Genomic DNA, 61,587 nt, shown 5'->3' with positions numbered 1-61,587 from the left:
AGGATGTTCTGAAGCCGCTCCGTGATGTCATGAACCCTGGCACCAGGGAGACAACAGACCATCCTCGACTTCCGCCTGTCGCCACAGAATCTACTGTCCGTACCTCGGACAATGGAGTCACCGACTACTATGGCTCTTCCTGACTTCGGTCTCCCCGGTCGAGTTTCCTTGCCTGGGTTAGAACCGCCAACACGACTGCCGCTCGGACTGGAAGCGTCTTCTGCCCCGACAGTTCCCAATAGGGTGTTCTTGTTTGCAATAGGCACAGCCACCGGGGTCTCCTGTAGTCCACGTTTGCTCCCCCCTGAAACGGTCTCCCACCTTCGCTCGACCTGGACCCTTGGCGTGACAGCCTCACAGTAGGTCCTGTCCAGGAAACTCTCGCATTCCCGGATGGCCCTGAGGTCATCCAGCTGCTTCTCCAACTCCGCCACACGTCCATTCAGGAGCTGCACCTGGACACAGTTCATGCAGGTGTAGCTCCCAGAAGCTCCAGCGATGTCTCTACCTTCCCACATCCTGCAGGAAACACACTGCACCAACTTGTCCGCCATCACTTCGGGGTCAAAAACAATTCTGGCTCAAAAAACAAACGTAAGTTCCTCACCTCAGCCTCCTCGCCGAAGACTCGCACTTCCCTCAACAGGGCACTTCCCTCCACAGGGCACTTCCCTCCACAGGGCACTTCCCTCCACAGGGCTGCACCCCTTGTGCAAGCCTTGCTTATATCAGCCACTAAATTACTTAAATTGCCAATTTACCAATCGTCTGCTTTAATTGATCAACCAATCTCACTTCTATGCTGCCTTCCTGATCTGCTTGGAGTTATGCACTGCCTTTTCCACTGCAATTACCACTTACTTTTGTTCTCAGCCAACGGTCGTCCTTGCTCTGCTCCCAGACTTTTCTGACTGTATATACAAGCCTAGTCGCTCCAGTCTTTCAACGTATGACAGTCCCGCCATTCTGGGAATTAACCTAGTAAACCTACTCTGCACGCCCTCAATAGCAATTGCATCTCTTCCTGTAGAGTGGTGACCAGAAACATTCACCCATTAGTGTTGGCTCCGTCCCAGCCTTGACCCCCTGCTCTTAGAATAAAGGGGAGGCCATTTAAAACTGAGGTGAGAAGGAACTTTTTCACCCAGAGAGTTGTGAATTTATGGAATTCTCTGTCATAGAGGGCAGTGGAGGCCAAATCACTGGATAAATTTAAGAGAGAGTTAGATAGAGCTCTAGGGGCTAGCGGAATCAAGGGATATGGGGAGAAGGCAGGCAAGGGTTACTGATTGTGGATGATCAGCCATGATCACAATGAATTACGGTGCTGGCTTGAAGGGCTGAATGGCCTCCTCCTGCACCTGTTTTCTATTTTTCTATTCCACTCTCAGTTCCCTCACCCAGTAACCATAAGGGTCTGTGGATATGGACATTGTTCCAACTGATCAATATCCTGCTGGAACCTTCAATCATCTTGATCTACACCACCACCAACTTTAGTTTCATCTGTGAACTTGTATCTACATTCACATCCAAGTCAATAACGTGTCACTAACACCAGGGGTCCCGGCATCCCTATGGTGCGCCATAGGTCACAGACCCCCAACAGAAAAGTATCCCTCCCCCACCACCCTCTTTCAGCAGGTCAATCGTGGCTCTAATTTGCCAGCTTTCCTTGGATTCCATGAACTATAACCTTCTGGACCGGCTGGCCTGTGTCAAAGGCCTTACTGAAGTCAATGTGGACCTCTGCTACACCACCCTCACCAATAAACATTGTTACCTCGTTACCTCTCAAACAATTCAATCAAATTAATGACAGTCAGACTGCACAGAGGCGGGACCTGGAGGCCTCCTTTTCCCCATCCACCCGAATCCTGTTTGTCTTTATTGGTTCCTTATCCTTCCATTGCCTGGCTTGAGCCTGTCTAAATGCCTCTTAAACATTGTGATTGTATCTGATTCCAGCACCTCCATGGCAGCACTTTCTAAACAACAGGCACTCTCTGTAGGAGGAGGTATTTACTCCTCAGATCTCCTTTCTCCTCTCTCCTCTCTCTGTAAACCTATACCCCCTTGTTTTTGATAAACACTACCATGGGAAAAAACATTCTGATTATTTACCTTATCTCAGCCTCTTGTAATTTTATATATCTGTATCAAGTCACCCTTCAGCCTTTTAACTCCAGCAAAAGCAAAGCCTATACAATTTCTCTCCATAGCCCTCTAGAGAAGCGAAATCCTGGTGAATCTCCTCAACTCTCCCCAGTACAACCACATCCTTCCTGTGGCGTGGCGACCAAAACTGCTCCCGATACTCCATGCAGTCTAACCAGTGTTTAAAGTTGTTATCGAAACGTATAAGATTATTAAGGGGTTGGACAAGTTAGAGGCAGGAAACATGTTCCCAATGTTCGGGGAATCCAGAACAAGGGGGCGCAGTTTAAGAATAAGGGGTAGACCATTTAGAACTGAGATGAGGAAAAACTTTTTCAGTCAGAGAGTTGTGAATCTGTGGAATTCTCTGCCTCAGAAGGCAGTGGAGGCCAATTCTCTGAATGCATTCAAGAGAGAGCTAGATAGAGTTCTTAAGGATAGCAGAGTCAGGGGGTATGGGGAGAAGGCAGGAACGGGGTACTGATTGAGAATGATCAGCCATGATCACATTGAATGGCGGTGCTGGCTTGAAGGGCCGAATGGCCTCTTCCTGCACCTATTGTCTATAATATAACATCCCAACAGTTACGTTCTGTGCCCCCATTTATGAAGGCAAGCATGCCATTTATGAAGGCAAGCTTGCTTTCACTATCTGGTCTACCTGTGTAGATATTTGAGAAAACTGTGGACTTGAACTCCACGATCCCTCTGACCATCAATATTCCTTATCGCTCTACCTGTTACTGTCTGCATCCAACCCCCACTTCCCGAAACACATCACCTTGCACTTTTCAGGATTAAATCCCATCGGCCGACACTTCACCCAATGCTCCACTGATGTAGCCTTCCTTCCTCAGTAGCGAGAGAATTTCCCACCGACAAAGCCATGTTGACTTTCTCTAATCAAGTCTTGCCTTCCCAAGTGTAAATAAATCCAGTCTCATATTCTTCATCCATTGCGATTCTTGAATACAGGAGCCAGGTCTGGAGTCCTCTGGTCATCCACACCTCACCTGTAGCTCTCATCTGCAGCATTTACCAGAGTGTGTTTGTCTAAATCATTGTTGCATGTTGCAAATGCAAGGAGCAAGTTCTCTATGGAATCCCATTGGTGACTGCCTTCAGTTCACAAGACACACGATAACCAGGTGTGGGAGACCTGATAGAAGCTGATAAAATTGAGAGAGACCTAGATAGAGTCAGAACCTTTTTCACCAGTGTGAAATGTCAAAGACAAGAGGGCGTAGCTTTAAGGGGAGAGGGGCATAGTTTAAAGGAGATGTGTGTGCAAGTTTGTTTTACACAGGAACTTGGACGCCAGTGGTGGTGGTGGAGGCAGATACGGCAGTGGCGTTTCAAAGGCTTCAGGATAGACACGTGGATATGCAGAGAATGGAGGGATATGGATCACACGCAGAGAGAGGGGATTAGTTTAACGGCATCATGTTCAGCACGGACATTGTGGCCTGATCCAGTGTATACAGTTCTTTGTTCACGGAGCCAATGGGGTTTTGAGTAATTCACCTCCGTCCCATCCCACGACCTCTCACTGGTTCGACCAAGAACACCGGACACTGCAGGTGCTGCAATCTGGAACAAAAACAAAGTGCTGGAGGAACTCGGCGGGTCAGGGGGAACTGGGGGTAGAACTGGGGGTCGCCTTTGTGAGATCAATCTCTCCATGAGGACTGAAGGTAGAGAGCTGATGGAGAGAGGGGGAGGTCGGTGGATGGAGGGGGGCAGGTGGGGTTGGGACAGGGGTAGGAGGTGGTTAATGGCCACAGCCCGGTTGGTATTGGTGTAGGGAACATTATCGTCACCTCCCCAAACACTGCGTACTCACGACTTTAATAATAATAATAATAATAATAATAATACATTACATTTATATAGCGCTTTTCATATACTCAAAGACGCTTTACAGGGATTTAGAGAACATAGGGAAGTGAATAAATAGATAAATAAGTAAACGAACAGAGAAAGGAGACAGAAGGTGAGGTGACCTTCAGTGGTTGAAGGCAGTACTGAATAGGTGAGACTTCAGTGATGTTTTGAATGTGGTGAGTGTGGAGGAGTCTCTGACGGTTTGAGGTAGTGAGTTCCATAGGGTGGGAGCAGCGATGGAGAAAGCCCTGTCCCCCCAGGATCTGAGTTTGGTCCGGATGTGGGGGGATAGGAGATTGGCAGACTCTACCTAGACTCTAGACTCTACCTTGGAGAGAGAGCAGCGTGGAAACAGGCCCTTCAGCCCAAGTCCGGGGCCACCTGCGAGACTAGCCCTATCCTACACACGAGGGACAATTTACATGTTTTTACCGATACCATTTAACCTGCAAACTTGCGCGTCTTTGGAGTGTGTGAGGAGACTTGGGGCTCCCGGAGAAAACCCACGCGGTCACGGGGAGAACGTGCAAACTCCTCGGAGACAGCGCCTGTGGTCAGGATCGAACTCGGGGTCTCTGGCGCTGGGAGGCAGCAACTCTACTCCTACTTCCTCCACCGCTCTGTCTTTCCACGCCAAGGTTTATTGTTGTCAAACTGAGTCCAGCAATGATTTGTCTGCCGGCCCGGGCCGCCAGGATCGGGCACTTTACAGTAGGAAGCGTGGGGCAAGGCGTGGAGCCATCAGCGGGGGGGGGGGGGGGGGGGGGAGGAGGGAGGGAGAGAGGGAGGGAGAGAGAGAGGGAGGGGAAGGGAGGGAGAGAGGGAGGGAGAGAGGGGGGGGGGAGAGAGAGAGGGGGGGAAGGGAGGGGGGAGGGAGAGGGAGGGGGAGAGCGAGGGAGGGAGGGAGGTCTTTGCCCGGGTCCGGAGAGAGAGGCGATCCGCACTCTGGGCACGATGAGGAACGGGGCCGGGAGCTCGAGGCTGCGATCAGGGTGGGTGCCGGCCCCGGGGGGTGGGGGGTGAGAGGAGCGGGGGACTGGAATGGGAGGGGGGAGATTGGAGGGAAGGAGGAGGAGAGGGGAATATTGGGAAGGGCGAGAATGGAGGTGAGGGATGGGGAGGGGGGGGAAGTGTAGGTGAGCGTGGAGGTGAAGGCTGGGGGAGAGGGAGGGGGGGGGGGAAGTGTAGGTGAGCGTGGAGGTGAAGGCTGGGGGAGAGGGAGGGAGTCGGGTGGGCGATGCAGAGACTGCGGTTCGTCAATGAATGTTGTTTCTCCCCGAAGCGCCGGAGCCGCGGGCACAGGGCAGGTAAAGGGCGGAAGGCGAGGAGTCTCCGGTCTCCCGGAGCCGCCCGACGACCCCCGGATTAGTTCAGAATTAAAGGACATTCTTTTCGGAAGGAGATGGGGGGGGGGGGTGTCTTTAGTCAGAGGGTGGTGAATCTGTGGAATTCTTGGCGACAGAAGGCTGTGGAGGCCAAGTCAGTGGATGTTTTTAAGGCAGAGATAGATAGATTCTTGATTAGTGCGGGTGTCAGGGGTTATGGGGAGAAGGCAGGAGAATGGGGTTGAGAGGAAAAGATAGATCAGCCATGATTGAATGGCAGAATAGACTTGATGGTAGACTTTAGCTCACCTTAAAGCTACGCCCTCTAGTCTCTCACACAGAAGGGAGTGGAGGCCAATTCATTGGATGTTTTCAAGTTAGATATAACTCTTAGGGCTAACAGAATCAAGGGATATGGGGGGGTGGGGGGGAGCAGGAACAGGGTACTGATTTTGGATGCTCAGTTATGATCATATTGAAAGGCGGTGCTGGCTCAAAGGGCCAAATGGCCTACTCCTGCACCGATTTTCTATGTTTGTTAATTAAGACTTTACTGCTGGAATGACAGCATTTCTTCAGATTACTGATTTGAATCAGCTGGGTGAGAGTTTGGTGGTTTTAGACTAGCTGCTACCATTTGAGGACCCAGCACTATTTCCTTCATGGCCATCCCCACCTCCATCCCAATTGTATTCACCCAGTGCAGTCAGTGGTGTCAGGACACTCATTACATGTCTGACCAGGAGTCTCAGGACCTTCCTGCTGTCTGAGTGGCGATAGCTACTCTCATGACATTGCTCTTCCAAGTGGCAGTGTGTGTGAGATGCTGTTACCACAGCTCGATCTGATGTATGCTCACTTTTCTGACACCCGAATCCACGGCTGTACCCTTGGGACAAAAAGCTTCAGCTGCTACTAACTTTTTTAACTAGCCAAGATTAAAATAAATCCCAGCGCAGCTGAAACTATTTGCTCGGATCAATTCTCAATTGCTGATTTACACTACTCAGGTCACCTGAGCAACAACATGCCTAAATTTCAACAAGTTAATGTGCAGTCATCATCAACAAAATGTGCAACTGCACCTAGTCAAGTCTTCAACAGCAACTCCCATCAAGGTCAAAGAATGCATGGAAATGCAAATGTTTGTTTCTTCCCCTCCAACAGTCAAACCATCTTGACCAGACAATGATCTGTTAATTTTTGCTGAGGCAATAATCCTGCACTCCCCTACCCCATAGCAGTGGGACCCACTGCACATCAGCTCAACATGTTTTAGAGCGTGGAAACAGGCTCTTCAGCCCAACTTGCCCACACAGGCCAACATGTTCCAGCTCCATTGGCCCCACCTGCCCACGTGTGGTCCATATCCATCCAAACCCTATCCTATCCAAGTACCTGTTTAACTGTTTCTGAAAAGGTTGGGATGATCCCAGCCTCAACTACCTCTTCTGGCAGCTTGTTCCAAACACCCACCACCCTTTGTGTGAAAAAGTTTCACCTCAGATTCCTATTAAATCTTTTCCCCCTTCACCTTCAACCTATGTCCTCTGGTCCTCGATTCACCTACTCTGGGCAAGAGACTGTGCATCTACCCAATCTATTTCCTATTATGATTTTATACACCTCTAAGATCACCCCATATCCTCCTGCGCTCCAAGGAATAGAGCCCCAACCATCTCAACCTCTCCCTATAGCTCAGACCCTCTAGTCCTGGCAACATCCTCATATATTTTCTCCGTACCCTTTCCAGCTTGACATCTTTCCAATAACATGGTGCCCAGAACTGAACACAATACTCTTAACAGCAGCTTCACCACCGTCTTATATAACTGCAATATGACCTCCCAACTTCTTTACTCAATACTCTGATTGATGAAGGCCAATGTGCCAAAAGCATTTTTGACCACCCTATCTACCTCTTCAGGAAAGTAAATCCTTTAAAGTAATCTATTAAAGAATTAATTCCGAAGAGTTTCCCTGTGGGGAAGTTATGTTCTTCACTGCATCCCATCAAAGAAACAGAGCACCTTGCCAGCAGTGGCATGTGTGACTACATCTTTTTAAAAGATAATTTAAATCTAGTTAATTACCAATGGTGAAGCAAGAGAATGCAGTATAGTTGTCTTTTTAGTCTGGATGGTCTTGTGAGCAGTGAAGTGGCACTCATCCAGTTGAGCAGAAAGTGTTGCATCACATTCCCAGTTATGTGCTTTGCAGATGATGGAGGTAGAAGGCAAGTGATTCAACACAGGACACCAAGCCTTACAGCTACAGAATTTGTATGGCTGGGCCAGAAATTTACAGATGCCATCGAGGGTGATGTTACTGAATATCAAAGGGACTTGGTTAGATCCCCCCCCCCGTTATTATAATCACTGTGCAGTGAACCATCTGACTAACTCAAATGTTTATGCCAGTTAACAGTCTGATTGAACATTTTCCGTTAGCTAAAGAATGCTATATGTAACTAAAGTTTATAATCGCATACCACCATGCCCAATTTTCACCCTATGCTGGACCAAAGGTTGAGCGGCAGCTACCAGTAGATCATTCCCACAGGAATGTCTTGCAGCTGAACGAACGGCTTCCAGCAACCATCTTTCTTTGAGACTCCTGCTGATGGAAATATGCCCCTTCATTTTCATTAACCTCTATTTTTTCAAGCCCATTAATCCTTGATGTTACCCTTGTACCCATTTCCAATTCACTCTGGAATGCAGTTGACTCAAACTGGAACTAGAACAAAGTCTGGGCAAGTGGTCATCACTGAACTCAATGGACATCCACAAACACATATCCTTCCCTTCATCACATTAATACCCCATGAGTTTTTGAATGGACTGATGGAGCGGTAATTGGCTGGATCTTAATGTTTTTGTAGACAAAGTACCTCTTGGCAATTTCCCCACTTTGCTGGGATAATGTCAGTGTTGTGTCTGCACTGTAGCAGTCTTCACAAGTACAGCCTGGACACCAAGTTTCCAAAGCCTTTGAACCAATGCTTTCATGCCACTTCTTTATATTTATGAATGAAATTGCTAGTTTCTGGGATAGCATAAATCTCAAGCAGAGGTCAGAATGGACTATTTGTTGAGCATTTCTGTCTGAAGAAATTGCTTTAAGCCAGCGTTTTGCAACAAACGCTAGTTCTAATTTCATATCGGATTTGGCTATTTGAGGTCACCTCTTCTCATAAAATGTCCATCATAATTCAGAATGGGATGGGTTAAGTCCACAAAGATTTAACTTCATTGCATTGTTGTAGAATTGGTTGGCTGTGGCAATAACATGGTGTTTTGCCGTGTTTATTTCTGTTGTAACACCATCAAATCAGCACCATTTCACAAATAGGCTTGTTACTCCTGGTGCCTTTTGCATTTCCTCACTGAACCAGAGACTATCCTTGGGTAGAGCAAGAGATACCCTGGGTAAAGAAGTGTTGTGGCTGCTGGTAGCTCTCAATTCATGGATAGGGTCAAACAAATAAGAATGGGACATGTTAGAAAAGGATAATCAAGTGGAAACATAATGAACAGTTCAAGTAGTTAATGATCAACAGAATTGATTGGTAAGGAATCTGAAGTAGATGGGAGACAGCGCTAACCACAGGTGTAATGGAGTTAACAGCTGTTCTATGCTGTATCGTATTCAGCCAGGAAGATGCAAGAAATTCAGATTTGCCTAAAGTTTTTGAAGTTCTTAGAACATTGAAGAACATCAGCATGCTTCTCAGAAAGACTTGTTTAAGACACACAACCATTGGGAATTAAGACAGAAAATGCTGGTCAGATAGAATTTGGAGTTAAAAAGGTCACACTCCTAGGGAGCTACCTGACCTGACTACTGGCATCATTATTCAATTTTATTGCACGTTTCAATTTCTGCTGTCCTTCCCTAATCCTTGATGTCATCTTGAGCATTAAGTTATTTCTACTTAAAGTATTGCCCTTCCCCATCATGATTTCCAGTCAGTTACTAAAGCATGGTCTTTTTCAATTCTTTGTTGGCTCCTGCTTACAACTATCATTTCCGTCTGCCTCCCCAGGAATTTACTAAACTGATTCCTTAAATATAATTTGCTAATTTACTGGGCTAATTCGTTACCACCACTTGACCCTTAACAGTCAATTACAATTCTCCAGCCAAACTATACCCTTCATTTTCCCATATTACAGTAGATTGAGATCATCTGTGTAATCATTCCAATTATTTCTATTGTTTGGAAAATGACCCTTAATCTAAGTCCTGTTAAGCCCTTGAGATGGTCCAAAACCAAAAAAAGATACAATTAAAACGTTTAACTTACAAGCGACAATCTCCCATTGAATTAATCTGCCTATTTACTACTCATTATTTTCTCAATGTCTGGAGAAAAAGTGACTGTCACAGAGGATAAACAGCAAAACAGCTCTTAATTTAGGTTCTTTTATTTAAGTTTAATATTAATCCATGCTGTGTTTCAGTAAGAAGGATACAGATCTGTATCGGTGGCTCCAGTCAGATATATCCAGTAGTACAAATTAGCTTCAAGTTACACATACTGAACAAAGAGAGAAAGAGAAGGGAAGGGGAGAGAAAGAGGAGTGGGTCAGAAAAAAAACCAAAAAACTTGTTTTAACAAAGCATGCAGGCTTCAACAGCAGCTCAAACACGACCTGCTCTGCCAGGATGGACAAAAATTAACAGCAAAGGACTACCCATGGATTGTAACTGGCACCTGCTACCTTCAGGGTTAAAAACACTGAAAGAAAACACTGTACACATCACGTTCAAAGACTTTCAGAGCAAGCTACTCGACTGCTCACCAAGAACACAGTTTTATTTGCTTAGCTAGTAGGTGTGCGTGTACATTTTATTTAGGGGAAAAAAGCAAACCAAGAGCATGCAATCACAAAGGTGGTTAAGACTGTTTGGTGTATTGTAAATGCCTAATTCCCCATCACCCCCCTCCCCCCCAAAAAAGACCAAAGGTTTTCCAGCATTTGTAGGAACTGGGCTCAGATCAATCATTGATGATTCATGACTGACCACCAATTCACTGTTCAGATTTCCACTGGTAAAAAGGTGGAGGCATGAATTATTCACAAAGCTGTATTTAGTAGATTCGAACAGTTTATTCAAAAAGATTTTCAAAGGACTGTGATATCTAGTCAAAGACAGCAGGTCCCAGTTAAGCATCCATAGAGAGCCAGCAATGCCTTTAGATTTTTTTAAACAAGTAAAAAATAAAAATAAAAAACAAAAATAATCCTCGGAACCCAAATGGGCACATAGCTAATTCTGAGGTCCAGTACCAACATCAAATTTACTGGTTCTCAGCTTGGACTAGGACTGTAGGGAGGGCAGGAGAGGGGCAGACAGGGTCTTCTCATTCGCCATGTCTTCTCACTGATTGTCATCATCAACATCTTGCACCACATCTTTACTTGGTTCTTCGCCTGGGCAAAAAGAATGAGGCAATAGAAAAAGCAATTAATAATTTACATAACAGCAGCACATGACAACACCGGCTACAACCTCCCTTTGCAGCCCAGACAGAAATGCATGCAGGTTTCCAGAGATTAACTGTTGCATTCCAGCTACTGAAGCAAAAGGCAATTTGCCCCAAATTATCTTCTAACCACGACACTGCTCTTCAATTCTGACAATCTCTGCTCAGCTTCAAGCACACTTTCATCTTACAAGACAGTCAGAGAGCTCACAAACCTACCCCCATCACCATTCTTTTTGCCCTAACTAGTCACAAAACCTAAAGGAAATTGGATAATTTTCATGCAGGACTCCAGAATAACAAGTAATTCTGCATCTGCTACAGAATAACTGAATGTTATGCAAATTTCGTATGCTACAAAATAACAATTTTCTGACTTTTTTTTCAGTTGGAAGAGCACATTAAAACAGGGCATGATCACAATTACTCAAATGGCACATTTAATAACTGACAAACTCAGCATTATGACAGTGGTTAATGGAGACAGGAGTGGGGAGATATATTATATATGTATGTGTGCAGACCGGAACCGGAACACCAGGTGAATGTAACACTTCCAACTGTTAGGGCACAAGCAAATGCAAGATCTATGCCTTTGACTACAAGGCCGCAAGATTCTAGCATGTAAATGGTCAACATACTTACGCATTAGCTGGCTTACTTTAGAATGGATTAATGCCTGTTAAAATAGCATTGGAAGGATTTATTTTATTTCTTGCCCATGCTACAATAACCAGAACAATGGGCCCAAACCAAGCCACCTGGCAAAGTCATTCACTATCTTGGGAAACATTTTCTATGATTTATTAATGGTTAACAAGTATAATTCTGGTTATTCCAGGCAATTATGTTCATGAGACGACAGGACAAGTAGTTCCTCAATAAAGAATGTCGTCAAAAAGGTTCAACAGCCAACTCGGCAATTGGCTCAAAAGCAAACTACCCAGAAGACAGTACAGTCCAGAATTTAAATTAATTAGGCATCATGTCTACCAATTAATAACCAAGGCCCTGCAATAATAGTGGAACAGGGGTCTAAACTATCAAAGTATTAACTATCGTTTCAGGGTTAGTTGCAAATTTCACAACTCTATAACATGCACCAATGCCACTTAAAACTGAAATCCTGAGATTGATGCCAGTTGAGTACACGCACACGCACACAGCAAAACAACAACTTACTCAAAAAATCACTGAATATAGGTGGTGTGAATATCATTGTTCCCAGTTGAGGGAAACATCTCAGTATCATGAAGGGTAAATTTCTGGTTTAATCCTAATGTTTATGAACTACACAGATTTGCAGTATTTTAAAACAAATTAGAGTATAGAAGGATCAGACTTACTGTAAACAGTAGCTCTAAGTATAAGCCATGTAAATAGCAAATGCTGCAGTATCTCTTGTAGTACATCAAGTCCATAAGGATCCAATTTGTGTGCCAAATGAGGTCAGTGTTTTGCGTGGAACAACCTTCAGTCTGCACTGCAAAGGTAAATAGCCCAGCAAAATCCTAGATGTGTCTGACACAATGTGTCCACACACACATAAAGCATGGTGATGTTTGAACAGTGAGCCGGCCGGTCGGTCGGTAGCAGTCTCTTACCTCCAGTGCATGAGGTCAATGAAGGAATGTAATTAATGGCAGTCACATGTGGCAAGCATTCATTATATGCTGCACTATTTCAAACTAACCTAACAAATAGATGAGGTGCTCAATAAGACTTTTAAAGAGGATGTTTTAAAGTTGGCGAGTCGGGACATGTGGCTGATGGAGATGAGGGAGCACACTGTAGTTCATTCGCAGAGTGGAAGTTACTTAAAGGCAATAAAGTGCAAGGAAATCTGACTTATTTCAAATTAAAAGGATGTAAACATTCAGTGTTGGTGACTCAATAAAGCAAGTAGTCATTTGCAACAAACCAATTCCTAAGGATCCTCTGAAATACATATCTTTCCATTGATGTTAATCAAATAAAGGCGAACAGGACAACTGCAGTGGTCATGATGGGTTTTAACCTCTCAGAAGCTTCAATCAATTTCACAAACCACTAGCCTGTACCAATTAAGGTTAGAAGAAACTGATAGATACCACAGCGTTAAAGAACAGGAAGCGCAGCAACAAGTGCTGACAAGGAATGAGAAAATTGAAATTGAGCAAGCCCAGACTCTGGACTGAAACTACCCATCCTGCATCATAAAAAAGTACTTTGAATAAAAAAAATCTGCTGAGATCCAGGTCTCCAGGCCATTTGCTCTGATCACTTCTACAAGAGACTTTGCATTAAGCAGAAATTGCTGGAATCATATCAAGTCTGAGCACACCCACAAGTTGAAATGCAACTATGCTAAATAAGTTCCAAGTCTATTAGTGCACTGATTCAGGCCCAGCTGTGAACAGCCACAAAGGTTACTGCATAGATGGGCTAATGTCAGACATAAAAAACACAATCCAATTTTAACACTGCTATTTCCCTCTGCCATTTGCCCAGAATGATTTCTCAGCTGCTGAACTGAGGTTAAAGAATTCATAATTGCCCGTGTGATTAACACCTGTTCCTGAGAATTTTAAATATTTCATAGGAAGTCTTTTAAAGGCCAGTATAACTGGCTTGTAAACTGTACAGAGACTGGCTAAGAAACTAGTAATGGGAGTGATTTTGTCCAGTTGCAATTTTTGCCAAGTTACTAATTTTCTATTAATTCTCTTCCAAACATTTGCCCCAGCCAGAGATATAGGCTGTGCCCTTTGAAGCAGTTGATAGGATGGAAAGCATCAGCAAGTATCTGATCTTTAGTTGTGAACTCCTCAATTCACTGTGACCTGATCATGTGGGAGCCAGAAGACCGTTCCCTTTGATAATGCCCAGATATAATAGTCTAGACAAAATTAAAAGGATTTCTCCACGATCTTTACTGCATGATAATTGAATCCCCATGCCTTTGACATTTACAGCAATAATCACAAAATGGTCCTGAATCAGCATCAGTTAACAACTTACTGCTTGCAAACCAAAAGCACCAAATAATGCATCATTAGAATTTAGTTTTAAGATGGGACTGATGTTTCTGGAGATGGAACAACTGCTTGACATTTTAGAGCAACTTACAAATTACAGATTACAAGGAAAGTGAATGGTTCATATCCTTTAGGAATCTATTCAGCAAGGAGAAAAAAATAAAAAAGAAAACAGGATGAATCCAGAATCACAGGAAGATTTAACAGTATTACAACAAAGGACACAAGTAACAGCGCAAAAGCCCTCATGAACTGTGAGATTAATGATTGAACTGAAGGCCTGGTTATATTGCAGTGCTAATCCACATGTAATTATTCACTCAGCAACCACAACATTGATATTCAATGCCACCGATATCACATTCAGTGCTAAACTTCCTGATAGACAAGATTTTCACAATATTAAACCCAGGGATAGAGAGAAGAGTGAGGGGTGTGATAAAAATCTGATCAGTAATGCCCAGCACCTGAAACATTACATCTAGGTACATAAACAGTTCTAACAATTAAATCTAGCTTTATCGTAAATCAAATGACAGAATTATAAGGTCAACTTAGAAAAAATATTAATTTTAAATGTGAAAAAAGGGATTTATAAGCAATGCACAATGAAAGATGCTTATTCCAGGGACAACTGAGATTTTAAACTTTGGACTTTAAATCAATTTTGTATGGACAGCATGAGGTGGTTTCCACTAGTGGTAAAGTCTAGGACCATAGCCTCAGAATAAAAGGACGTACCTGTAGAAAGTTGAGGAGGAATTTCTTTAGTCCGAGAGTGGAAAATCTGTGGAATTCATTGCCACAGAAGACTGTAGAGGCCAATTCAATGGATATTTTTATGGAGGAGATGGACAGATTCTTGATTAGTACGGGTGTCAGGGGTTATGGGGAGAAGGCTGGAGAATAGGGTTGAGAGGAAAAGATAGATCAGCATTGATTGAATGGCAAAATAGACGATGGACCAAACGGCCTAATTCCACCCCTATAATTTATGAACCTATGAGTCATATTTATTGCTGCCTATCTAGTTATAGCCATCTTTGGAAATACTCCAAATACCATTCAGCAGATGAAAGCAATATATCATTAGCTCAGGATTGGCCAGTCGTGTTTGCATCCTCCACTTGTCTGAATTTTGAGAATTCTAAGAGCACCCAAACACTAACATGGCTTCAGACACACGTTCAAGAGATGACTTTCTGCAAAAACAAGCCATGTGCATTTCGCAAGTGTCTAGTCAAAGGAACATAGAGTGACTTCACAAGGTAGTGCAAAATCAAAATCTCTCACCAAGTTAAGTGGGTCTTAAAAGCTCGCAATGCTGACTCCACCATAATTTACTGCCAAGATGAAATTAGCTATCTGAACGTAGAGACAAATGTTGTTCTTCTGAGAGCCCTAAAAGCTTTTTTTCCCACTTCCTCTCCTTGTTCCCTTTGATAATGCCCAGACATAATAGTCTAGCAAAATTAAAAGGTTTTCTCCACTATCTTTACTGCATGATACATGCAAGGATACATGAAATAGTTGTAGTGATTACACCATATACCTCAGACAATACAACCACCCCTTTTCGGGTTTCAGAGAAATAAAGACGAAAAACTGGCAAAACAAGAAACTGATTTCATTCTTCACAAGAAAACAAGGTTTCTGCAAATCAGATTTTGCTGTACACGTACCATCTCCCTGCATGTCTGAAGTCCATAGTGTCAAGTTGTCACGTAACAACTGCATAATGAGTGTAGAGTCCTTGTAGCTTTCTTCACTCAAGGTATCCAGTTCTGCAATTGCATCATCAAATGCTGCCTTTGCCAATCTGAGAGGCAAAAATGATTATTTTGTTGTGTCAAGTTAGATATAAATTTCACAGCCCTGATTGGTTCCAAGCACTTCAATCCAAAATGTTCAGACTACAGCTTCAGGTGGAGTGTCTCACTCAGCAAGAGGGATAACTGTTTTAAACCAGCAAACTCTCACAAACTGCATGATGTAAATGAAAAGGCTGTTTGTTTTGGCAGCACTGCAAGTGGGGGAACTGCAAGTGACTGGAACACCATAAATGCCTCAAACAATTAGAGAATGTTTATCCATTCGAACCATAGAAAAAGCAGTTTGGAAATTGTTTAACATGGCAATATAAAGTCACAATTAACCCCACTGGATTACCATGTCAAGATGGGGGTTAACTTCTACTATCCAGGCACAAATGTGGACTAATTTACTCTTTCATGGTACCACAGCTGAAGAACCTCACCCAAGCTCACACAAAGGGACCTTTCGGACAAGGTATCAGGATGCCTGGACCCATTGAAATGCATTTATAATAAGGATCAATAACTTCAAGAGAAGCAGCTCTAACAAAAACTGTCCATTTGCACATAACAAAACAACCTTTTTGGCAAATCTTGCAATTTCATATCCCATACATACCTGCAGGCGCGGTCAGGGGAATTGAGAATTTCATAATAGAATACAGAGAAATTCAAAGCAAGGCCTAAGCGGATGGGGTGCGTTGGCGGAAGTTCTGTCATTGCAATATCACTAGCCGCCTTGTATGCAACCAGACTGTTCTCTGCTGCCTCCTTCCTGTCATTGCCTGTTGCAAACTCTGCCAGATACCTGTGGTAGTCACCTTTCCTGCAGTCAAACCAATGAATAATCAGAAATCAAGATAATTAACGTGCTTTCCACTATCATTTTCCATACAATGTAGATTTAAAACCTAGTTTAATCAAAACAGAAACACATATTAGTTGCTTTTGAAAACTGTCAGCAATCAAATTATATAAAGCAATGATTCTAAATGGAAGATAGACACAAAAAGCTGCAGTAACTCAGCGGGACAGGCAACATCTCTGGAGAGAAGGAATGGATGACGTTTCGGGTCTGAAGGGTCTCGACCCGAAACGTCACCCATTCCTTCTCTCCAGAGTGTTACACCAGCTTTTTGTGTCTATCTTTAGTTTAAACCAGCATCTGCAGTTCTTACCCACACAATGATTCTAAATAATGTGTCTATAAAATCATGAGGGGGAATGCAGTCGTTTTCCAAGAGGTCAATTTTTTCACACAGAGTGGTGGGTATATGGAAAGAGCTGCCAAGAGGTAGTTGAGGCTCGTACTATAACGACATTTGGACAGGTGCATGGTTAGGAAACGTTTAGAGGGATACTAGACCAAGTGGACCTGTTGGGCCCATTCCTCATAGAGGGGGGACAGGGAAGGGGAGAGGGTGTCACTGACCTTGGCCCTGTGGTGCCAGCGTTGCAGCCAGAGTGAGCCGTGGACCCAAAGCCTCTTGTATTAGGCGTGGGGAAGTTGGGCCAAAGGGTCTGTTTCCGTGCTGTATGACTATTACACATGATCATGGCTCCTCAGGCATTGACTCCTTCATGCCAGTTCCCCAACCCTTCAAAAATGTTCTTATCACCTCAAATATTCCAGCAATCTAACTTCGCAACCTTCTACGATAGAGTACTCCAGAGATTCACCAAACCTGAACGAAGATATTCCCAACACCAAGTTTTAAATGGCTTGTCCCTAATCTTACAACTATACCCATCTGATAGTAGACCCTTCCATTACTGGAAACATCCACCTGCGAGCCCCACCCTGGCCCTTTATTTCCCACCCATTATTCTTATCATCTCCAATGTATAAAGGTGCAAAAAATAGTCTCTAACATTCATGATAGAACATCCAAGCATAGACTTTAGCTCAGTAGATCTCTTCTGGACTGCCTCAAATGTTAGGGCTCTGCACTCCAGGCACAGCCTCACTAACACCCTGTACAATTCTAACAATATTTCATTCTTTATAAACTTCAAGTCCTCAGAAATAAAAAGCTTTCATAATCACTTGTTGTACTGCCTGAAAACCTATTGTTATTCATGCTTAAACACCAACATCTCTTTGCAATCACGGTAGCGCAGCGGTAGAGTTGCTGCTTTACAGCGAATGCAGCGCCGGAGACTCAGGTTCGATCCTGACTACGGGTGCTGCACTGTAAGGAGTTTGTACGTTCTCCCCGTGACCTGCGTGGGTTTTCTCCGAGATCTTCGGTTTCCTCCCACACTCCAAAGACGTACAGGTATGTAGGTTAATTGGCTGGGTAAATGTAAAAATTGGCCCTAGTGGGTGTAGGATAGTGTTAATGTACGGGGATCGCTGGGCGGCACGGACTTGGAGGGCCGAATAGGCCTGTTTCCGGCTGTATAGATATGATATGATATGATAACTAGTAATTTATCTCCATTCAGAAAATATGATTTATTTTACTCAAATGCATGACTTCACACTTTCCTGCATTAAACTCCATTTACGTTTTCACGCAATCGCTCAACTATCTGTATCCCGTTGCTGAGAACAAATATCCTCATTTTAGCAAACCTTGATTACCTTACACTTTACTGCCAACTCCAAGTCGTCAATATAGATGGTAAATATTGAGAGCAGAGAATAGATACATGGGGCACTCCACTTGTTGTCCTTCCAGCCTGATAAAGGACCGCTTTATTCTGACTCAGCCATTTGTGAGATGCCCAGACTTCAATTCGCCTTAACATACTTCCTTCAATACTTTGACCTCTTACTCTATCGAACAGGGGTTTTATCAGCATGAAGAATTTTAACAATAGTGCACTTTACTGCTTAATAGCATCCTTCTTCCCTGTCTGATCCAGCTGGGATGCAGTTTGATAGGATGAAACATAAGCTCAATCACAACCGGCTGATTTTTTGAAGATCCACATGGAGACACTTTCTGTTCAGTCACCTGATAATTATTTTTGACTGATATTTTATTTCAGCTGAGGTACTGGCTAATTACAGAACCTCCAAATGTTGTTCAAATAACAGCTAACAAGAATTAATCATCCAGAAATGGTCCAGAAATCCATTGTGAGTCTTGTGATCATATGCACATGAGCAATCAACTACTAAACACACAAGAAGGGTCTCGGCCCGAAACGTCACCCATTCCTTCTCTCCCGAGATGCTGCCCGACCTGCTGAGTTACTCCAGCACTTTGTGAATAAATACCTTCGATTTGTACCAGCATCTGCAGTTATTTTCTTATACTAAACACACAATTATGGTAACATTTATTTTACTCATCTCTTACGTAAACTTTTGCTATTTTACTTTCCAATAAACACTGCTATTTTACAATATTATCACCAGCAACAGGGAAAATGTGGCACAATTGCAATGGCTATAACTGGCCTTTATTCCTGTGAAGAGTCAGAATATGGCAACATATGTATGCTTCTGTCCCAGCACGTCCCACCTGATACGTACATTTTATAGTAGAAAACCTTCGACTCCCCAGTGGTGGCAGCAGGAATGAGGTGCTTATCCAGTACATCCAGAATGTCATTACAAATTGATTTCAGCTCATTCTCAACCTGAAAGGACAATAGCATTTAATACAGGCTCTAGTGGCAGTATTAAGCAGCATTACATAGTGACACAAGATAAATGGAAATTCAACAATAAGATGAGGCAAAATTTGTGCGCATATGCTGACAGTGACATTTACATATTGCAGATACCATAAAGCTAAGGAATGTAAGACATTTAAGAGAAAATGTTGTCATGTATTCAGTCAAAACGGATAGGTTAAATGAGTTATAAGGATTGCCACAAGTTCATTTTTACTTGTAACAGATTCCAGAGCAGCTTTCTCAGTTTAAAAACAACCAACAAACATGGGTATCCACAATGAATGCAAAATATGCATTTTTGGTTTTGAGACCTCTTTATTGGATGGCGTAGTTGTGGGAATACATTTACTACGTGCTCCTAGGCAGAAGGAACTTTATCCTAGTAATTTTGTGGGGCAAACAAACTACTCAATGTCTCACACACCACATGCAAAATACTGAACTGAACAAAAGCACCAGAAACACTTAAGTAATTTATTCATTAACTGATTGGAAGTCTCTAATGAAGCATCACAGAGATTGATGTTGGAACCTATAGGGATGAGAATAAGTGTCCTGATAAGTTTGCAAACAGAAATTGGAAGGGTACTCCTTCCACCTGTACCCCTACCTTTTGTTTTACATTTCACTCCTCTTCTCTCCTTATCTGACAGCTTTGTCGTTTTTTCACCTCTAGCCTTTGGCCACCCATCTGTTAAACAAAACCCCTCAGCTGTATCCACCAATCACTTGCCAGGCTTTATCCCACCCCACATCCTTTCCAGCTTTCTCCTCCCCCGCCAACTACAATTAGTCTGAAGAAGGTCCCCATCAGAAAAATCACCTTTCCATTCCCTCCACAGATGCTGCCTGACCCACAGTTGTTCTAGCTTTACTCATCCCCAGTTCCCTGTGTCTCAATTTCTCATCTGGGAGTTGTCATAAGCATAAAATAAAATGTAATGTCTGAATCGCTAATGGTTTTGTACCTAGATATCACACTTCAGCATCAAATAATAAAGGTTGTTTGGTTAAGAAATCACTAGCTATAGACATTCCAAATACATTTGCAGCAATTGCATGGAGTGGAGATGGAAGAAGCTCGTGGTATGGCACTGGATCAGGCCAAGCCCTACTTCAGATTCGCCAGGATTCAGGCCTTAAGTGAGCAAAGAAATTATATATTTCCATGGCCCAAGATTGGACATTTCAGGCTTGAAAATTGCAAGTTGGCAGCAAAATCTGGTGGCTCTTTGTGCTGTTCTAAAAGAGGTTCTATTGTACTTATTTATAGTATGATTGCACAGGATATAATGTAGTACTAGCATTTCAATGTGCATCTGTTCAGACGACAATACTTCAACAAGCAGTAAATGAACCAAGCCAATTTCAAGTAATTTTTAGTGCTGGGTGTCCCATAAGCTTCATTTCACACTCAACTCCTCCACGTCCACTCGAGCTAATCAACATTCCTATCCTTGGCCCATAAGGGTCTCGACCTGAAATGTCACCCATTCCTTCTCTCCAGAGATGGTGTCTGTCCTGCTGAGTTACTCCAGCTTTTTGTGTCTATCTTCCCTATAAAACGTTCCTATCCAGGTATGTCTAAATCTCTTTTAAACATTGTAATTTTACCCGCCTCCATGCCTGACACTGGCAGCTCGTTCCATATATCCAGCACCCACTGTGTGATAATGTTGCCCTGCAAATCTTCTTTTTTTTTTGTTGTTTCTCACCTTCAATCGATGCACTCTAGTTTTTGGCTCCCCTACCCTGAGAAAGAAAGACTGACCATTCACATTATCTACACACAATATGATTTTATATACCTCATAGGTCACTCATAAGCCTTGTATGCTACAGGAACATCTCAGCCTATCCAATTTCTCATTTTTAATTTAAATCCTCCAGTCCAGGCAACATCCTCATGAAATGTTTCTGCACCCTTTCCATCTTAAAGGCATCCAGTAAGCAGTGATTTCATCCATTGAGCACAGATGCAGATTAGAAGGTATTAATACGGATCTCCCACCTGCTTCAGTTGAACATCTCAATTGCCAATTAAATTCCTGCAGGCAGTCAACTGAATGGGAAAAATGCCATGCATTTTTAAACTCAGTTTGACTTCTACCAAGCAGGAGTCAAAACTGTTCAATTTCCATCAGATTTCGACAGGGTATTTGTGTCAAGGCACAAGCCTGTCCCGGCAGATAAATCTACTCAGTCCATTCCTCTTCTCATTTCCTCTAACTCTGCAACTTAGTATCTCATGATCATCAATTCTCCCTGGGTTCTTTTTGTCAAACGAAAGGCTAATTTACAATAGCCAATTAAACTACTAACATGTTTCAGATGTGGGAAGAAACATGGCATTGGTCGTGGGAGAACATGAAAACTTCACAGCTCAGGATCACTCAGCTGCGAGGCAGAAGAATCGGCACAGCAGCTTAAAGGCGGTTTCAAATCAAACCAAAAATCTGCAGCATTTATTGTGCAAGGGATCAGAAAATTTACAGTTGTATTCCTGAAGGGAAAAGTGAAGACATTTCCAAACTGAAGACAAATGAATAATCAAACCACTTATCCCATGTTCCAAATGTAGTTTCACTAACACATATTAGTCAAGATTAACTACCATTCTAATTAGATCAGCAAGCAAGTGAAAATGATCACTAAAGGAACATGGGAACAAACTTCAACAAATACTTAACCTGAGAGAAATAAGCAGCTACTCAAAATCTAAGGATATTCTTGGTCCAATGTCGCAGTTCCACACTAGGTACAGCCTATATCAGCCATCCATTAAATGCTAGTTTGGATATACGCTCTGCATTATTCTGCCATATTGTGCGCTCTGTAAAACCCACAAATACTAACGGAATTTGGAAAGAAACATGTAAAATGCAAGTTTTCAAAAAAGTTTCACAACCCAAATTACTGTAAGGAAGGGGGAAGGAAAACACCAGAACAGACACTGCATTTTTGCCCATGTGAAAAAAAAGATCATTGTCTCATTGTACTAAAGCTACATCCATACACTAAAGAGAGATCAAAATGGTTATTAATTCAGAGCAACAAGATCATGTACAAAGGCAGGGAGGGATTCTGCATTACACAAAATATGTTGTACACCTCTGCTGGTACTTAATGTTACATAGCTATGGTGGATTATAAATCAAATGAATTTCTAAAAAAAGGACCTGCTGTCGTAATTTAACTGAAATAAACCTTTTTGCTAAACATCAACCAGAGCAACAGGATACAGGAATTTGTTCATCTACTACTCAGCAACCTTTAAATCAGACTCTCCCCATACAATCTCTTTCACCAGCTAGTGTTCAGCATTCCCAGCCACAAATTCCTTGCATAGCAAGATTTCATCTTGGTTACAGTCTTACTGATAGTACAGTAACAGTAAAATAGTGTAGGGAGGAACTGCAGATAAACCAAAGATAGACACAAAAAGCTGGAGTGACTCAGCGGGGCAGGCAGCATCTCTGGAGAGAAGGAATGGGTGACGTTTCGGGTCGAGACCCTTCTTCAGACTGGTTAGGGATAAGGGAAATGAAAGATAATAGACGATAATGCAGAGATATGCAAAAAAAGTAACAATGATAAAGGAAACAGGCAATTGTTAGCTGTTTGTTAGGTGAAAACGAGAAACTAGTGCGACTTGGGTGGGGAAGAGATAGAGAGGGAGGGAATGCCGGGGCTACCCGAAGTGAGAGAAATCAATATTCATACCACTGGCCTGCAAGGTGCCGAAGCGAAATATGAGATGCTGTTCCTCCAATTTGCATTTAGCCTCATTCTGACAATGGAGGAGACGTAGGACAAAAAGGTCTGTGTGGGAATGGGAAGGAGAATTAAAGTGTTTAGCAACCGGGAGATCAGGTAGGTTCAGGCGGGCTGAGCAAAGGTGTTCCGTGAAACGATCGCCCAGTCTAGGTTTCGTTTCACCGATATACGAGTCCACATCTTAAAAAACAGATACAGTAGATGAGGCTGGAGGAGGTGCATGTGAACCTCTGCCTAACCTGAAAGGACTGTCGGGGTCCCTGGACAGAGTCGAGGGAGGAGATATAGGGAAAGGTGTTGCATCTTCTGCAGTTGCTGAGGAAGGTACATGGGTAGGTGATAGTTTGGGTGGGAAGGGATGAGTTAACCAGGGAGTTGCGGAGGGAACGGTCTCTGCGGAAGGCGGAAAGGGATGGAGACAGGAAAATGTGGCTAAAGGTGGAATCGCATTGGAGGTGGTGGAAATTTCGGAGGATCGTGTGTTGTATGCAACGGCTGATGGGGTGGAAGGCAAGGACTAAGAGGACTCTGTCTCTGTTGCGACTCGGGAGAGGGGGAGCAAGCGCGGAGCTGCAGGGTACCGAGAAGACACGAGTGAGGGCCTCATCTATCATGGGAGTGGGGAATCCCCATTTCCTAAAGAATGAGGATATCTTGGATGTCCTGGTCTAACAGTAAAATAGCTTCAGTGTAAGATGAAATTTGTGACAATATAAATCATTCAACCATAGGAGCGAAATACATCCCATTTAAAAATAGAACCTACTTACTAATCAATTAAAGCTCAGGCAAATAACGTTAAAAATATATTTATTTCAATTAGGTGGAGCTGGAGAGGGACATGTCAGCATGACCAAAACACGCATATAAATAGGTTTTTGATTATTTAAGAAATAATTTGTAATCTGTTCAAATGTTAACTCAGATCAAATATATTAAGAATACAATCTTCAAGAGAAATGTATTACTGTGCATACATGTAGCTTAAAAAGCAATCATTAGACTAGCAAGGATCTACTTTGCTACTACCACCTGGCAATTTGTTGGAGCTGTAACACTATTCTCCACTCTGGCATTTTTCTTGTTGCACTGTTGTACTTGCGTGTGGTTTGATTGCATCCATTTAATTTGCCTGAAAGGGCCCAAACCATTTGTCATTGAATCTCAGTGTACATGACAACAGTACACCAAATTACTTTAAAAGGTCAGTCACTGGAGTATTTTTGATGACATCACGATATATATTGCAACGTCAGGTGGTGTGTAACTTGAGGGGAGTTTAATGGTTGTGGGTTTTCCACATACCTGCTACCCATGTTATGTTATTTTAGATGGTAGAGGTTGCAGGGATGCAAATCATACACTGCAGCCACAGCACACTAATATTGGAAGGCATAAATAGGTTTAGGCTGGTAGATGTAATACCAATACATCTTATTGTCTTATCCTGAAGGTGCGGATATGATGTTGAATTAATTGGTAGAGTAGCCCATGACACCTCACTTGTAGATTCAGTCAGAAGCCGTAAGCTGGGGTTAGCACGTTTGTGGAGGACACGAAATTCGGTGGCAGAATGGACAGTGAAGGTGAGCAAATATTTGAATAGGATCCAGGTCAACTGGGAATGTGAGCAAAGGATAGGCAGATGGAATTTAACGAACAAATATAAACTGATGCATTTTGGAAAGAGAAACAAGGGCAGAACTCTGAGTAGAACAGATACATTGTTCTACACACCCACCACCGTGTGTGAAAACGTTACCCTCAGATTCCTCAGAAATCTTACCCTGCACCTTGAACCTATCTATGTCCTCTGGTCCTCAACAAACTCTGTGCATCTACCCGACCTATTTCTCTCATGATTTTGTACACCTCTATAAGAAAACACTCATCCTCCTGCGCTCCAATGAATTGTGACCCAGCCTACTCAACCTCTCGCAATAGCTCACACCCTCTAATCCTGGCAACATCCTCGTAAATCTTCTCTGAACCCTTTCAAGCTTGACAATATCTTTCCTATTACATGGTGCCCAGAACTGAACATAATATTCTAAATGCAGTCTCACCAACCTCTTATACAATTGCAACATGACCTCCCAAATTCTATACTCTGACTGTTGAAGGCCAATGTGCCAAAAGCCTTTTTGACCACCTTATCTACCTGAGACTCGACCTTCAAGGAACCATGTACCTGTACACCTACATCCCTCTGCTCTCCAACACTCCCCAGAGACCTACCATTTACTGTGTGGGTCCTGCCCTGGTTAGATATCCCAAAATGCAACACCTCACACTTCTCTGTATTAAATTCCATCAACCATTCCTCAGTCCGCCTGGCCAATCAATCCAGATCCTGCTGCAATCTTTCACAACCATCTTCACTATCTGCAAAACCGCCCACTTTTGTATCATCAGCAAACTTTGGAACATAGTTCCAAAAATGTGATGACAGATAAACAGGAAGGTGAAGAAAGCATTTGGCACACTTGCCTTCATCGGTCAGGGCATTGAGTATAAGAATTGGGACATCATATTACAACTGTACAAGACGTTGGAGAAAACAATAATTATTGTGAGCAGTCCTGGTCATCATACAATAGGAAAGATGTAGGTATGCTGGAAATGGTGCAGAAGAGGTTCACAAAGATGATAATAGGACTGAAGGGCTTGAGTTCTAGACTGCTGAGGCAGGGGCTCTCTTCCCCCCCCCCCCCCCCCAAGAGTGTAGGAGCCCAAGGGGCAATCATAGAGATATAAAATAGAGAGGCATATATATATATATATATATGATGGATGCTCACCATCATTTCGAGGTGGGCATAGATTTATGGTAAGGGGAATGATTTAAAGTGGATATGAAAGGCAACCTTTTCAATACAGAGAGTATTGGATATGTGTTGAGAGCTGCAAAAAAGTGGTAGAGGCAAGTAGATTACAATGTTCGAAAGACATTTGGACAGGTACATGGATAGACATAAGTGCAAAGGGAAATGGGCCACACACAGGTAAATGGGACAAGCTCAGATATACAACCCGAGAGGTTTCTGTGATATATACAGAGTTCGTACACTTGGAACAGCAAAAAATTCAAGGACTTTAAAGGTCCAAAAATCCCATTTTCAAGGACCAAAATCCAGCAAACATTGATAGAGTGTTTCCAGTTTTTCTGTATAGGTAAGAAAATACTATTTTCAAATCTGTTAATTTGGTGTATATATAGTTAATTAGTAAAAACCAAAATGATTTTGTAGGCTTTTTTTGCTTTATGTGGCGAGTTCCCCTCAATTCCCTGACTCTTTAACTTGTCCCGGAGCTATGGAACCACGGCGGCGGCCGCGGGGACTGGAGGCAGAAGCTGCCGGCGAAAGTTCACCAGAGAGAGGATCGCCACCGACTCAGAGCCGGGACAAGGCGAGAGATTGCAGTGTCCCCTCGCAAATAACAAACCCAAGGAAATTTGGAGAAGAAAGTGGAGCGGCGGAGAGAGGGTGGGGTAGAGAGAGAGAGGGGGTAGAGAGAGATGGGGTAGAGAGAGAGGATAGTAAGAGAGAGGGGGTAGAGAGAGAGATGGGGTAGAGAGAGAGATGGGGTAGAGAGAGTGTAGAGAGAGAGAGAGAGGGTAGAGAGAGCAGTGGGTGAGAGCGTGAACACGGGGAGGGGGAGGGTGTCTGAGGGTCCGGTGAAGGAGTGCCGCCACTTGCGGGTTCTGCTCCCTCCCACTCCGCACCAGCGAGATCTGTGCCACTCCTCCACTCTCTTCCCCGGCCCAGTCTCTAGTGCAGCGAAATAAGTACAAACACAAGTGTTGTAGTTGTTGTTCAGAAGCCCCGGGGTGAGCGGCGGCGGCGGAGGGAAAAATAGGTGACAAAGACAAACATGCCTAACAATGTTTCCCGACTTTTAATAAAAATACACATTATAAACGATGAAAAAACGTCACATTACTCTGCATGAATTAATACTTTTACCATAAAAAGTGAATTCAAGGACTTATGATATGATAAATCCAAGGACTTTCAAGGCCTTGAAAAACAGAGTTTCAAATTCCAGGACTTAAGGACCGTACGAGCCCTATATATATCTCAACGACACTTTTATCCCCTTTTGAAATAACGCTCAAGTCTTAAGGATGTTATCAAGATTTCCACCTGTTGCTCTGACAGAATGGCTGCCTAGACAATCCTAGTGCTGGAATAGAGTCCCTTTTCAATCAAATCTGGCAGGGCCCTCACTATCATCTCACCTGCCATTTTTGTCTGCATTTTCTCCAAGGAACCTTTGCACTGGACAATGAAAATAAAATTGAACAGAATTGTAAGATACGTCTATGTATTAAAAAAAAATCAAACTCAATGGCTACACGATTGGACATTCAGAAATCAGCATTGCAAATTATTACTACAAATAAATGCCAAACAACCACAATTTGTAAACGATAACAAATCACTGGCCTCACCGTCTGTCTGTATTCACGTATCATTTTTAGTTTCTCTTCTCCACCTTTGTTCTCTTCCTTCTGCTCAATACTGCTGATTATCCTCCAGGATGCTCTCCGTGCTCCAATGACATTTTTGTAGGCCACAGACAGCAAATTCCTTTCCTCAACCGTCAACTCCACATCCATACCAGCTACTTTCTTCATTGATTCGACCATTTCTGTTGGACAAGGAAATGCACGTATTGGTCAATACTTGTTACTACGCCAATGTATTAAATGGCAATGACCGCAGTTTTGCAAGTTTTCCATTTCAATATTTTATGCAAAACAAATGTTTGAATAATAGATATCACAATTTTACCATCTTAACATCAACATATCATTTGCACTAATACTCCATACTCAAATCATTTAGGACTTCAGCGATGTTCACAGATATTCTTCTGATGCCATGCAGCCTTCCAGTGATTGCTTTTCTCGTTTTCAATCCTAAAAATGTTAGCTTACTTAATTCCATTTAGCATTACATTAAGGTGGCCCAGTGGTCCACCTGGGTACAATCCTGTCTTTGAATGCTATTTGTCTGGAGTTTACACGTTCGTTCTGAGAATGTATGGGTTTCCTCCAGGTGCGCCAGTTATCTCCCACATCCCAAAGTGCGGGTGTGTGGATTAATTGGTCTCTGTAAATTTACGTTTAGGGAATTAATGAAAAAGTGTAATAATGATCAATGGTCAGAGTGAACTTGGTGGGCCGAAGGGCTCGCTTCCATGCTGTGTTTTTACACAAAAAAACACACAAGTTTCCATTAATATACACAAGGAAGCCAACATGCTGAATTATGCAATTGTAATTTGCCTGTCATTTTAGTTCCAAACATAATAGGCATTTGCACAATTTGCTATCTATTAGATGTCAAGTACACTACTCCCATATTGATCAAGCACCTAAAACAACTTGGCTTCAGCACACAGAACAGCTTCACTATTAAACTATATATATACCAGTAAAACCCTTGCTTTAAGGATTAATCAATTTTGTTCCAAGTAGAATAAATTTAGAATCAATGTCATGAACAGCGGAGAAAAGCACCCTTCCGCATTTATGCTGACCGCCTTGCCCGTCTACATGAATCCCTTTTGCCTGCATCAATTCCATATCTTTCTATGCTCTCTGCTCATTTACAAGTACAAACACCTCTTAAATGTTGTTAATGTTCCTGCCTCTCGAACTACCTCAGACAGGTCACTCCAGAGACAAACTACTTGTAGCGAGGAAAAAAAGATACAGGGAAATGTGCCACTCCCAGCAGAAGATGTACAGGCCATCTGTAAGTCGGCCATTCATAACCAGGGAAGAACCTGTGCAAGGAATATTACATGTTGCAAGCTTTTCCTTTATACATACATTTAAAACCATTAGACTTTCAGAGCCAAAGAGCTTCAAAAAGCTCTACTGGTTGTTTAAACGCAGAAACCTATATTGCTGAGCAAATACAAGTCACTCACAAAACTGTTCTGGGCAAAAACTCCCCACATATGAAGCACTGAAATATTTTATATAAGCACCAAGAAAAATACTCACAATGCTGCTTGAAATGGAAACATACAAGCCAAACTGATTTATGTCCTGATATCCACAATTAAGTGTCACAAAATGCTAGAGTAACTCAGCAGGTCAGGCAGCATCTTGGAGAGAAGAAATGGGTGACGTTTCGGGTCGAGACCCTTCTTCAGAAGAATATGTTCCACTTTCCGTGTTACATTGCATTAATCTCATACCAGTAGTAGAAATACCTATGAGGGGCTAGAACCAGTGCAAGACCTTCAAATGTGCACACCTACTAAGAATCACACGCTAGCCACAACTGTCAGATATCAATTCAAGATTATAATTATGACAAGGTGCAAGGGCACATCTCATCAAGCAACCTATTACACAGCAAATGCAAATTCCACTTTTAAGCTAAATCACTGGAGCGTAGGAGGCTGATGGGTGACCTTAGAGCTGCATAAAAGGTGAATAATCAATGTTTTATCCCGGAGTAAGGGAAGGCATGGGTTTATGGCAAGAGGGGAAGGGTTTAAAAAGGGACTAAAGGGTCAGCATTTTCCATATAGAGGCTCTGTACATATAGAGCAGACTGTCAGTGGTAGAGGCAGATACAGTTACAACATTTAAAAGACACTTGGGACAGCTACATGGACAGGAAGAGTTTATAGAGACGTAGGCCCGGCACAGGCAGGTAGGATTAGTTTGGCCAGGCAACTTGATTAACCACTATTCATCTGGATGATAGAGCCTAATCTTGTCAGTTTTTGCAGCCCACTTCACTGTTTACACATTAAAACAGTTCAACATTTGGAAAGTTCTACGTTCTCTCACGTTGGCACCTCTTTTAGGTATGCCTGGAGCGGCTCCCGGCATGCACCTCTGTACTCAAATCAGGATTGATAGAGGAATAAAGGATATGTCAGCTGAAGTTACAAACGGGTCGGTACACAGTTCTGCTGCTGCCGACTAGCCATTGTGCCTCGAATGGCCAGTTCTGATCTGCCAGATTTGCTCTAATCACATTTAACATAATTCTAGAGCCACATAAGTATTTCCGTAGTATGTAGATTTAATTAGTAGGCTTAATCAACCATCTCAGAACAAGAGAATGGATAGCGTTTTCAACAAGGACAGTTCCTCAATGCAACATTGTTTCATTAAGCTGCAGTGATGGACTGGGATACGAGAGATGCTGCTCTCCTTGATGAAAGCAGCAACGTGTATGTTTATGGCAACGCGTTGGTTCTACTTCAGTTGGGAGTGAAGAGTTGGAGTGGTATTGTGATAGGAGATTCAACTGCAAGTTAATTTTTTGACAGCGAAATTAAATGGCATGTTGCCCCAATGCCAGGATCGAGGATGTTTAGAGATTGGCCAAGGAACATTTTAGAAGAGGGTAAGTCGGTCCACATTGATATACCATTGATAAAGAGGGAGATAAGGTTCTGTAGCAACAATTGTGAGACTTAGTTCAGATTAAAAAGCTGAACCTCAAAAGGTGAAATGTTAGCGAATATAGGAAAAGGATAGGCAAAAGGGATGATATAGGAGGGAGAGCTTTAGCGCTTTTTTGGATCATTGGGGCTGTTCCTGGTTATTGTGGGACCCATACAGGCAGAATGTGAACCAAATATTGTGGCTGTGAGGTTCGTTCATGCTATTAGTTTTTAAATAATTTGGAAATTAATGGGGCAGAGTACATGTATAGTTGGGGGATGGGAAAGGTAGTCAAATATAGATAAACTAGGTCAGTCCAGACGTTGAACATGTAAAGGTACTTGACAGGATTGAATGGCGAAATTGCATTCTATTTTAAAAGCAAAAAGATTGTCTGGTAAGGCAAATGAAAAGGAGCATCAATCATCATTTAGAAATAATTACAAAGACCTTGTTGAAATGACAAGACTGGTGACTCAACCTTTTATGGTAAGGATGTTGGATGTTTCAAGTATGATAGGGAAGAAACCTATATTAAGGAGATGATGCACTGCTATATTAAGGAGATGATCACTTCAGTAGCGAGGATACCCAGAAAAATGTTCAAATTAGAACATTTGGGTAGGGAATTTTAAAAAAGGGCAACCACTTTGCTGTAGTTTGACTACAGGTTTGCCAAGTCAACAGGAGAAAGAGAAGCCAACTTGCAAACACATAACACGCCCATGCAATAAAGTCACGGTAATAGAAAATGTCAACTTTCCCAATATTAACTGGGGTGGGATTAACATGATAGGAATAGTAGGGTGGAATTTTTAAATTGCATACAGCAGAGCCGTTTGAGCCAACATGTAGACAGAAGGGATGGTACTGGACTTCACCTCGGGGACTAAAGCCAGGCAAGACAAATAGCTGAAGCATCCGTGCTTCATTAAATAAGTTTCAAGATAATTCTGAAAAGTGATAAGCGTGTTCCAGAAATTAAGGTGCTTAATTTGTGTGTGTGTGTGGGGGGGGTGGGGGGGGGGGGGAGAGGGAACAGGAAGAGAAAGAAAACTGTTTTCGATATTATAAAACATGATCTAACAAAAAGTCAAGAGTTTTTTTTATTGTCATATGTACTGAAATGGAACAATGACATTCGTACTTACAGCAGCACAACAGGTTTATAAACACAGTACTCAATAGATAATACAATGAACAAACATAAAAATATTCAATAAATAAAAAAGTGCAAAAAAAAAACAAAACCCAAAGAACTGCTACTTGCAGGTAAATCTACATTTGGGAAGTGTGAGTCTTTGAAAAGGAGATTGTTGAGAACAGGGCAAATATGTCCCCATGAGGGTGAAAAGTAAGGAAGCTGGTCAAGGGGACTCTGGATGGCAAAAGATATCAAACGTTCAACAAACAAAATGCATGGCTGGTATTGGGTACTGAAAACAGGGAACTGTCTGAAGGAGTAGAGAATGTGAAAAGGAGAATCTCGAAAATAAATTAGGACGGCAATGAGGGGTGATGATGATAATGGTTTGATTGTTTCTTTATTGTCACAATATCACTGGTAAACATGATTAGGGAAAATCCCAAGATTCTCCCAAGTATAGAAAGATCAAGAAGGTAACCAGGGATATTATGGGCCAAGACAACAATCTCTGGGTGGAACCAGAGAAAGTGGCGAGATCCTTGATAAATATCTCAATGTATTTACCAAAGAGAAAGACTTGCAGTTATGGAATTCAGGGAGAGGGGCAGAAATGTTCTAGATATTACAAATTAGGATGTATTACATGCCTTGAGGCATAATAGGCATATATATCCCTAGGGACCTATAACACGCATTCCAGACTGCTCAAAGGCAATGCGCCAGATTACTAAAGGGCAGCAAATGCAATATCCTTATTCAAGGGTGGTCAGGTAATTATGTTCCAGCAAACTTAACAAAAGTGCAGCAAAGTCATTGGAACAAATTGAGATAGGATTAATCTAGAGGGTAGTAGTATACATTTGGAATGCCCTGGAGGCAGTTACATACAGCATTTAACAAATATAAGCATGAGCACTTGAGTTACCATGCAATAAATTGCTACGGAAGTGAAAAATGGGATTAGTGTAGATGGGTCCCCCGATGGTTCACATGAACATCGTAGGCTAAAAGCACCTTTTTTAGTGCTGTATTAAAAGGAAATGACAAGATTGGCCAGCTGACTATATTGGAATAAAAATGAGACCACTCAAAAACATCAATGACAACCAATACCTCAGTGCTTGGCATTAGAGCTAGCTGGAAATAAGATACAACTCGGTCTAGCGTAAGATAGAAATACTTAAATGATGAGGCTTGATCATGCGAAGAGCAAGGTCTTTGTATGAACTGTCAGAAGCAATCAGTTCCATGCTCCTCCATACTTGATTTGCTCAGTACCAATAATCAGTACGCTCAACTGTAACAGCTAATGGTGCAGCTGCAATGAACAAAACTGAATCAAATGGGTCAGACCAGGACTGTCAACATGACAACAGTGCAAATAGAAAAAAGGCATAGGAGAGAGGTGGGTTTAGAAAATAGAATGCAGCTCTTTAGCAAACTGTGGAATGACAAAAAATTAGAACTGCAGAAACCCTGGTATCAAATTCATAAGGACAGATCTTAGTCCAGACAGAGTGTGCAAAGGAAAGCCATTTGTCTGATTAACCTTGATCACCTTGCGTCTTGGAGGCTGGTATATATTGTGTAGTCATTTACAACTGTAACCGTAATGGTACAACTGAGTGGCTTGCTAAGCTATTTAGGAAGTAGACAGATTAGTGGGCCTGGATTCTTAAGGATGGCAGATTTCCTACCTAGAATGACATTAGTGAACCAGATGGGTTTTATGACTAGCAGTTTTGCGGTCAGCATTGCTGGAAATTTTTAAAACCAGGTTATTTATAATTTAAATTCCACAGTGGGAACCGAACTCGAGTAACTAAATGCACCGCAATACCCTCTTCCACTGGACTCAAACAGTTCAAATGCAGGACAATCCAAGCACATACTTCAATAGGCAAACTTTGTGTTCTAGCCTAATACATCCCATTGAACTGTTTATAATATTTATTAAAAATTTCCACATTGGACCTGGAAACTATAATTTTGTATTAATCTTCTCCATAAGTATTGGTGCCTTCTATTTAACTTGCCAGGATAATTCTATCTCTCCAATTCATTGGAGATTGAGGAGCTCCAGTGTTTTGAGAGTCTTAACAAATGGATTATCTTATCCAGGCCTAGGTGAATCTCGTACATCCTTTCATTGTAATGAGGAAAGGGAATCCTGAATATTTTACAATTCCCCCCATACCCCAAATTCAAATTCAATTTAATTGCATATTAAGCCTAAACTTAGTAACTGTCACTGACCTAGATCAGCTAACATTGGAATGCAACAATCGTCCTGATGTCTTGCTTAGATGGCATACAATTAGTACACATAAAGTAAATCAGAAGAGCTTTTGTAAAGTTGGAGTCAAAATGTTCACAGCTCGATAAACCCTCTCAAAGTAGGCTAAGCAAACCAGAGAGAAGGCAATTTGATCCGTTGGTGGAAAAAATATTGCAAATTCATTGTATAGGCTTCAATAACCACTTGGTATCTCCCACACATTTTGATTAAGCCCTGAAAAACAATTTAAGTACTGCATCAGAATACAAAGTGATGCGGTACAACAAAATATCTAAAACTTATCTGTAAATAACTAGTTTAGCGAGTCACAAACCACTGTTCCAGTGAGTTCACATACAGGACAGAAGAATTGGCTTGCTTCCAAACACAAGCGACCTAACTACCACCGAGATTCCCTAAAACCACCTGGAAACCTATTCAATATTAAATGTGCACACGTTTTAACCAACGCAGTGATAATTTATTTAATGTTAGTAAGAAAATTCACATCCCATGACCCATTTCTCTATCAATTGTGGGAACAATTCCCTGCATGATTCTGTATAGCGAGTAGCATAAAACGATTGACACAAGTGGAAAACTCAATCCTATTTGGCGACTTATTGACCTACAAACCCTTCAGTTTCTTCAAGCATCCAAAATTGCATAAATATCTCCGCTAACTTTGGTGGGCTCATTCTTGGATGAGTTTCCAAGAAGCAATATATTCTGTTGGACCACAACCTTTTAATACATTGGACTGTAAAGTCCAGAATATTATCAGAATGCTACAGAAGTGAAACTGTTTATTCAGATTGCATTTAAAGTTTAGACAAGGCCAAGATTAAGTGTGCAATATTTGCAGTGTAGTTAAATTACCTATAATCAATGGCACAGGTGTGACAATGAGATTACACTTGAACGGAACACCAATATAACAACGCCCTTACATGCTTTCTGCAGAAATAAATGATTAATTCATAACTACTTACTGCAGTCTAATGATGCCCCGCCCAATGACTGTGCACTACAGGCAGAAATAATCCCCAAGTCCAGGCTACTTCCTCATCTCACTGTGCTACAAAACCCAAAAGCCTAAACTATTCTGTAAAAGAAATGGCGCATTTCCTTACCTAGAATGCTGCAGAATACAATACAGGCTTTAATTACAACTCAATTTCCTGCACTTCACCAAGACTGAAAAGCTGAGTTGATTCAAGATATAAATCAATAAAAGATTAGGATATCAAGTAAAAATGTACATTTTAAAAAGTGCTCCCGTATCTAACGATTAAACCACCTTGCTTCAAATATCTGACGACTGGCTGAACAGGAATTTCACATATTCAGGCTGCCTTCTGGCACCATATCCAAATGAACAGAGCCAAGCTAAATATACGGACCATAGGGGAGGAAATGGTGTCCATTATTGCCGAATGTCCGTGTACTGGACTGTATTTTTGTTTAAATACATTATTGCCACCTGCTGGAAGTATTGGTACAGCAGCTTTAAGTTTCATTCCCTAGTAGACAGGCAGTTGTCACAAACAAGGAAGTGCAGCTCAGAAAGGGATAACCTCATGGTGTAGACAGTGTAATTCACCTGTGTTTAATCTGCTGCCATTCTTCCTCAGAGTTTGTTAGATGCAATGTCTTTTCACATTTGAATACAGTAAAGCATCAAACGACAGCTCGTCTCTGCTGGTCTTTATTGGATCAATTGTTTAGCTTGTTGAATAGCTGGATAGGGACATTCAGCGAGTCCAGTATAGTGAAAAGACAGCAACACAACAAGCTGCGCTAAAGGTGGCTCACATCGTTACATTGTCCATCCACACCTCCAAGCTATGGCAACAGGCAACCAAGACAACGCTTCACAGAATGAAGTCAAGTCTCTTAGTGCTCGTTCTTACCGCTCTTCAGCCAGTTCCAGTAGGGCCACCCTTAGAGCTCGGGCTAAAGCAAATGCAGCCAAAACCAGAGCAGCATTCGCTCAGAGAGGGAAAGCGATGAAGGTCGAGGCCGCTCGGCTTCAGGCCGAGGCCGCTCGGCTTCAGGCGACCTTAGAGGCCTTGCAACAAGAGAAAGAGATGAAAGCAGCCATTGCAGAGGCCGACACCATCGAAGCGGGTTTATTGGCAGAACAAGGGTCACCTAATAGATCACCAAGTCCTGTTCACTCTCAAAACCAACACGAGCGTACTCTGGACTACGTCATAGAGCAAGCCAGCATAATGTCAAGCCAACGCTTCACCAATCATGATATCGAGAGTGAAAGCATACTATTTGGTTCATTGCCGCCCGCCCATCAGACCAAGTCTAATCTGGCCAGTTCATTTCATAGGCATCACAGTCCCAGTAATGTCCAAGGAAACATGGAGCCTGAATTGGAGGATAGAAAGCCAATTTCAACCTTTCTGCTCGGTGACTTTATCGACTCTCCTCGAGCCAACAATGATATCAATCCCACCACCAAAGACCTCGCCCGCAGCCAGCTTGTTACAACGGGATTGACGACCTTTAATGACAAGCCCGAGAATTACTGGGCTTGGAAATCCTCCTTCCAAAGCGCCATAGCAGGCCTGCTTGAGTATAGGAGCAAAGAGGTCCTTCTGCAGTTGTACAGGGCCCTAGTGAGACCGCACCTGGAGTACTGTGTGCAGTTTTGGTCTCCAAATTTGAGGAAGGATATTCTAGCTATTGAGGGCGTGCAGCGTAGGTTTACAAGGTTAATTCCCGGAATGGCGGGACTGTCATATGTTGAAAGACTGGAGTGACTAGGCTTGTATACACTGGAATTTAGACGGATGAGAGGAGATCTTATCGAAACGTATAAGATTATTAAGGGGTTGGACACGTTAGAGGCAGGAAACATGTTCCCAATGTTGGGGGAGTCCAGAACAAGGGGCCACAGTTTAAGAATAAGGGGTAGGCCATTTAGAGTTGAGACGAGGAAAAACTTTTTCAGTCAGAGAGTTGTAAATCTGTGGAATTCTCTGCCTCAGAAGGCAGTGGAGGCCAATTCTCTAAATGCATTCAAGAGAGAGCTAGATAGAGCTCTTAAGGATAGCGGAGTCAGGGGGTATGGGGAGAAGGCAGGAACGGGGTACTGATTGAGAATGATCAGCCATGATCACATTGAATGGCGGTGCTGGCTCGAAGGGCCGAATGGCCTCCTCCTGCACCTATTGTCTATTGCCTGGGCCTTTCACCCGGAGAAGAGCTAGATCTTTTGATAAAATGGCTTGGAAAAGAATCCTCGGAGCAGGCAACAAGAATTAAGGCTATCAACATCAGACGTCCATCACCAGGTTTGATGATGGTTTGGCAGAGGCTTGAAGAAACCTATGGTTCACCCGAGTCTATTGAGCATGCCCTCTTTACCAAGCTTGAGAACTTTCCCAGGATCACCATCAGAGAGCCATACAAGCTACGTGAGCTCGGGGACCTTCTGTCAAAAATCGAAGCGGCAAAGTTTGATGGGTATCTACCCGGTTTGTCTTACCTTGACACCTCCAGGGGAGTTGAACCGATTGTTGAGAAGCTTCCTTATAACATCCAGGAAAAGTGGACCACCTTTGGGTCTAGGTATGAACTCCAGCACAACATCTTTTTTCCCCCATTTAGAGTGTTTGTCGACTTTATCCGCTTGGAGGCCAAAATCAGAATGGACCCCAGCTTCAATCACTGCTTCCCCCATCCAGCAATTGTCAAAAGAGAGAAAATAGAGAGACATGGTAAAATTCTCATCTCCGTCCACAGGACACAAGCATCTCCAACAACTCCTGAGACACAGAAATTCCGTGACCCAGCCAAGCTGTGTCCCATTCATGCTAAGATTCATCCATTAAAGAAGTGTAGAGCCTTCAGAGAAAAGAGCCAGGAAGACCGCAAACACTTCCTTAAGGAACATTCCATTTGTTTCTACTGCTGCTCCTCCACAAGTCATTTCGCCAAGAACTGTAATGCAGAAGTGAAATGTACTGAGTGCGACAGTGACAGACACCTCTCTGCTCTACATCCAGGCCCAGCCCCCTGGAAGTCCAAGCCATCTTCCACCGCATCTAAGCATGGCGGAGAGAAAGAGGTAGCGGCAAACCAAGAGATCACCTCCAGATGCAGAGGTGTGCGGTGTAGGGGTCAGCACGAGAGCATGTGTTGATATGTCTCATCTCAGTCTATCCAGAAGGACATCGTCAAGAGGCACGCAGGATGTACGCCATCTTAGATGAACAGAGCAACCGCTATCTCGCAAAATCTGAGTTCTTCAATATCTTTGAGATCAAAGGAAATCTTCAGCCATATACGCTGCGGATATGTGCTGGATTCAAGCAGACTGCAGGTAGAAGAGCTTCCGGTTACATGTTAGAGTCTGTGGATGAAAAGACATTGCTCCCTCTTCCTCTGCTCCTAGAATGCAATCAAGTGCCTAACAACCGTGCCGAGATCCCTACTCCCAATGCTGCGCGTCACTACAGCCATCTCAGACGCATTGCCAATGAGATTCCTCCACTGTATTCCAAAGGCCGAAATACATCAAGGTAGGCACTTCACTGAGGGTGCTGTGAGACAGGCTGGTTACTAGTTGGTTGGAGCGAAGAGGTGCATCAGTGGTTTCCTCTTCAGGTGCGTCATCTGCAGGAAACTCCGTGGTAGGAGCGAGTAGCAGCAGATGGCTGACCTTCCAGCGGAGCGACTACAAGTGGCACCACCCTTCACTTACGTGGGTGTTGACGTGTTTGGTTCTTGGGAGGTGGCGTCACGTCGGACCAGAGGACACAGCAACAGCAAGAGATGGGCCGTGTTGTTCTCCTACATGTGTAACAGAGTCGTGCACATCGAAGTGACAGAGCATGAGTGCTAGCAGCTTTATCCATGCCCTGGGGAGGTTTTTTTTCCATCAGAGGGCCAGCAAAGCAGATACAATCAGACTGCGGCACTAACTTTGTTGGTGCCAGTCAGGAGCTGAAGATGGGTGATTCAAGCACCAGCTCCGAAAGCGTCGAGAAATACCTCCAGGATCAGAAGGGTATATGGGTATTCAATCCGCCCCATTCCTCCCACATGGGTGGTGCGTGGCAGCAGATGATCGGTATCGCCCGGCGAATCATCGACTACATGCTCCTCCAGAATGGAGCAGCCCGCCTCACACATGAAGTCTTAACGACATTTATGGCAGAGGTCACAGCCGTGATTAATGCAAGACCCCTCTTCCCGGTGTCTTCGGACCCGGAGTCACCTTTCATCCTGACTCCAGCTACACTCTTAACTCAGAAGACAGGCATTCCCCTTCCTCCTCCTGATGACTTTGGGAAAGGAGTTCTTCTCAAAGAAGAGTGGAAGCATGTTCAGCGCCTAGCGGAAACCTTTTGGAGCAGGTGGCGTCAGGAGTATCTGGTCACTCTGCAATGCCGACGCAAGTGGTTGGACACAAGGCAAAATCTTAAAGAAGGAGATATCGTCCTCCTGAAGGACAACGGGCCAGAAGAAATGAGTGGCCTAAGGTAATCATCTCAAAGACCTTTCCAAGTCAGGATGGGAAGGTTCGGAGAGTGGAAGTCTGAATCTTCAAGGATGGAGGCCAGAAGCTCTACATCTGCCCAATCACAGAAGTGGTCCTCCTCCTGTGTCCCGAGGACTCTGGGGGTTAAATGGGAGATTTGCGTGTGGTCTGGGAGACCCCAGGCGGGGAGTGTACTGGACTGTATTTTGGTTTAAATGCATTATTGGCACCAGCTGGAAGTTTTGGTACAGCAGCTTTAAGTTTCATTCCCGAATAGACAGGAAGTTGTCACAAACAAGGAAGGTCAGCTCAGAAAGGGATAACCTCATGGTGTAGACAGTGTAATTCACCTGTGTTTAATCTGGTGCCATCCTTCAGTAACTCAGTGGGTCAGGCAGCATCTCTGGAGAACATGTACAGGTGATGCTGGGACCCTTCAGACTGATACAGTCTGCTGATTTACCCCAGCACTTTGTGTCGTTTTATTTTAAAACTAGGTGCCCTTGCTGCTGGCCTGCACCAACAAGCCCTTCTTCATCAGCCACTGCATGGTCCAGTTGACGCGGAAGTCATTACGACTCACATCATAGCTGTGGGTGCCAGCTTTCTTCAGGCCGCTGCCAAAGACAAAATGCACTCAGTCACCATAGGGCTTCCTCCCCTACTTCATCGCCACCTCCTCCTGCTTCCCCGCAGTCGCCGACATCTTCCAAGGTGGAGTATGTTGGCATCTACAGGGGAGGAGCAGAAGAGGGGGAAGGGTCCAAGTGGACAGAGCAACGGGAGGAAGCGACAGCAGAGGCTAACAAAGCTAACAGGAAGAGGCGGCCACTGGTGAGAGGGGAGGGAATCCCAGTGACCGAGCGCATCCCGTCCGTGGTGGCGGCCTGAAGAAAGCACTGTTCCCTGGAGCTACAACCTGAGGTGCAACAACAGCTGCGTGCAGCGGGTGAAGGACTCGCTGTTGAAGCTTGTGAGCTGGGAGTGGCGTGTAGAGGTCCATTCCCTAAAACGGACATCCGCTATAAATGGGTTAGTTAAAGCAAGGGTTTAGTGTGTTAATATGGTAATGACATTCAGACTGAATGTTTTTTGAATCTACCACTTTTCACTATGGAGAAAAACATGAAGGCTAGGAAACTTGGAACGATTAATGGAGATGTCCTGAAGATAGTCCATATTATGTTCGAGGTGGTGCTGGATGTCCTATGGCACATGAAGATAAATAAATCTCCCAGACCTAATGAGATATGCCAGGGGATGCTGTGGGAAGATCGAGAGGAAATTGCAGGAGCCCTACGTGGGAAACACGAATCATTGTTAAGGCACGTGCAAGGTGCCAGATGACTGGAGGATATCGAATGTTGTGTCACTATTTAAGAAGGGCGGTGCCTGGGAACTATAGACAGTGAGCCTAACATGGATGGTAGGTAAGTTACTGGAGAGGTTTCTGAGGGATAAGATAAAAACATTTGGACAGACAGGGGACTGGTCAGGGATAATCAGCATGATTTTGTATGTTGGAGATAGTTTTATGAATCCAATTGAGGTTTTTTGGAAATAACCAAAAAGGTTGGCTAGGACAAGGCAATAGACACAAAAAGCTGGAGCAACTCAATGGGACAAAGCATCTCTGGAGAGAAGGAATGGGTGATGTTTCGGGTCGAGACCCTTCTACAGACCGTCTCAACTAGAAACGTCACCCATTCCTTCTCTCCAGAGATGCTGCCTGTCCTGCTGAGTTACTCCAGCCTTTTGTGTCGATCTTCGGTTTAAACCAGCATCTGCAGTTCCTTCCTACACAAGTTTCTGTATGGTAGGCTACCTCAAGTCCCATTTCTCACATCATGTTCCTTTGTATAATAAGAAACATGAAAGGCATCTTTTCACCCATCCTACTGCAGGCAATGTATCCTACAATTAGGCCTGGACTTGTGGAAAGTAACAAAGTAAATTTCTTCCCAATGCTATCTGGAACCAGGACCATGACCTCAGAATAAGGGAATCCTAAATTAAAGTTGTAGAGGAATTTCTTCGCACAGAGTACAAAGGGCAAAATCATTTAAAATATTCAAGACAATGATTGAAAACATTTAAACTACAAGACAAACAAGGGACATCAAGTGTAGAAAAACAGCACTGAGCCCAAGAATGCATAGCCGTGACCTTACCGATTGGCAGAACAAGCGCAAGGGGTCAATTGGTATACTTCCTCATCCTGTTTCGGATGTTAAACTCCTATTTTGCACTTGACGATTTGCTATTTACTTCCCTTACCACAATTCACTGCATCCCTGATCTTAACACAAACCATTTTTTGCCCACCACATTCCCTAAAATCAGGAGGTAGGCATTACCAATATTTCTTGCACAAACGGTAGTGCTCAGACAAAGGAAGGAAATGACAGTTAAAACCAACCATTTATTTGCCCGATGCTCACTTGTCTCAGAATACAAACATTCTGCAAAGGTCAGCACAAAATGAAAATCTATCACTTAGACAATAGGTGCAGGAGTAGGCCATTCGGCCCTTCGAGCCAGCACCGCCATTCAATGTGATCATGGCTGATCATTCACAATCAGTACCCGGTTCCTGCCCTCTCCCCATACCCCCTGACTCCGCTATCATTAAGAGCTCTATCTAACTCAACTAACTAACTTAACTGATCTATTACCACAGATTTAATTTCTTTAGGGATGGCGACCATTTTCTAAAATATGACTTGTGCAATTTCCCCCTACCCATCCATTTTTAAATTGGAAAGTCTATGCTAAAATGAGCAACCCTCTCTACTTCAAAGTAACTAATATTCAGGGCACACACCTAGAACCACATCCAAGCAACTTCTAAGCAGACACGAGACAATAACTAGGTTGGGAGGGATAACTGGACAGTGAACGTGACATCTTGCTCCCAAACACAACTTGAATTTCCTACAGCTACTTTGATTAATTCAAACCAGGTTAGCGATGTTTTGGGCCGAGACTCTTGGGGGGGGGGGGGGGGGGCAAGAGAAAAGGGGAAGCTGGAAGAGAGGAGGGGCAGGTAATAGGTTGATATGGATGAGGGGGTGGGGGTGAGCAGAGAGAGATGGGAGAGTGGGAGGGGTTTGTCGTTGATTAAAATTAGATAATTCTAAGTTCACACCATTGGGTTGTAAGCTATCCAGCGCAGTACAAATTGTTCCTCCAGTCTATGTGTGGCCCCACTCTGGAAATAGAAGTGGTCCAGGACAGAAAGGTCAGTATGGGAATGCAAAAGTTAAAATGGTCAGCAACCCCAGGGATCCAGCAGGCTATGGCAGACCGAGCACAAATGTTGCCGAGTCTGCAATTAGTCTCGCCAATGTACAGGAGGCCACATCAGGAATATTAGATGAGATTAGACGATGTTCACATGCACATCAACAATACATCTATTAAGCTAGTTGCAGTGTCTAAAGTCAGACACTCACTTTAAAGTGCCATATAAATTCCAATTCCAGCATTGTTTTTGTTCAAGCAAACACAAATGTTTGAGCCTTTAACATTCAACCAAGTCTCCTGTTGGCAGTGAAAATCAGGATTTATTTCATGCTCTCATGTAAATGCTCATTTAATACATAACGGACCAGTTTCAAACCAATGAGAATGATAAAGCATTCTCAACCGTACCAATTTGATTACCAGACTACATTGCATTTAAGTACAGGGAAAAGTTTAAATAGTTTACGAGTCAAACTTGTTGGGAAATTGAACAAGCATAGATGGGCATCTTGTTTGGCATGGATGGGTGGACCAAAGGTCATGTTTCTGCTCCATATGATTCAATGACTATACCAATTGGTCTTGAAGCATATACTCTCGTCATTGGGGCAGTTGGATTAGATGAGTAAATCAAATTTTACCCGTATGTCAGAACATTGCCATGCACACAGGCCCAAGTCTATCCAGATTGAATAAAAATAAACAGAATTCAATCCACCTGCAAGGCAAATAAAGATACAAGAATAAACGTAACCTGCAAAATTGAAATTAAGTAATCCCTGATCATTACTTTCAACCCAGCATAGTTTTATTCATTACTTTGTACATGCTTCCACTACTGGGACTTAAACTACCCAGTTCAATTTCCAGCAATTAATGATCAAAACTTGTAGAGCTGTTAATGCAGTTTAAAAAAAAAAGAAAATAAAGGATTCATGCAAGTAGAGTAAACTAAATTTAAGGATATGGTAACCATTATACATGAAATAAGTAAAATAAAAAAATGGTCAAAATAACAGCGACTACAGGAGATAGCAATATCGCAGAACTACTCAACTGAATATTTCAAATTAGTTTATTACATAAGTGCAATGGAGGAAAGGCCTATTTTAGGCAAATTCATGTTTTTAAGTTCTTATCTCCAAACTCCAACACTGGTACAGTATGTGCAATAAATGGCCAAAGCAATTCAGTACAAATATCATCCACTCATTTGGTAAAGTTAAGGAGCGGTTCTCAAATGAAACACAAGCAGTAAATCCTTGTTTCCAAATAAAGTCCAACCCTTTAGAGAGCCACGGCAAACAGAATGCAAATATGCTTAGTTCTGAAGATAACATTGCTTAAATATGCTATTTAACTGCAAATTTAAGTTTATAATCTGCCGAGCTAGGAGATCAAATCAATCAAGGCCCCTACAATTGGAAACAAATGAGTTGGTATTTTAGTGATGAATTAATAAAGATTTAGACAAAATTACGTGGGTAATAATTCAGATTTTACAAAAATCAGTTTAACATTTTTTTTGCATATTTTTTTGGTTTTGTTTAAGGTCCATTTCGTCCAAGATACAGCTTACTATCCAACATCTAACGCCAGTCAATAGAAAATGCCACTCATGGCTCCTTCTTTAAACTATGTACATAATCTTCCATCTTAAAAACATAAATGGTCTTGAGCAATCTTCTGTGCACAGATGTGGTGTTAAATAGAAATTCTGAAATGTGACCATCTTTTTCAATTCCAAGGAATTTTCAGCACACTGGAAAGGTATTTCTGAAATCATCGATGAGAACGTGGATTTTAACTAGCTGTTCAACCTGTTACAACTTTGGAAAAAGATTATGCCTGTCGGATACAATTGGCTACTCAAACTGGTGACGTCACCGTTACTGGAGTCTTTCTCAGCTAATAACTGAAGGAACAGTAAATGGAGACAGTAAACAGAGCAGCTGCAAGCACCATCTTTTTGCTGCAAATCATAAAACCCAACCTACCCCCAAGCAATTTTTTGTACCAAAATTGCTAATTTCCCCCCACAATTATTAATGACATCTCCAACATTTCAAGCATTGCAATTTATTGAAATCCTAAAGAAAGCATGGTCATGGAAATTCTGACAGAAACAAAGGCAGCCCATAGAAAATTAAAAACAAATCCTGACATGCAGATTAACATTGCGATCATTTTTGACATTGCAACATGGTTGTACTTTTGACATGGTTTCTAAATATCTACTTGCCATGTAAAAACTAATCTTGTAGTTGCACTCAACAACTCTTACAAACAGAACCACAGCAGTGTGGATCCTTTGTATAGCGCAGGGATCCCCAAACTATGGCCCGCGGGTCACATCCGGCGAGCCACGAGATTTTATCCGGCCTGCAGCAAGCTCTTAGGCCGCGGGGACTGGAGGCAGGGATGCGGGGATTCTGAACAACAACTACACTTGTGTTTGTTCTTATTTCGCTGCGTTAGAGGGAGATGGGGCCGGGGAAGCAGATCTCGCTGGGAGAGAGGAGGGGGAGAGAGGGAGGGGTGGAAGGGAGGGAGGGAGCCGCAAGTGGCAGCGCTCCTTCACCGGACCCTCTGACACCCTCCCCGCTCTCCCCCCCCCCCAAGTGGTGGTCACTGTATTTTATGTCTTATAAATAATTGTATACCTACAGTATATATATACTCCAATATTTCAAGCTCTTTTAAAAAATTGAATATTATTTATTTGTTGTTTATATAAACCTAATGTGGACTAATCTAACCTAACCTAGTTTAACCTTTCCTAATCTAATTTAACGTAACCTAGTCTAAACTTATTTTTAGTTCATTAAATTTATAAAACTCACACTTCTTTATTTTTTCCTACGGTCCGCAAAAATGTGCCAAATATATAATGTGGCCCTCATGCTGAAAGGTTTGGAGGCCCCTGGTCCAGCGCAACAAAGTGGTGTACCCAATTTAAATGGATTTAAATCACCAGAACTTCTGGATAAACATTTCTCATTTCTAACAACTTGATTTGAATCCTATCACAGACTTAATGACATTTCTTTTAGATGACTGTAAATTATGACATCACATCATGATAATCCCACAAAAAAAAGGGATTTTAAGACTGTATTAAAGCCAACTTTCACTCAAGGCACGTCTGAAGCTTGAATACAGAAATTGGAATAGTGAAATCTGGATCACAGTGGAGCCATAGAAATGCTACGGTGTCTTTAAAATAAGCATCAAATTAATAAATCACTGAACATTCCAACCTGAGATCCTGCATATGATAGAACATTCATTTCAAATGCAAAGGCATGTTTAGCAGTCACTGCACAGTTAAAAGGGTTAAAGCTGAAAAGCTGATTTCCACTGTGTGCCATGTTGTTATGGTATTAATGGATTTCCTTAAACTATATATTTGCTCTTTATACATAAATGTTCAATAGATTCCAAACAACATTCACAATCAGCACATTTGCAAAAAGGTGGTCACGTAATGAAGTTGTTGTGCATTGTGCCTTGAAATTCGTTTAATGGTTTATTTTTTGTTAAAGTTCATCACAAAAATGTAGCAAATTGAATATTACTGAGAAGCCTGGGAAAGTAGAGGATAATTAGAAATATCTAAAACATCTTATTACATATGTCAATAATGCTTTCACAATACAATGATAGCTCCAAGCAGAATGTTGTTAGAATTTTCAGGAAATGTCTTTAACAGTAGAAAATCTTTAGCTACTTCTGTAAATGTTCTATCTGCTCAATCCCAGCCTCAACATTAAATTATAAAGAGCTTCCTCCTACCAGCTTTACAATAAACTATTTAACCCCCTTTATTAAAGATCAGAAAGTACCATAGCCAAATTATCTGAACTGTCATGGATAGAACCGCAGAGATCAGATTAAAGTAAGCTAAGCAGGCTTTGAGTTTGATTGAGTAGTCACGAGAGGTCTGTTCGAACAAAATGCACTTGACAACCAGAAACTAGTCATAACGTCGGGGCAGTTAATTTGAATAATTAGTAGTTGCTAAAGGGAAGTAAACCTCTTGAAATTTGACGCACAAAAATATTAGTAAGAGCAGTAGATAAACAGCTGGCGGTATCAATTGACTACTTGAGGATCATGTGGTACAGTTGAGAATTTCAGTAAATAAGCTGAGCGCTACGAGGAATGCAACTTATTTGTGTTTCACGATTAACAACTAAATGTCCAAAACAGTAGAGACTCTTTTACTTATAATGGGACAAAGAAATTATGTTTCACTGGGGATAAAGGCAATCTTTCTAACAGATGCAAACAAAGCTGTGATCCCAGATTAAGGACGTTCCCATGATTTGGTGGAAGGATGGACATCATGTTGTCGGTTTTTGCACACCTCATAGCCAAGGCTAAGAATATGCTTTTGAGGCCATGGGTTTAAAAGGCTCAATATTTAGAATACATTTGTATTGCAATAAATTATGCAAATTTTGCAAGTCACATACCTTACAGCAGCATTTAAAAAGATATCATGTGGAAGATTTCAAAATAATTCCAAATTAAATTCAAATGTTGACACCATTACTGGAATCAAACTGCAATTATAAACGATAAATCCTCACAACACTGCCTAACAAGCAATACCTGTTCGGAAAACAGCATCACCATGCATCCGACACATTTTGAACAGGATCATTTTTAACTAAAGCTTTGAAAGTCATTCCGATACACAATCACGCATTCATCCACAGCTGGGAGTTTTAAAACAGCAACAATATCTCCAATTGACAAATTACTTTAGCAACCAATCAGCCTGCAATTGCTTCTGAAATATGATGCCCTTAACTCCAGAGTTCTCTCTGCTCTTAAGTGATACATTGAATGGTATTTTACACTTTAACAACTCTTGGTAAAGTCATTCCTAAACATCCTCCAAGAAAATATGTTTTGAAGCTGACTGGTTCCCAAAGTACTATTCTCATTTATAACCCTTGCTTAGATTCTTAAATTATCTAATCCGCATACCAACAGCACCTGATCATTGAATTTATTTGCATTTTGCTCTGTTGCTAATTTCCAGGCGCAGGAAGAGCCACGATAATTAGCATCAGCCTCTCTACTTTAGTAAAGGAAGCGAAGAAATGGATAAAATGTCAGCCAGGATACCAATCCTCGTAAGAGACCGACCGGAAGGAAGTTCATATGGAAAGGACACAGTCACGCTGAGCTATGATGATTGCAGCATTCAAAAAGCTTTCCCACCATCCAGGCTGCAAGACAACCAGTAAATTGACAACAGAACATTCTTTCTTTGTGCGTTACCACAGATAGCGAAAGAGGAGCTGCAGATGTGTAGTAGTTAGACTAGCAGACAAATGTCCGTATGCTTGGATAACTGAACCAAGTCTGAATCACATTGGAGCAGCTGGGGAGATAATTAAATCTGAAATTGAAATTCATTTGTAAATAGAGCTACTGAATAGTTAAAACCATATCCAAATCTTTTACTTGCTCAAAAAAAAATCTGTCATCATTGCCACGACTAAACTCCAGATCCGCCAATGCAATTCATGTCTACATATGCAGCTGGGAGAATCTTGAGACAGAATGAACATCTTTTAGCAAGGAATTTCAGGGAGCATTTAGAGATGACAATAAGCAACATCACATTATATAAACAAATTTTTTAAAAGGCAACTTCTCAAAATTGTTACATGAATTGAGTGATACGGACGTACTAGTGCTACAGTATCGTCACTATATGGACGCTACATATATAAGACCTCCTGCGATGCTTAATCTCTACAAACAATTTTTCCTCATTACCATACTTTTACCATAAAATTCTCCTCCACTAGTTCATTAAAACCTGCTCCATTACAGGCAAAGATCATATGATATTGAACACTTTCTCCCTGACTGTATTGAGCATCATCCTCTTACCCCAAAAGGATTCCCATTCATCATCTTTTAAAAGGGGGAAAATTAACCTTGAAATAAATATTTCCAACAAAAACAACCCCACATACCAAAATAAGCAAGCAGGGTTTTCTTTTGGCGTCCGGGGAAGCAAACTTATAATAAAAATCATCACCTTTCACCTTAAAAGTTCTTCCATGCAATTTAAAAAAACCTTTAATTTATTTTGGTACTTTGATGGAGATCAGTGTGCAAGAAAGCAACCCAGAACAAGCAAAGACATAGAGGAGATCCACACCTTACGGAGATGCATTCCTAGAAAACAATCTGTCACATTTTCCGTACCATCGCTATTCCCATCGAATCCCATGTTATAAGCGGAGAAGTGTGCCTTCAGGATATTTCTCTCACATTAAGCCATTTAATCAGCAATGACAAAGTGATCCACTGCCATTAGTTAACAGTTATGGCCAACATTAGACTTGTGCATTGCACAATCATGTATTAGGAAAGATTTTAGGAAAGGGTGGTTATCAAGGAAGTAGGTGAGATCTGAGATTCATAGGAAGATAGCATGCAGTTCAAGAGAGCAATGGGATAAAGCACAATGTCGGAAGTGGAGTAAAGACTGAAGGATTATTTTAAGGAGCCAGTGCAAGAGCCCACAATGCAGCACCTCACAGTAAATGCCTTGCAGAAATGTGGCAATGCTGCGTTCTGTAACGTTTGTTCATATGTTCTCGGACTGGAGAGGGCATGGCAAAAGAGGGACTCGGCTACCAACTGAATCTACATGGTGACATCATAGCCAAAGCATAATGCTCCACGGTATTGAGGGACTAAAAATAAAAACTGAGTGTTTCTTTTGCATTGTTTAAGAATAAGGGGTAGGCCATTTAGAACTGAGATGAGGAAGAACTTTTTCAGTCAGAGAGTGGTGAAGGTGTGGAATTCTCTGCCTCAGAAGGCAGTGGAGGCCAGTTCGTTGGATGCTTTCAAGAGAGAGCTGGATAGAGCTCTTAAGGATAGCGGAGTGAGGGGGTATGGGGAGAAGGCAGGAACGGGGTACTGATTGAGAGTGATCAGCCATGATCGCATTGAATGGCGGTGCTGGCTCGAAGGGCTGAATGGCCTACTCCTGCACCTATTGTCTATTGTCTATCCCCCACCCCCGAAATTTCATTTCAGACATTAATTGCTGAAAGGTTATGAACATGAACATTATTTCGTCACCCAGATACTACCTAACGTGCTGCATTTACAGATTTTTTGAACACTTTTGGAAAATGAAGTTTATAAAATGCCATGTTCAACATATGTAACCCAACGTTAGAAACGGGGCGGTAGAATGCTGGAGTAACTCAGCGGGACAGGCAGGGTCTCGACCCGAAACGTCACCCATTCCTTCTCTCCCGAGATGCTGCCTGACCTGCTGAGTTACTCCAGCATTTTGTGAATAAAGGGACAGGCAGTATCTCTGGATAGAAGGAATGGTGACGTTTCGGGTCGAGGCCCTTCTTCAGACATTAGAAATGGGGTGAATACAGAACACAAACAAAATGCCCGGAGGACCAGAGGGAGGACCGGCGCCCATCCCAGCATGCGTCACGGTGTAGTGCGGCGGCAGAGAATTCACAAGATGGCCATCCCCGCTGAGCTGGAGGCTTCAGCTCCACGCCCGGCCCACAGGAGAAATGGGGCAGAGGTCAGTGCCTTTTCCCTGTCCCCCCTTGCGCACCCACAGCCAAGGGGGCACTCCCCGCCCGGCAACGGGTCCACAGTTGGGCCGAGGGCGGGGTGGAGGGTAGGAGCGGTGATGAAGGGGATAGGGGTGGGGGGGATTGAGGGAGAGGGACGGGGGTGCTGCACCAATTCAGGAGAGGTTTGGATCCAACAGGTCCACTTAGTCTAGTCCTTCCTAGAATTCCGATTCGAAGGCTCCATAAAATATCAGGCAGTCTTTCGTAGTATAACTTTTACCAACAATAACCCACCTCCTTTATGCCATCTGTTTACCATGACAACCAATCATAATTAGATCTGTCAAATCATTGACTAAATACCAAACCTCAAGCTTTGAACACACTCCTCTACATTTTATGTTCCAAATCTGTTCCCTGTACAACCTTGCAATTTACTTGGTTACTTCATTAATTTGGCAATGAATTTAGTCGAACATGGCTTTGCTCTCTCCCAATCCATGGTCCCTCTGCATCAACACAGTAATTGGTTTGATAATTACCTACTGTTTTTTAGCTTTCAGAATACTTTCCAGTTTTTCCACAAATTACAGAATTATTTTCTGAAAGATGTCTCAACAATAATCCATCGTCTTCCTTCACCTGTCCCTAATGTATCTCACCCTGACAGTTCGCTTTACCTTTTATGATTGTCTGAAATTCATGCTCCTTCACGGTGTTTATTGCTTTATTTTCTGTCTAGCTTAATCTATCCTCAAAAATCCTCCTTAAAACCAAGAGTCAATCACCATTGTCCAATTTTTTTCAGTGCGTTCAAACATAATGCCCAGCATTAAGCTTCAAAAATAAAACATAGCATGGTGGAACACACATTAGAGGACATGACCCAATCATTTCTGGTACATATCAATGTCCATTGTGTACTTAAAATCTGAAGACTTGACTATATCATCAAGCTTCTACTTAAAACAGTATGCGATGCCCTATTCTTACTTTAATTTGTCTCTGCACTGAAGCCAATATTTCATAATCAATGCAGAAACAAGGAACTGCGGGTGCTGGTTTATAACAAACATAGACAAAGTGCTGGAGTAACTTAGCTGGCTAGGCAGCATCTCTGGAAAAAAAAGGATGGGCAACATTTCAGTCAGGAGTCCAAAAAAGTGTCCCAACCCGAAAAGTCACCCATCCTTTTTCTTCAGAGATGCTGCCAGACCCGCTGAGTTACTCCAGCACTTAGTGCCTATCTTTTATAATCAATAGACCAAGTGGACCCATTGGGCCCAAACCTCTCCTGCATTGAAGCAGCACCCTCTCCTCCCCCCTCCCTCCCTTACCCTCCCCCCACCCACTCCATCCCCCTCAACCCCCCTTATCCTCCCTCGTCCCTCCTAAGGAGATAGATTTAAACTTTAAAATGTGAATAACTTTAAATATATAACACCGATTTCAATGAAACTTCTTCCATTAGCACCAAAGGGACGACAGTGAGTAAGGTGGGCCTAAAATTGTCACGCTATCGTGTACCGTTTTGGCTGTAATTCAGGAACAAATTCCACTACAAGCTACTTCAACTAAGGAATAGCAGGGATCATTTACATAACTACCACATTTATAATTAAGTGCTAGAAATTCTCAAATCTCCCAAAGTACTCATAAACTCATCCCAACTGAGAATACATTTGTCCTCTCAGGATATAGAAACATCAACATTAATCGCTACTGCAGCTTGGTAGTTAATCTACATATTGCCAATTTTCATTAAAACTGAAGCTTTTTAGCTTCCCTGATGGCAAACCTGGTCATGCTGGGCGGAACTAAACATCGGTTATCTTGTCACATCTACACACCCCTGCAGACTTCAGCATCAATTCTGGGCAAACAGTACTAATGCAGTACAGATGTGGGATCCAAGGCTCCACCTGGTTAAAACAGAGTCACATAAGCGCCAATCCATACATCTCTGCCATAACAAACATCAAAATTAGGAACTGGTCACTTTTGTTAGTGCAGAGCATGTTATGCAAGTAGGACTGCCCCGCTTACCTACATTAATAAGAGACCTCACAACACTGATTGTATGGTCCCTTAGGATGTTATGAGGATATATTACCACATGGTATAAAATAAATGTATTTGTTCTTTAAGGACCACACAATAGACCCCAATTGCATTTTTAGCATGTTGGTAATTACCTGATCCGAGTTACAACAGTAATAGGGCAGCCACAAATGGCCCTCTGGCAATGTGGATTTCCAATTCACATTATTATTTGCCGCTCTCACTGGCAAATTAACAAGATTAGGCCATTTGATCAATATACTGACACGGTCTGGTTGCTGGCCTGTTTCCGGCTGTATCTATATGATATGATATGATAATACCTGGTAAAGTATCTAAATTTAAGATGTTCTACTACTTAAAGGTACAATCAAATCCTGGCTGATTTAATGACTGGAATGAAAGTGCAGAAGTCCCACCCACATAACTGGCAGGCAGATGCCAAGGATGTCTTAGTCACAGATCTTGTGGCATTTTCAATCTCACGAGCCACTATTTCATGCCCACTAAATGGGCAAGGATGGAGGTACTGTACATGCCATGGTATACAATCAAAATAAAAAATAATGGAGGAAGCAAATGGGTCAAATTCCAGAACCATGTCTCTACTGCCTCAAATTATGGAAATTCAGCATGTCCCCAATAACTAACAAATTTCTACAGCATCATAGAAAGCAATCTGTTGGGATGCATCAGAGCTTGGTACGGCAACAGTGCTGACCAAGACAGCAAGAAATCTCAGTTGTGAATGCAGCTCAGTCTATCACACAAACTACCCCCTCCCCCTCTAGACTTCCACTACACTTCACACTACTTTTCAAAAAGCAGCCAACATAATCAAGGGTTACTCACACCGTACATTGTCTCTCGTTCCTTTGGGCAGAAGATACTAAACCTTGTTAGCTTGTACCACCAGATTCAAAAACAGCTTCTTCCTCCACTGTTATCAGACTCGTGAATGCAACACAATGCTTGGGGGACGTATTCCCAATGTTCTAATCTACCATGTTGCAGCCTTTTGCACTTCATTTGTACTTTCTCTGCGGCCATGACACTATATTCTTCATTTTCTCTTAGTACATTGTTGTACTTATCTATTGTAGGATTGCACTCGTTTATGGTAAGAATTTCCTGGATCGCACAAAAATAAATTTTCCACTATATCTCAGTACATGATAATACCAGAAAGACTAGAGTCCATGCAAACTAAAATTCTGAACTTTGAACCAGTTTAGGAGACAAGAAATTCCGCTACAATTAAACTGCAGATGGTTGAATTAAAATTGGCTGGTGGGACAACTAATATCAGTTAATCAGATCAAAGAATTCATTGTCTTTCCCCAAATTATCCAGTTCCATGTAGCCCATTAAAAGGAGCCATTATTTTCCAATATTAAACGATTTAAGATAAATGCGTCTACGTAATGCACATATTAATTTAAAAATAACACATGGGAGACTTGTTTACAAATGAAACTTTATTTGTTGCAAATATGAATTATTCTCGTCTCACCTGCCCATCATTTCATGTCGTTGTTCAAATTAAATAAATATTGTTAACAGCTTTTTATTAGTTTCAGAGCAGTTGGAATCAGCACGTGATCTCTGCAGATGAAATGCCATAACACCACCAGGTTAAGTATTTTTAACATACAAATGAGTGTTTCTGAAAAAAGATACCACTCCTTCTCGTCACAGGCCTCGATTAAATCATATGTAAATTAAGATTTTTTTAAACTACAATGTTCAATGTAATCACGTCTGTAAGACGACAATCTTATTAGCCTGGCATGGAGCAACCATTCGGGTATCTGATGGCATGGAGCAACCATTCGGGTATCTTCATCCACAAAGAATCTCAAACCAATTCTGTGGCCAAACCATTGTATCACATGCTGCCTGGGAGCCAGTGGTTGGATAGATGCATTATGCTCTCTGCTTATGCCACCTACACACCCGCATAATAGCAGCACTAGCAGGAATCACTGTACAATTGTACTTAAGTGTAGAATTGGCAAAAAAAAATCGTTCAATGATGATGGCTGAATTAAGTGATAGATGCAAGATTACCACAAACCCTTTTAATGGCCTAAATACTTGACTTCATCAGAACTCAACAACCTTGAATCAAAACTGCAAGATCTCGCCCAGCCTGTCAGCTTTCTGAATGTAAAAATAAAATGCACCAAGAGTGCCTCACTTTTGACATACACAAGGTACAACCATGTTAAAATAAAAGCCCCCAATGGTTTTTGGATAATACATGATACAGGGTGAAATCTGAATACAGGTGTAATGTCATTAATCTCCTTATAACTGTAAAACATGAATAGCTTCCCAGCCTTCAAAAAGTAATTGGGCATTAGTATAGAGACAATGAAATGAATACACTGCCACAGAGGCATGACATTGCTAAACATTAACAATGCTTGATTTGATTGTATAGCTGAAGGAACTGATTTTAAAACTGTTTGTCTCAATTAACAATTCAACAGATGAGCTGTTTGGTTTAAGCAAGATGTATTTTAATAGTTTTTTTTGCATTTCATCACTATTCAACTCCAAAGCTACACATTGCCATGACTATGATCACAGAACCCAGACTAATACTTAAAAATAGAAAAACAATTATCCCAAAAAGCATTCACTGGTTTGTTTTTTAATCAATTCAATAGGACAAGCCAAATGAGTGAAAAAGAATAAGTAAAAACAGCATGTTATTGGACTTTTAAAAACTGCTTGGCCTTATTCCTCGGCATGTGTGCGCCAAGGGTGACATGCAACTTCCGCCACGGCAGAGGAAAAAATCCTATTGTGCAATTATTCAAAGCCATAATATATTAAAAGGGGTATTTTTAAAATTCTATGTAAAATACATTTAAACAATTTGTAATTAGCTTTCTTCGAGGGTCTGAATGGGGACAAATACCATTAAAATCCTTTAAAATAAGTACGACACGGGGGAGGGGGGAACGACCCTGCCCCCTCTCATTGACCCCTCCATGAATGCAGGAAACGATTCATCGCCATTCTGGGCAGGGAATGGGGGATCTGGTCGAACCGGTTTGATGGTGGGGCTGGCAAAAATATCCCTGAGAAAATGCATTTAAATTAAAGAGGAAACGGCTAGGAAGGAAAATGCAGGGAAAAGTAAAGAGGAGGGGAGCCTGCGGCGGAGGCACCGCGCCATGCCGAGAAAGGGAGGGGTCGGTGCGGAGTGGGGAAACAGGGTGGAGAGAGGGTGCGGATTAGGGATCAGCCTCCCACCCCACGACGTACACGTGTCCATGGCGAGGGGAAGGTGGGGAGCAGGGGTGGGGGAAGGAGGAAGAATGGGGAAGGGGTGTGGAGGGAGCGCGGGCTCCGAGCCGCCGCCGGCCGCCATTTTGTGCAGTTGTATGGAGCCGGTAGCCGTGGGCGGGGAGCGGGCTAAACCCCGCCGGGATGCGAGACACCCCGGCACCCCCGCCCTAAAACATCACCCCCTTCCCTCCCCACTATCCACTCACCGTCATAGCGCTCAGCCTGCTCGGCCAGCTTGGCTTGGTAGACCAGATCCTCGCGGTCATCCATCTTCTCCGGCGGGGGGGAAGCTGAGGCGCTCGACGGGGGGGAGGGCTTTCTCTCTATCTACCGGGAAGGGGGCTGGCCGAGTTTTATTTTTTTCAAGACGCTAAAAAAAATAAAGTTAACGGATGCTCTACGCTGCTTTATTCGTGGGAGGAAGATGGTGTGAGGAGAAAGAGACACCGATGAACGAGCGCCGTGCTCAGGACACACCAGCCTCGCACCCGCCGCCGAGCAGCTGCCAAAATGGCGGACGACAGAGTGTAGTTCCGGGCCGGGTCTGCCGGGCGCTTGCGCCTCACCAGCCCAGCGCCGACGGTGATGAGGCTAGCGCACTTTTTTCCCACAGTCCCTGCTTCGTTGTGGGCGCGCACATGCGTAACGAAGGGAAAGAGTGCGGCGGAAGGATACCGGGCGAGCTTTCTTCCACCGCCCTCGAAAAGGCACAAAGCACATAGTGCCGGGCACCGCGCCCTCGGTGCCTCGCCCGAACCGTCCGCCATGTACTTCGGCGCAGCGGAGCGCAGACACAAAGAGAAGCGAAGGCCACTGTGTCAAGTCACGCTTGGAAAATAGTGCGGTTGCCAGCAGCGTGTGGGCGTAGAGAGCACAGCATGTACACGTAGATACTGCGAACTCTTCATCAAAGATTGCATTCCTCATAATGCTCCCCCCCGGGTGAATTCTCCTCACCCATTTAAGACGCTTTTCACTTCTGGAACACAGCGCCCAAGCGCCCAAGCATTGCCCATGTGGTATTTTCAATAAAGGCCACCAATGTAATTTCTCAGCAAGATGGCATCAGTCAATCAGTCAGACGTTAGTGCAGGAATGGCGGCGGGTTGCCCCACTCACTGTGGGAGGGATGATGAGGGAGCGCCGCGCCGTGGGAGGGGCGGTGAGGGAGCGCCGCGCTGTGGGAGGGATGATGAGGGAGCGCCGCGCCGTGGGAGGGGCGGTGAGGGAGCGCCGCGCCGTGGGAGGGATGATGAGAGAGCGCCGCGCCGTGGGAGGGGCGGTGAGGGAGGCCCAACTGTTGGAAGGGGTGGTGCACCTCCCACCAACATGAAGTCCTCCACCACTTCTCCCACAACAAGGCCCTCTCCCAGTACTGGCCCTCTCATGCCTTACCCCTCCCACAACAAGGCCCTCTCCCAGTACTGGCCCTCTCATGCCTTACCCCTCCCACAGCAAGGCCCTCTCATGCCTTACCCCTCCCACAGCAAGGCCCTCTCCCAGTACTGGCCCTCTCATGCCTTACCCCTCCCACAGCAAGGCCCTCTCATGCCTTACCCCTCCCACAGCAAGGCCCTCTCCCAGTACTGGCCCTCTCATGCCTTACCCCTCCCACAGCAAGGCCCTCTCCCAGTACTGGCCCTCTCATGCCTTACCCCTCCCACAGCAAGGCCCTCTCCCAGTACTGGCCCTCTCATGCCTTACCCCTCCCACAGCAAGGCCCTCTCCCAGTACTGGCCCTCTCATGCCTTACCCCTCCCACAGCAAGGCCCTCTCCCAGTACTGGCCCTCTCATGCCTTACCCCTCCCACAGCAAGGCCCTCTCATGCCTTACCCCTCCCACAACAAGGCCCTCTCCCAGTACTGGCCCTCTCATGCCTTACCCCTCCCACAGCAAGGCCCTCTCCCAGTACTGGCCCTCTCATGCCTTACCCCTCCCACAGCAAGGCCCTCTCCCAGTACTGGCCCTCTCATGCCTTACCCCTCCCACAACAAGGCCCTCTCCCAGTACTGGCCCTCTCATGCCTTACCCCTCCCACAGCAAGGCCCTCTCCCAGTACTGGCCCTCTCATGCCTTACCCCTCCCACAGCAAGGCCCTCTCCCAGTACTGGCCCTCTCATGCCTTACCCCTCCCACAGCAAGGCTCACAATATGGCCCGTCTCTTGCTTCCAAGTAGGTTTCATTTTAATTCTGCCTTTACCCAGTGGTTCATGTAAACCCCTTGAAGAGTGGAAAGGGGGAACTGCCTCCTGCAAGGGCAAGTTGAAGTCAACTTCTCAGTACATCTCTGGCAGGGAGAAAAAAACATTATTTTTTTTTAGATTTCCTCACATGGGGAGACTGTAGAAGTCGGGATTGTTTCCCCCTCCTAGATTGCTAGACTCTTTGCATGGTAGTCGCAGAAGAGGATTGACTGTCATCCAATGCAATCACCCTACTCTTTTAAATCCCTGTACCACCGGTAAATCTAGCATTATTTCCAGAATCTATATATTGTGGACTTTGGTATTTTTCTCTTCACTCTACCTGTGATACATACATTTATACTGGCATTATCTGATTTGATTGAACAAATTATTGTACATGTGACAATACTGGACATTTGCAATAAAAGCCACAGCAGTCAAGAAATATCTCTGGAGAAAGAATTACTTAACATTTTAGTTCTAGCACCCTTCATCATAGCTGGGAAAGAGAGAAAATACATTAGTTTCAGGTAGAGAAGGTGGGGGAGATGAGTAGAACAAAGGGGATATCTCTGACATGGTGAGACCATAATGCAGCAGGTAAAGGGCAGATACTGTCAGATTAAGTTTCTTGGTGTAAAGTCTTGCTCCTGGTGAGGGTGAGGGACTTGCTCAGAAGTCAAACCTTACCAAAAAGGAAAAAAAACCGAAAACGATGAGGTGGAAATGTCAAAGACAAGAGGGCAGAGGGACAAAGCTTAAAGGAGATGTGTGGGGCAAGTATTTTTACACAAAGGATGGTGGGTGCCTGAACATTCTGCCTTGGATACAGGTGGAAGTAGTTCAAAAATGGCATTTTAAAGGTGTTTAGATAGGCATTTGAGTATGCAGGAAATGAAGCGATATGGATCATGTGCAGGCAGAGAAGATTAGTTTAACTTGGCATCCGTATCCGGTACGAACTGTGTGGGTCAAAGGGTCTGTTCGTCCAACGCAGTGTCAGCCAGGTAGAATCGTAAGGGGCGTAGATAAGGTGAATGGTTACGATCTTTTCCCAGGGTAGGGGAGTCTAGGATTAGAGGGCATAGGTTAAAGGTGAGAGTCGAAAGATTAAAAGGGACTTAAAGGGCAATATTTTCACACAAAGCAGTGTGGGTATATGAAATAAGGTTCCAAAAATAGAGATGGGCACAATTACAACATTTAAAAGGCATTTAGATAGGAACAGTTCAGAGGGTTACTGAAGAAAGGCAGGCAAATGGGCCCAGCTCTGGTAGACATGCTGTGTAACTACGACTCGTTGAGAACAGCCAACAGTACAGCACAGGAACAGCCCCTTAGACCACCAATGCCCGTGTCGTTCATAATGGCAGGTTAAACTAATCGCCCCTGGCTGCATGTGATCCCTATCCCTCCATTTCCTGCATATCCATATGTCTGTCTAAAAGCCTCTTCAATGCCACTATTGTCTCTGCCTCAACTACTGGCGGCGCATTTCAGGTACTCAACATTCTGTGTAAAAAAAAAAAGCCCCGCGCATCTCCTTTAAATTTGGCCCCTCTTCACTTTAAAGCTATGCCCTCTAGTCTTTGACATATTTACCCTGAGAAAAAGGTTCTGACAGTTACCCTGTCTATGTAGAAGGATGAGAGGGGATCTTATCGAAACGTATAAAATTATTAAGGGGTTGGACACGTTAGAGGCAGGAAACATGTTCCCAATGTTGGGGGAGTCCAGAACCAGGGGCCACAGTTTAAGAATAAGGGGCAGGCCATTTAGAACAGAGATGAGGAAAAACTTTTTTAGTCAGAGTTGTGAATCTGTGGAATTCTCTGCCTCAGAGGGCAGTGGAGGCCAATTCTCTGAATACATTCAAGAGAGAGCTAGATAGAGCTCTTAAGGATAGCGGAGTCAGGGGGTATGGGGAGAAGGCAGGAACGGGGTACTGATTGAGAATGATCAGCCATGATCACATTGAATGGCGGTGCTGGCTCGAAGGGCCGAATGGCCTTCTCCTGCACCTATTTTCTATTGTCTATTGTCTATGCTTCTCATAATGTTATATACTTCTATCAGGTCTCCCCCTCAGTCTCTGCCACTACAGAGAAAACAATCCAAGTTTGACCAACCTCTTCTTCCAGCTAACACCCTCTAATTCAGACATCATCCTGGTAAATCTTTTCTGCACCCACTCCAAAGCCTCCACATCCTTCCTGTAATGGGGTGACCATTATACTCCAAATGAGGCTTAACTAAGGTCCTCTAAAACTGCAACATGACTACATGACTCTTACTCAATGCCCTGACCAATGACACTACAGTGTTTCCACTTTCAGGGAGCTATGGACAGGGACCCCAAGATACCTCTGTACTTCAATGCTGTTAAGGATCTTACCATTAACCGTATACTTTCCCCTTATACTTAATCTCCCGAAATGGAACACCTCACAGTTGCTTGGGTCAGTTACTCCATCTGCCATTTCTCCATCTATTTCTGTAGCCGATCTACATCCTGCTGTATATTTTGACAATCGTCCTCACCGTCCACAACTCCACCAATTACGTTGTTGTCTGCAGTCGTCTGGCAACAATTTGACCCTTGTCAAAGTAGCTCAGGTCTTTACTCATGCCCATTTCTCCTGCATCCAACACACCAACGTCAAGAACTAACTGTTCACTTGCTGCCTAATATACCCCACCCCTTGAGAGGTGCCATTGTAACAAGATAATCAATGTTATTCACTTCACCTGTCAGTGGTCATAATGTTTTGGCTGATCAGTGTATATTGTAGTAAACTTACAACCAGTAGTTAAAGGCGGCAGCACACTAGCACTTTATCAAGGACAGCAAGGGATAGGCAATAAATGCTGCCCACGTCCAGGAATGAGTGAAGCAGTAGTGAGTGTGTATCCACCTCTAGGGAGGAAGCAAATGTGGGTTACCAGCAATGGAGATAGAAACAAAATGCTCGAGTAACTCAGCGGGTCAGGCAGCGTCTCTGGAGAAAAGGAATAGGTGACGTTTCGGATCGAGACCTTTCGTCAGACTGCTACCAGTTGGGTTGGTTACCAGCAGTGGGTCAGGCAAGCTTTTTCTGATAACCTGGTAAAACGCCACCTTCATTAGATTTAGATTTTTTTTTGGATTTAGAGATTAGTTTGAGGTGTTTGGTTAAATTTCTCCCCTTGCTGCCTTCAGTTCCAATCACTGTTAGTTTTGCACTGCCACAGACAATCAGACACTAGACTGTGCTGCGGTTGTAGTGATGAAGCATCGCCCCCTTCACACTGAGGAAGTGCTGGTTTTGCATTCGTAGTCACACTCACTTCCGAGGCTGAGGTTTGAGGAACGGCAGCCAGTTTACCGCCGACCCACGCACAAGCTAGGCTGATTATGTTTTTAAAATGCTTTCATTCATTCACATGTTTTGGGGTCACTATGGAGCCTGTTCCTACTCGCCCTTGAGGACAGAGTTGGGTTTCCCCCCCTCAAGCAATAGGGACCCCACAGGAGTTGTGGCCAGGGGAGAGGTTACTGGTACTGTTCGATTAAAGGAAGTCTTCACCATTGCTGATGTGAATCGTCAGTCTGGGCATGAGGAGAGTCAAGTGAAGAGTGATTAATTGTCATATGTGCTACGAGAGTGCAATATTATATTGTTATATGTCCCAAAACAGAACAATGCAATTCTTACTTGCTGCAACATTACAGGCCTGTAAACACAATACACATTGATAA

General features: G+C 43.1%; 1 protein-coding gene across 1 annotated transcript; it reads right to left on the bottom strand.

The window, feature by feature from the left end:
• Nucleotides 1–9,780: 9,780 nt before the first annotated feature.
• Nucleotides 9,781–56,201, bottom strand: ywhae1 (tyrosine 3-monooxygenase/tryptophan 5-monooxygenase activation protein, epsilon polypeptide 1). The gene is made up of 6 exons (XM_078422460.1): nucleotides 55,867–56,201; nucleotides 27,558–27,757; nucleotides 19,179–19,285; nucleotides 16,311–16,517; nucleotides 15,560–15,696; nucleotides 9,781–10,807 (listed from the first exon to the last, which is right to left on the bottom strand). Exons 1-6 carry the CDS (start codon nucleotides 55,928–55,930, stop codon nucleotides 10,755–10,757), a joined length of 768 nt encoding a protein of 255 aa, XP_078278586.1. The 5' UTR covers nucleotides 55,931–56,201; the 3' UTR covers nucleotides 9,781–10,754.
• Nucleotides 56,202–61,587: the final 5,386 nt, after the last annotated feature.

Source organism: Rhinoraja longicauda, chromosome 26, assembly GCF_053455715.1.
Source record: "Rhinoraja longicauda isolate Sanriku21f chromosome 26, sRhiLon1.1, whole genome shotgun sequence".
NCBI classification, from domain to species: domain Eukaryota; kingdom Metazoa; phylum Chordata; class Chondrichthyes; order Rajiformes; family Arhynchobatidae; genus Rhinoraja; species Rhinoraja longicauda.
Note: the sequence above shows the minus strand (reverse complement) of the source record. Positions and strands in the feature narration are given on the sequence as shown.

Excerpts from the sequence above, each read along its gene's own strand:
- ywhae1 (XM_078422460.1), bottom strand. The coding sequence starts at position 55,930 with ATGGATGACCGCGAGGATCTGGTCTACCAAGCCAAGCTGGCCGAGCAG. Across the intron at positions 27,758-55,866 it reads GCAGGCTGAGCGCTATGACG|AAATGGTCGAATCAATGAAG; the intron begins GTGAGTGGATAG and ends CTTGTCCAACAG. Across the intron at positions 10,808-15,559 it reads TTCAGACATGCAGGGAGATG|GCGAAGAACCAAGTAAAGAT; the intron begins GTACGTGTACAG and ends CTTTTTGCCCAG.